The sequence below is a fragment of the Capricornis sumatraensis genome, chromosome 15 (genome assembly GCF_032405125.1).
Source record: "Capricornis sumatraensis isolate serow.1 chromosome 15, serow.2, whole genome shotgun sequence".
NCBI lineage: Eukaryota > Metazoa > Chordata > Mammalia > Artiodactyla > Bovidae > Capricornis > Capricornis sumatraensis.
This window is the reverse complement of record NC_091083.1, coordinates 57,419,024-57,487,858: the sequence shown is the minus strand read 5'-3', so window position 1 is coordinate 57,487,858 and position 68,835 is coordinate 57,419,024. Positions and strand designations below refer to the sequence as shown.

The window sequence follows — 68,835 nt, the reverse complement described above, 5'->3', positions numbered from 1 at the left end:
TGGAAGAGGCAAGAAGAACCCTCTCCTGGAGCCTCCAGGGGAGCCTGGCTGCATGGGGCCAGTGGGGCCAGTGGGGCCTGTGGGGCCTGGCCTTGACTTACAGGGGCCTGGGGACTTTCAGAGTCTTTCCCGCTGATTGGGGTCTGTCTCTGTGGTGAGCACTGCAAGACCCACCCCCATCCCTGTGGGCCCAGGCCACAGACCAGCCCTCATGTGGCCGAAGCTCTGGGGCCCCCTCCACCCCGGGAAGGGTGTTGACATCTCAAGGTCAGAACAGGCTGGGGCACAGAGGTAAGGGGTCACATGCAGGTGTCCCACAGAGTGTGCCCTATGACTGTCTGTGGGGTAGGTGGGGCCCACGGGACAGGTGTAAGCAGGTTTGGGGAGTCCCACCCCCCAGCTGGGCTGGGACACACCTGTGGTCTGGATCAGGGAGCGGCCATCTCTGGGGTCCCCACTGAGACTGTGCCCTTATTCTGCCCTGAAGGACAGAGAGGAAACAAGGCCATACACAGACAGGTAGCTCAGGGGCACCGCTGCCTGGAGAAGGCCCCCGCGCTCCCAGCAGGAGGAACACACAGAAGCCCAGTAGCTGGGCCTCCAGGCCCCGGAGAACACGGCTCCTTGGAGGATCTTGGGCGAGTCCGGTTTCCACCCACGTGGGGGAGGCATGCTGGCACCTCGAACACACTCACATGCAGTCGGGACACACAGCACATCAGCCCGGGCAGCTCAACCTGAGGACGCTTTAAGAGGAGCATTTATTTTCAGTGTGTTTTTAACTTGATCACAGCAATGCAGGTAAGTTGCAATAAAAACAGTGCAATCCCAACAGCAAAGAGCCACTCAGGGAAGCATCCTTTTGTTTAAAATAAAGTACAAAATGATTTTTGCAATAACACTAGCTTCAAAGGTCAGTGAGCCCAGCTGCAGGGCACCCCCAGTGCAAGATGATGACGCCGACCCCAGCTCCTTGGCCCACGAGCTGCCAGGGCTTTGCCTTGGGGCCCCCTGTCCAGGCAGGTGCCCGGGGCAGAGGCCAGGGCTCTCCAGGCCTCCTCCCAGGAGATCCAGATGGTGCCCATCTGGAGCCTCCCCCAGTCTCTCTGGTCCACACTGGGACTGTCGGTGTTGTCACAGTTAATAGGGATTAACAAGCAAGGCTGTCTGTATGACCTGGATGTGCTTGGTCATCAGACTGCAGCCAGACCAGATCATGCTGCACAGGGGGGACAAAGGCACAGAGAGGCTGAGGAACTTGCCTGTGGTCACACAGCAAGCATGCGGGGAGAGGCCCTGGCTCCAGGGTGTGTGGCTGCCTCCTCAGTGTCAACATGAGGGAAGGCACAAGGGTCCTCCCCCCAGTGTTCTCTCTGTGGGGCCTGAGCCACCCGGAGCTCAGGCCCTGGGGCAGCTTGTCTGGGTCGCCCTTCGTGGGGCTGAAGGGAGCAGACCCCGCAGCACAGGGCTCCTCTGTGCCCACGTCTCCTCCATCACCTGGCGGAAGATCTGCTGCGGGTGGGGCTGGCACACAGCCAGCCCAGTGAAGCTACCCCCACCCCCACCAAGGCTGATGTCACCCACACCTGGGACCTCATCCCACTCCCAAACCCTCCTCTGGTGTGGCCCCCTCAGCTGCCGGCCCCCTCAGCTTCCAGCCCCCAGGACACAGCCCCTCCTTGGGAAGCCTTTGTTTTACCGTCGCATCCAGGGCTTCTCTGGGAGGCCCTAACCCAGGAAAGGGGTTTGGAGCAACTATTTTCTCCTCGGGGCAGGGGAGGGGGCTAAGGCGGACCCCCGTTCCCTGAGCTGCCCTATCTGGGAGCTGACTGAAGCTCGTCTTTAGGGAGGAGACTCCTGTTCTCTGGTGGACAAGAGTGAGGGGCAGGCACACTGGCTGTGTGACCATGAGCAAGCTCCTCAACCTCTCTGTGCTTTGGTCTCCTCCTGGAGCTTGCAGATGAGCACATGTGGCTTCAAGAACAAGATCATGGATGCTGCTGGCCCAGCTGGAGTCAGGTCTGCCCCACAGAAGCCCAGCCCCTCGAGGCCTTGCTGAGCTGGTGCTTGCTGCAGGCACTGCTTCCCGGATTGAATGCAGTCGAGACGGTGATCCCATTTTGCTAGTGGACAGAACTCTTGTCTCGTTTTTATTAACAGGGCAGCAGTGTGTTTATTATCCATTCGTCCTCTGTCCTGCTGGGACGTGCATCACAAACTGACTGTGGCAAACCATGAGCCAAGACACCATGCATGCTGGGGTCTCGGAGCCACCTTGACGCCCCCGCCAGAGGTGAGGCCACCGCGAGGTCGAGAGCCAGTGACGACTAAACTCCGAATACTTTGCCTTTAATTACAGTAAACTAACAAAGATCCCTGAGATGCTCTCATTTTAAGAGAATGCAGTGTTATAATTGGTGTCCTACTTTAAGCAATGCAATTTCCCATGACCTGTTTTCCAAATTAACAGAGTAATAAAGGTGTGTGCTGTGGGGGCGGGGGTGGCGTGTGGACCCTGCAAAGGTGCTGGGCCCGAGGCCCCATTCAAAGGGGTGTCTCTTCTTCATGTGTTTGCACACAGAGGTGATGAATTAGGTAAATTTCTCTCTTGTCCCTTCCAAGGAGCCCTGGATTTTAAATCAAAGTCTAATCAAAGAAAATGAACAAGGAATCATGAAGCTCCATAAAATTACCGCCAAAAGCCACAACTCTGGACAAAGCTGTCTGAAACCCTTCTCCTGGCTGGATGGTGCGGCCAGCCACAGGCCAGGAGTGGTCACCTTCCTAGGTCTCTCTAGTACCTGAGGGGGTTGCTGCTCTTCCAGGGAGACCCTCCCTCAATGAGCCACGTCCCCTTGGTGCCCTGGACCACCAAGGATTGGGGAAGGAAGGCAGGGGAGGGCAAGGAGAGCAGGAGGAAGCGGGAGGGGGTGGGGCGGTGGGAGGTGGGCGGTGGGGAGCGGAGGGGGGCCAGAGCACCACCTGCCCTCCTGTCTGCCCCTTGGTTGGTTGGCCTGAACCTGTCTGCACTGTGGGCAGCCCACGAGGGAACAATCTGGCTGAACAGGAGCCTTTGGGGTGCTGATGGGGGCAGGAAGCATCAGGATTCAGTTTCCCCATCTATAAAATGGAGGGTTGGGGGTGGGCAGGACCTCTGTCTGGAAGGCTGCAGGGAGGATCCAGGGAAACAGCAAAAAACTGCCCCTTCTCCCCCTCCTTCCTCTCCCCCTCCCCCATCTCTCTCCCTCTGTTTTCTGGAGACTACCATCCCTAAGCCTCTACGCTCCCCTCAGAACTTCTGGGCGTTGAACCTGCCCCCTCATCAATACTTCCCTTCCCACCCCCAGCTCTCAGCCCCTACCCGGTTCCCCGTGGTGACCAGCAGCTATACTTAGAGGAAAATCAGGGCTCAGCAGCTCCCAGCTGGCTGCTCCCAGCCCCCATCTCCCTGACCTTGGGTTCCACTATCTAAAGGGATGTCCTAGTTAATCCCACCCTGAGCTGGATTAATTTCCAAAGATAAGCCTCAGATTCAGTTCTCTCACTGCACTGCTGGTGGTGGCAGTCAGGCTGGTGCGGCCCCGGGGGAGCGGGAGGTATTAAGTGAAGACTAGCTCCCCGGGGATGGCCAGAGCTGCTGGCCGTCCACTCCCCTCATCTGCTGGCTGCCAGCTGCTGGCAGGAGCGTCCCGGCACCAGACTGCTCATGGCGGCCAGCACGGGCCCCCTTGGAGCCCAAAACAATGAGCTCCAGCCTCCGGGCAGCTCTTTCCTGGTCCTCCTTGGGGCATTTGGAGCTTCTGGCCCCTTGGGGGCTCTGGAAGGACTCTTGACCACTCTCAGTATGAGAGTCATTCATGGCTGCACAGGGGGGCCTGGGCTCTGACCACTGGTTAGAAACTAGCCAGCCGAGGTCACATGCTGGCCGCTGGACAACTTTCCCTCAGGCTGAGCACAGGCCTGGAGACACCCTGGCTATGGTCCTTGTTGTACAAGGGCTAGGGTGAGCAGACGTCCACCCTACCCTACTGACTTCTGTCCTTACCAGAGACATTCCAGGTGGCGGGGAGCAGCTTACCAAGATGTTAATCTCTGCAGGGATACTGCTCCCCCAAATGGGCAAGAGCAGTGCTGGGTGGAGGAGCTGCTGGACTCATCCCTAGGGCTGGTGGGCAGACCCCGGGCCCCCGCCAGAGGGCCAGATGCCAGAGGGTGCAGGGTGTGGCTGTGGGAGGCCACCCCTTCCCAGAGCCAAGAGGAGATGCTCTCCTGGCAGAGCTTTGGCTACAGGTGTGGAACCACCTCCTCTCTGCGTGGGGTGGGGCGGGGTGACTGGAGGAGGAGGTGCCTCTCCCTGGAGAAGCAGAAGGAAGGAAGAGGCCAGTGTCCTGGTGTCCTGTGTCCCTCCCAGGGGCATGTGGGACAACTGCCCCCAAAGGGGGTGCCTCTCGGCCTGCACACAGACTCACCCATAACTGCCAGGGGAGAACACAGCGGCAGCGACAGAGCAGCCAGCTGTGGGGCCACTGGCAGCTCTGGCTACCCTAGCCCAGCATGCCCCTATTCCCACACTTGTGGGCGGACAGACCTGTCACTGACCAGCACCCACCATCAGGGTGTCCTGCCCACAAGCTCCTCTGCACTGCAGCTTCCCAACACACCTTATTTCCATGGCGACGCTCCCGGTCTGTGCCGCCCCTCTCTCTCAGTGTTTGTGCATCCCAGGGTGCGGCCTGGCGGCCCGGCAGGAAGAGCGTGTGAAGTGACTGCCAGCCGCACCCTGAACACATGGGCGGCGCGGGGACACCTGACGACCAGGCAAGGCTTCCCCCCCGGGCACCATAAGCCACGTTGGCCCCAGGGTCCCCACTTTCTCCTTTGGAGAACCAGACAGGCTGGTGCCACAGCTGGCGCTCTGAAGCCTGTCTGACCCCACTGAGGGGCGACCAGCCACTGGCCACCCTCCTCACTCCCGAGGGGCCCTGCAGCTATGGAGTGGGGAAGGGTGTGTCAGACCTTCTCAGGCCCCTCACTCTCTCCTTAACCTCCAAACACCACAGACGGTCTCCCCTGTGGGGCACACAATTCTCTATACACCGCTTCTGGGGCAAGGGGTCCTCGTGCAGACTTCAGCCATCCCAGGCCCTTCCTCCCTCCCTTTCTCACACTTCCTCTCTGGGATGCTCTGCCTCCTGCCTCTCCAAGTCTCCTGGACTGTCCGGGACACCCATCCACCCTCACACTCAGGTGCACCCAGGACCATGGGCCCCTGCGCTGCTCCCACTGCCCACCCAGGCCCTCCCAGGGACCCAACCCCAAGCCCTGGAGAAGGTCCTGAGGGCTGTCTTTCAAGGGCTTTTCAGCAGAGCCCACCTCCCTTCTCTCCAGCCCTCCTTACTCCCTGGGGCAAGCCCCTCCCTCAACACCAGGAACCTGGGCGGACAGAGCCCCAGCTGATGGAAAGCCATGCACCCTGCTCCTTCTAGGACCTGCTGAAATACCCTCACTAGCCACTATCCAGATGGGAGCATAGCCCCTGCCAGCAGGATGGGGTTCTCAGGACAGCCAGGGAGAAGGAGAAGGAGGGTTCCCAGGGTCCAGGCGCCCAGCAGGAACTGACCTGGGGCTTCTCCACAGCAATCACACCACCACCTGGTTCTCAGTCGGCGGTGCAAATGAGTCTGCCTTGTGGCTCACAAAGTGCATCTATATCAGCTGGGACCATGACCTCTGGGTGCACCTCACTCGCACACACAAGCATGCACACTCACACACACACACACTGTTCAGAGGAGGTGGGGTGTCAGAAATGTCCACCCTGTGCACACACAGGAAGTTTGCCCCACGGTAATGCTGAGTAGATGTCAGTAGTTGACTTTGGGTCCAAGGCCTCTGGTTTCTCCATCCAGATGAGCCGCTGACATCAAAGAATTAAGTTCTCTGATATCTCCAAATAAAGGAAACTTAACAGATCTCCAGAATATTGGTTGCAATTTCTCACCTACCTCCTCCCACGAGGAAAATGGTGGCCTTGCCCCCAAGTCTTTTTGGAAATTAGAACCAGACTCCCACCCACACCCCCTGTGCCCAGCGGGCCCCTCGAGTTCGCCTGGGCTGCCTGCTCTGGGGGGTGCTGACCACTGCTTCCACTCCCTGCTTCTTGCACACTCGCTCACAGATACTTGTACACCTGTGTGCGCACATCCAGCACAGACATTTGCACCATCAGCCTGGGGTTTATCCACAGGGGCTTGACGGGAAAAGGGAAGAGGGGGAGACCCGCCAGATAACCAGCCAGGGGTTGCCATGGCATCTCCTAGACCGTCGTGGGCGAATCCGGGCCAAGCGCGGGCTGGCGTCCTGCACGCAGCGGAAGAGGCGTGTGTGACCTGCACCGCACACACGCACTCACGCACGCGCACACGCAGGCGCACAGGCTGAACGCAGAGCTCTGGCTCACGAAGAGAGCACACCTCATGAATATTCATCAGGCTGGTGGAGGCAAAGCCAATCAACCACTTGGCGGCTCGATTTTTCCTGGATCCACTCTTCTCTTTGATCACTGGCCGTCTGGGGGCAGGCTCCGAGGCTCTCCACCCAGCCTGGGGGAGGGGGTCCACAGAGTTAGACCTCTTTGCTCTTGCCAGACCTAGCCCTGGCAGAGGGCATCCCCGCAGTCTTTCAGTCGGCCATCTGGTCCCCTCGCAGGATTACAGTTCCCACCCAGGGCCCAAGCACAGTGAAGTGGACTTTTTGAAGGAAGCGTCCACCTGTCCACTCTCTCTCTTACTCCACAGTCCCTGACTGGGGCAGAGGCACAGCAGTGACCCCAGCCTTGGCCAGCCTCTCCAGTGTCACCCCAGCCATTTCCCAGAGCCCCAGCTTCTGTCTCAGTCAAGGTCCCCGCAAAGCAGAGCCTGAGGCAAGGGTTATATACCCCAAGGGCAAGGACCACAACCGCTACAAAGGAGCTCTGTGGGATGGGGCCTGAGTTGGGGGGGGTGACTATGGACCATCATCTCTGGGTGTGTGGCCAGGCATCCCAGCTGGATGCCCAGAGGGCGGGACTCCTCTGGAAAGTCATGAGCAGCCCTCAGAGGAGGATGGGTTGTGTGCCTGCTTCCCTTCCATCCCTCCCTCTGTGGTCCAGGTCCACCCCTCAAGAGCCCACCCTCTGCCTCCATGCATGCTCTTTGGGGCCACTGGGGAAATCAGGGCCCTCCCACTCCGAGTCTGGGCAAGCTGTCTCTTGAGCTCATCAAGCACATGGTGCTGAGTCCTGCTCACTGCCCTGTGGGCTCTGAGCACTGGGTTGACCCACCACCAGCCTGCACACTCTGCTTCTCCCTATACTGCCCTACCCAACCTGGGCCAGGGCAGAGGTGGGTGCCTGGCATGGAGGTGGGCAGGAACCCACCCACACTGGCTAAAGGGCAGCTCAAGGATGCAGGTGGCATCCAGAGGAGACAGGTGGAGGGGAGGCCACATCCCAGCCTGCCTGCCACTGAGATGGAGGAAAAGGTCTCTGGGCACTCAGGACCTACCACACCCGGGAGAGGATGCCTGGGCATATGGGCCTGTGTGCTGACCTCCCTGACCAGCCACAGGCCCCAGGGGTCACTGCAGCATCTGGGCTTCAGTTCTCTCAGCAAGAGAAACTCACAGACCCTGCCAGTGTGGTCAGATAAGCCTTCCTGTGCCCAGTTCAGAGAAGAGTAAACAGGCATGGCCTTCATAAATGCTCTACCTGAGCCCTCCCTGAGCTGGGTACTCTGTTTATCCCTCCTCCATTTGCTGTCCTGCTGCAGCCAGGAGGCTGACCACTTTTCTGCGCCTTGGCTGTCGGGCTTCCAGCTGGATCCAGGTTGGAAGAGAGGCAGGAGCTGTGGTGGCCCCCGCCCCTCCCTGCCTGTCTGCTTCCTCCACCTCGGCCCCTCCCCTGGCAGCTGCCCACTCCCTGCCCTCCCCTGACCCTCAGACCAGGGCCGGTTGCAGCTTGTGCATCTCTGAGTCCCCCAGAGATCGACTCCTTGCATCTGGTGCCATAGGGCCTAATGCAGCCCCCAAGTGAGGAGGTTCACATGGTCCGTCTTCAAGAAGCCCACTGAGGGGACAAGGAAGGTGCTGGCAGGTAAACACAACACAGACCCACCTCCTACATTGGGATCAAGGGGGTTGCTCAGAGTGGGCACCAGTCCTGCAGTTCTGGGGGCAGCTGGGCACTTGGGTCTCACCCTGGAGGGGAGCACTGGATCCAAACTGCTAAGCTGGTGAGGGCTGAGAGGATGGGGTCCTAGTCGAGGGTGGCAGGGGGTAAGGGATTACTCTGCAGAAGAGAGTGGACAGGCTCGGTGACAGACTAGGGCAGGGGGAGAGGGCTGGGCGTGTGGAGACCTGTCCCGGCCAGTACTGCAGGGCAGATGCCCCAGGCTGGGGTGGCGGGGGGGGGGGGGGACAGGAGTCCTGAGGGCAAGCTGGGCTGTAGGGTGGGGTGCCAGACAGCTATGAAGAGAGTCCTGGAGGGCCCCATATCCCCCTCCTCATCTCGTAGACGGGTCCAGCAGGGACCCACCCCGCCCCCCGCCAAGGCCCAGGGGAAGTTAACAGCCCAGAACTCTCCTGAAGCCTGCAGGTATGGTCACTGTTGGACTGAGGTGGTGCACAGGTTACAGTCCAGGGGGTTTTCCAGGTGTTTGGAAAGCTGCCCCTTACCAACAATCCCCTGAATTCCTGCCACCCAGAGTATGAGGGGTGATGCCAGAGCTTTATATGAGCCGGAAAGGTGCCTCTCAAAAGCCCAGAGCAGGATCTGGAGGTCCCCTCACTTTGTGGCTGGCTGTGGGTATGCTTCTGCTCCTCTCAAACAAAGGGTGGGCCATTGACCAGAGGGTCATTTCAAAAGAGAATGGGCACCGTCCATGGGTAAAGACACCCTGCCCGTCTGGGCAGCACCCTGGACAGCTCCCTGCCCACTGCCCAGCCACAGGCACTTTCTGGGGGTACTGTCTCCTCCTGCCCTGGGGTCCATCAGGATCTCCATGGCAGAGCCAGGTCAAGCTGGCATCCCTGGGAAGGGTTTGACGAGGAGAGAAAGCCACTACCCCCTTCACCCCTGAGGCCATGCATGGGGATATAGAAGGTGGCAAATCCCTTACCCCCAGAGGCTTCTGTCCTGAGGCTGCCAGACCTCTGATGGGCCACATTCTGGGACTCCCCATAGGCCCAGTTTTGGTCATTTTCTTTCTCCTTGCTCCTCACCCAGTCCTGGTGGAAACTAGGTGCCCTTGGAACACCTGGGGCCTTCCAAACAGGAGGAAACAGGGTTCTGAACAGGCTCCCCAGGACCATCTTACTTCAGACATGTGCACAGTCATTAACACGTTATTCTTACACAAATAAAATGGCTGCCATGCCCTTGTCCTCCAGTTTAGAACTCCACCGTTAGTGGGAAACCACTACCCTTTGTCTCAAATAAACATTCACCCTGAAATGCACACAAACAGACTCCTGGACTCCACACCAGCCCATGGGTGGCTAAAGGCTTTGAGTAACATGATGACTGATGACCAGCTTCCCCTCCCCCACCTGCACCCCAGGATACTTCTACCAAGCAACCCCAGGCCCCTAGTGTAGGCCCCCAGCCCCCAAGTCTGAGCAGCCCCTGCCCACCTGGCCCTGCATTCCCACCAGCATGCTCCTGCCCCTCTCCCAGGACACACAGCATTGGTCCAGCATCTGTTCCCTACCGCTGATCACTGCAGCAAGCCCACCTACATCCCCTGGGCTCTTGTATCCCCCCCCCAACCCCAAGGGTAAACACTGGCTGGACAGGAGGGTCTTTTTTCCTAGGGACCATAACTTGTCCTCTTCTCCCCTCATCCCTCTGCCACCTTCTCACCTCCCAAGGCCTGGTGGGAAGTTCCACCTGTTTCCTCCAGCAGGGGACTCTCCCTGTGACACATCCTGGAGGGTGGGGGCCGACCTGAAGAGGGCAGCGGGAAAGTGCTCCTGTCCCCGAGAGGAGGCAAGTCTGAGAGGCTGGAGAGAGGTGTGGGTCAGGAAGGAAAAGGAGCCAGATGCTCAGAGGAGGACAGAGGTGGGGGAACAGAGGCAGGGGCAGGGAGCAGGACAGAGGAAGCAGAGAAGGAGGGAGAAATGGGGGGTGGTGCAGAAAGAGATGGAGACACACAGGTCTGAGAGACCCAGAGACCAAGGGAAGAACTAGGACTAGAGACACAGCAGAGGGGGTGGAGGAGGCAGCTTCCTCTGCTTCCTCTGTCCTGCTCCCTGCCCCTGCCTCTGTTCCCCCACCTCTGTCCTCCTCTGAGCATCTGGCTCCTTTTCCTTCCTGACCCACACCTCTCTCCAGCCTCTCAGACTTGCCTCCTCTCGGGGACAGGAGCACTTTCCTGCTGCCCTCTTCAGGTCTGCCCCCACCCTCCAGGATGTGTCACAGGGAGAGTCCCCTGCTGGAGGAAACAGGTGGAACTTCCCACCAGGCCTTGGGAGGTGAGAAGGTGGCAGAGGGATGAGGGGAGAAGAGGACAAGTTATGGTCTCTAGGAAAAAAAGACCCTCCTGTCCAGCCAGTGTTTACCCTTGGGGTTGGGGGGGGGGATACAAGAGCCCAGGGGATGTAGGTGGGCTTGCTGCAGTGATCAGCGGTAGGGAACAGATGCTGGACCAATGCTGCGTGCCCTGGGAGAGGGGCAGGAGCAGAAGGCCACTCTAGCCCCCTCCCCCTGCTGTGTCCAAGGCTGCCAGAGGCCCAGATCCGAGTCAAGCCATCGCAGTCTTTCAGACTCTAGGCCTGGGCCAGCCCTGGCTGGGATGCTGCTGGGGTGGACTCCTTGCTGGGGCCTCTGGGAGCTGAGGGAGAAGGGGGCACACACGGGGGGCCCTGGGGCAGAACTGCCTCCTCACCTCTGAGACGGGGAGGAGACCTTGGTGGGGGCAGGCCTGCCCCTCTCCCAGGCTGTGGACAGAGGCAGTAGGTACAGGCAGATCCCCCACCAGTGCAGACTTGAGACAAGGTGGGCTCTGGGCTGGGCTGGGCTCATCCCACTGTCACCCTGCCTGGGTGAGGAGACAACCAAATAGGGCAGGGGTCTGATGGAGGGAGACCTCAGGGCCAAGGAAATGAGTCCCTGCTCCCAGCTCTCCAAGGAGGCCCAGGTTCTAAGTGGGCATTCTAGTCCAGGGGCTCCTGCTCCCATGGGGTCCTGCATACGCTGGTGGGCTGGGCCCCTGCAGCCGGGCAGAAGGGGCTCAGGGCTGGTGAGGGGGCTCTGCAGGCCCTGGAGGAACCCCAGGGAGACTAGCCCCCAGGCTGCTCCTGCCCCAACTTCGTCTGTGCTTTCCTGAGGGCAGCAGAGGCAGCAAGCCCTCACCTTCATCTTCCCAGGGGCACTTTGCTGACACTAGACCCCTAGGTGGGGTGAGTGGGGGACAGCCTGGGACCCCTCCTCACAACACGCCTTCTGGGACCTGGGCTGGGCCTGGGGACAACAGGGGCTGCTCCACTGCCAGGATGCAGCTGGCAGGAGGGGGGTGGCCAGCCCAGAGCAGGGGAGGGTGGCTGGGTGACCAAGGAGGCACCTGCAACCTCAGGGAGGCCAGGCAGGGGCACCGGGGGAACAAAAGGCCCCTTCCTTCCACTGGCCAGGCTTCAGCCAGCACCCCTCACACCACGCCCTGCCTGGGACTCTGCACTGGCCTCCACTGTGCCTAACTGTCCAGATGCGCCACTCACCTGGCTTCCTGACCACCACCCTCAGCATGCAGAGCCCGATGACCCAGCCGGAGAGGTGCACCTCTGGGCCTGCTGGGCGCTCCTCCACCGGTCCCTCCTTGTGGAGCTGGACCAGCTGGAGCCGGGGAGGAGGGAGAAGGGGCGGGAGCCGGGAGAGGGGCTGCAGCCTCATTTCCATGCTGGCCCCCGAGCCCCGCCCACTGTGCGCCCGCCGGCTAACAATCGCAGTCTTTGTGGTGGCCTTGCTCCCACCCTCGCCCTCCGCACTCAGGCGTGGCGGGCGTCCGGCCCCCCACCCACTTCAAAGGGCGAAGGGAGGAACCCCTCCCATCGGGCCCCATCCAGACCTAAGCATAGGGATGGGAACAGAGACCTAGCCTCTACGCTGTGGGGGCTCGAGCGGCACCTGCTCTCGGCACACCCCGCAGTCATACAGGGAGAAGCCACTGGTCGGTGCCCTGGGAGCACGTAGGCGGCGGAAGAGGCCCCAAAAGTATCCCGACTGAGGGGTGGAGTCCCTCCTGGGGGTGGGACCCCTCCCCCCACGGCATCAGGCACCTGCTCCGTGTGGAGGGAAGGGGGGAATGAGCGGGAGCCAGGCGCTTCCCTGGGGGTGTTGGGGGCACCGGGGCCTCGCTGCAGGGGTAGGTCTAAATGGGGGGCTCTGAGGTCCCTGGACCACCCAAGCCGGAGCTTGGAAGCAGTGGACCATGTCCAAGACATGGTTCAGAGCAGGGCTAGACCATGAGCAAGGCTTGGCCTTGGTGCCCTGGAGTCCTGTGCATGCAAAGTGTCCCCCTCCTTCAGGCTGAGGCTCTCAGCCTCCCCGTCCCAGGCTACATCTGCCCTGCAGGCCCCTGCAGCTGTCCTCCAGCCTCTCCCCACTCCGTTCAGGTCCCAGGCCCCGTTCCCCTTCCTCTCCCACCTTGGAGCGAGGGCAGAGTCAAGGGTCGAGGGGCCAAGAGCCAGTGGTTCCCAGCGGTGCCGCGGCCCCTCCCCTTTCTAGAGGAATGACAGGCCTCGCACCCAGGAGGGGCGGGCGGTGTGACGAGGAAGCCGGAGCGGAAAGGGCGGGGGTTCCTCCCTGGTTTCTGTGGATTTGTTTAATCCCACGTTATTCGAAGCCTTTCACGGTGGCGGAGGGAAGGGGAGGGGAGGAGGAAGGGGGTCTCGGCTGCATCCGTCCCTCCCTCCTCCCTGCTCCCGCCCTGCAAAGCCACCTGACCCACCTCCAAGTTGCCGGCCCAGGCTCTCAGGGCCTTTGTGCGCATGGAGGCAGTAGCTCGGACGGAACCCGGAGCCCTGAGCAATCGGACGCGCATCTCCTCGCGCCCTCCGCTGGGAGCCAGGACCCCCTGACCCGATCCGTGGAGCTGGCAAATAAACGAATCCACAAACACAAATTCTCGGTGCGCTGGGCAGAAGCGGCAACGTGGGCAGCGGCGCAGAGACGGTTCGGGTATGGCTGGGCTGGGGTGCGGTGAGGCTGGCCGGGACCTGAGGAGCCAGAAGGAGCCCACACCCCAGCGGGGGTCTAGCAGCTGTGAGTTGATTTCTACAGAACCTTCAGGGGCTTCAGGGCCACCAAGAAGGTCCCCACCAGGCTGGCGCAGGAGGACGGGCAGGGCAGGAAGTCTTTTCTCATCCAGCACCCACCCCGTGCTCAAGGCGACCCTTCCTCCTGAGGGCCAGGGCTGGGGGCCACGGGTCCCTGGGAATGGAAGAAGGAGTGAGCCTCAGGCTCCGTGGGTGAGTGCTCAGGATCCCAAGAGCAAATGCTGTAGGCTGTTTTGGGGTTGCACAGAAAGCTTGTCTGATCCAAGGCATGGGGCACACACCCCCACCTTACCTGCCTGGGGAGAGATCTGAGGGGAGTCAGAATGGAAATGCGCGGCCAGAGAAGAGAGCAGGCCTGAGAAGGCTGGTGATCCTCCCTTGGCTCTGGGTGGAGCCAGTCTGGTACAAAGGGGGGTCTGAAGGAAGATTTGGGATCCATAAACCTGAGGCGCCCTCCCCCATAGAATGCAGACAAGCTGCAGTGAGCTGGAAGCCAGATCCGACCAGGATTCATCCAGGAAGTCAAAGGAGGAGGGCAGAGTATGCCCCAACCCTTCTAGGGAGAAGATGGGAGTGGGGTGGAAAATCTCCAGAGGTGAGGCCAGGCAAGATGAGACTGGGGTTTGGGGTTCTGTTTCAACACCATGGACAGCGGCCCCCGCTGCCTGTGGGGACCCACCTCAGTTGTATTAGAGGCTGCAGTCAACGCAGTCTCTGCCGGCTGCCCTGCGTCCTCCGCCCTCTACCCCTGCCAGCAAGCATCAGGCCTGGGCTGGCTGTGGCTGGGAACCTGGCAGGCTTGGGATTTTACTGGATGTTGGGCTGAGGGAGGCAGTTTGCACCCCATGCAAGGGAGAAGGGCCACTCCTGACTCCAGCAAAGGGCCAGGAACTGCAGCTGGGAAGAACCCTATGGGAGAGCCATCCTGGCGGATTGAGGACCCGCGTGGGGGGGGGGGGGTAGCGCACAGCCACCCTGAGTGACGGCCCTGGTCGCTTTTGCTACCCTGGGGCTCCTGCAGCGCTGGAGAGGGGCAGCAGGGAGGGACAGGACCTCATGTCCAAGGTGGGAGGGTTAGCAGGCTCTGCTCTGAGGCAGATGGCACAGGGGTTGTGTGGGCTTGATGGGAAAGAGAGGGGACAGAGGCCTGCTGGCCGGGCCTGGGCCTGAGGCTCCCTCGCCGTCTGCACTGGAACAAAGGCCGGTGGGGAGGCCTGAGGAGGTCTGGCTTCGGGGAGCCACTCACTAGTCCTTGGCCTGAGAGGTCCGAATGAGGCTCAGCCCTCAGGACTCTAAGGACAGGGTGTGAGTGAGGGCTTGGTGTGTTGCGTGTGAATCCCTGGCCCGTGGCCCCGGATGAGAACACCCCACCCCATGGACACAGCGAGGAGAATGGTCTTTGATGGGGCGTCTATCTCCCTCCTCCAGATAACTACCCAGTGGGCCGCTCCGAGCTCTGGGCTCCCGAGCCTTCCCTTCCTGTGGGGGCTGCAGGCGCTGTGGGTAGTGACGATGCCGAGCAGGACGATGTGCGCCTTATAGGGAGGAAACTGGAAGCGCGAACCTGCAGCGCAGGCCGTGCGGAGGCGCATCTGCGTGTGAGACCGAGCTGTGTGCAGCCGAGGCGTGGGTTGGTGGGTGTCAACGTGCACTCAGAGGGGCTGCGGCCGCGGGGCGCAGCAGGAGCGTTCGCGTGGGTGCGGGAGGGGCACGGGACGGTCCGGGTGTATGTGTGGATGAGAGAGACCCGTTCCCGTGGGCAGACGTGCGGCCGTGGGGCGCCGGGGACGGTCGAGGGCGCTCGAGGGCGGCGTCCGTGTTAACGGAAGAGCGCGCGGAGCGCGACGCGGCGAGTGTGCGCGGGAGGCACCGGGCGCGCAGTGCGTGTATGCGCGTGTGCGCGGCGCGCGTGCCCCGCAGTTCTCAAGGACACCTCGGGGAGGCGGCGACGGAGCCGGTGTCCGGGTGACGTCACCGCGCGCCCCAGTGATAATCGCCCGGTGCCCGAGCCGAGCGCGGATACGCGCGGGGGCAGCTGCGGCGGCGGCGGGCGTGGGACAGTAGCTCCTGGGCCGGCCCGGGTGAGCAGGAGCTGGGAGCCCGCCACGTTGAGCCCGTTGACGGTCGGCTCCCAGCGGGCCCGCGGAGCTCGGGGACTTCCTCGGCTCCTTTTGCGGCGTCCCCGCGCTCTCCGCCCCGTGCAGCAGCGTCCGGGGCCCGCGAGGCGCGCGGGGCCCGAGGAGGAGGCGGAGGCGGCGGAGGCCGAGGAGCTACAGGAGGCGGCAGCAGCTCCCGCCTTGGACGGGTAACTGCGCTCGGGGCCGGGCCGGGACAAGTCCCGCGAGCGGCTTCTCCGTGTCTTCCCGGCTTTCTCTCCACCAATGGCTCGAGCGTCTCGCGGGTACCGGCGCGTGGGGAGGGTGAGCTCGCTGGGCTGTAAAAAGAGACTGGCTTTCCTTTCTGAGCATCGAGATTCTTTCTTTTAGCCGCTTTCGTAGCGCGCTCGCTTGTCGTGCCGGGGAGGGGGCTCTGCGGGGGAGGTCGCTGCGGAGAAGCTCGCGCCGCTTTGCCGGAGCAGGCACCGCACCCCTCGGCGGCCCGCGCCAGGCGGCCGGGCGCGCACTCTCTCGCTCACCCTGTCGCCTGCAGCGCCTCCTTGCCCGCGATTCCACGGGGTGCCAGGTTCCGGGGACGCCCAAAGGGCTTGCTTAGGCCCCCTCCCTGCTGCGGAAGGGGAAGAAGAGTGGGCTTTTCGGAGTTGGGGGCGGATCCAGGCTGGAGTCCGAGGAGGCACAGTCGGCGTAGCGCAGCGCCCCCGCCCCGCGCGCCCCGCCGCGAAGACGCCGGAGCGTTCGCGCCCTTCGGGCGAGGACCCATCGCGGACCCGAGCCGCTGCCCCGACCCGGGCTGGGCCGCTCGCCGCCCGCTGCAGACCTGAGGGCCCCTCTGCGTGTTCACAGCGGACCTTGATTTAATGTCTATACAATTAAGGCACGCGGTGAATGCCAAGAGAGGCGCCTCCACCGCTCCTTTCTCATGGAAATGGCCCGCGAGCCGGGCCGGCGCGGTGCCCCTCCCGCGGGAGGAAGGCGAGCCCGGCCCCCAGCGGCCCCTCGCGCCGCGGACAAATCCGGCGAACAATGCGCCCTCCCAGAGGGCGGCCCAGCTGCCGGGCCGGGGACCTGGCCGCGGGACACAAAGGGACCCGCACGCCGCGGGCGTTGCAGGGCGGGTGGGGGCGGCCGAGGGGCAAGCCTGCGGCCCAGACGAGGCTGCGGCCACGTGTACCCGCAGAACAGAGCGTCCAGAGGGCAGCGAGGACCGGGAAACAAAGGGAGGGTCCGCGGGGGGCGGCAGAGTGGGGGGTAGGCGCTGGCGGCGGCGGCGGTGGGGGACTGAGAGAGGTGGGGAGTCGGCGGCCGCGCGGGCTGGGTTTGAGGAGGTCAGGGCCACCCCGCGGGCTGGTCGGAGCGCTGTCCGCGGTGCTGGCGGCGGGTGGCCCCGCGGGACAGGAGCGCCATGGGCGCGGGGCCAACAGTGTCCCGAGGGCCACTCGCCCCAACCGCGGCGCGCTGGGCAGTTGCCATGGCTACGACGGAAGGGGTGAGATAGGGCCTGAGGTCACTGCAAAGTCTGTCCTTCCTCAGCCCACTGGGCCACGGTGTGGGGGTGGCCCTCTCTGAGCTCCTGGAACAGCCTCCACACCTCAAGGACACGGGTCAAAATGAGGAGGGACGGCAGTTTACACCCAGCGCCAGCCAGGGTCGAAAGGAGGCAGGTGGATGTGCCTGACCGCATGGCGCCCCAAACCTCTGGACTGTGCGGGACTGAGGCACGTGAGGCTCCGCAGCCCTGGGGAGAAGCAGACCCCTCCCCCACCATCTGCAGCCGCAGTGACACCCACTCAGGTTTGCTGCAGGCATTTTTTTTCTGTCTTCGGAGCCAGCGCCACCTGCTGGCACCCTGGCCTGCGCGCCTTGGGCTCCTTCTGTGCCCCTCTCAACGCCAGGTGCCCCCATCCTGACAGCATCTTGGGTCACCCCTGGGGCAGACGGTCCTCTCCGGCCAGGCCGGTGTGCCCCGTTTGCCCTCCGGCAAGCAGCCAGGCCCGGCTCTGCAGCTGCTTGCTTCCTCTTAACCGGGTGAGGATGCTCCCCTCCAGCCAGGCTCCAAGCTTGGTCAGGAGCCCTGGTCTCCCTCGCTTCTCCCAGCCCCTGGACTCTAGGCTGGGAGCAGAAAATCAGCACACAAGGAACAACTTGGGTTCCCAGCTGTGGGCCCCCCATGCCAAACCGCGCCCCCGCCCCCTGCAGCTGCAGAACAAGGGTGCACACCTCCCCTCCCCTGCAGCTCAGCCCTCCAGCCCAGCCCTGAGACATGGGAGCAGGAGCCAGGGGCCTCCATCTGCCCCACAGCACCGCATCAGGGTCACTACAGAGCCCTAGGACAGGGTCCTCTGATCTGCCCCCTGGAGGACAAGAAAGGCCAAGAGAGCCGCAGCCCAAAAGTGGCGCAGCACGGCTGGTCCTTTCTTCCTTCCTCTGTGAGGGGTGCAGACAGCATCCCCAAGGGCCTCTGGTTGAGGGGAAAGGAGGAGCCCAGCAGGGGCCTCAGGGTCACTCTGGGCAGCCCTAGGTCTGGGTGTCCCCGCTAGATGTGGAAGGAGGCAGGGGCCTTGTCCTGTCTGAGCTTTCTCTTGTGGCTGTATCAGGGGACAGCTTGCACCTTCTTCCTGAAGGAGTGGCCCCGCGTCCCTGGCTGCCTGGAGCAGGTATCGGCTGGGCTCTCTGCTTGTTTACCTCCCTTCCTTGGGCCATGGCTTCTGACGAGAATGGACCTTCCAAGTTGTTCACCAGGTGTGGGAGACACCTCAGCATATTCCCCAGGCTGGCCAGGATCCAGTGGGAGGCCTCAGGAAGAAGCGTGGGGCTCTGCCCCTCTAGAACCCTCCCCTAAAGGAGGTCTGAGGTCACAGTCTGCCTAAGCTCCAATCCCCCAGCAGGTCCATGGTGCTAGGGGTTCTCAGGACCTCCGCCGGGCTGGCGGTGCCGGGCTGGGCTACCGCTGCGTGACAGCTGCAGTGCAGGGAGGGCCACATGCTGCAGGACAGAGCCAGGCCTGCGCCCTGCACCCCACAGAGCCCTGTGGGTCTGTGTTCAGCCTCCCTGCTCACACACCCGCACACGGACCCCTGACCCCACTCTTGGAGAAGAACTGGGCCCCCGAGCTCCTGGCCAGTGCCTGGCCCACAGGACACTCCCTGTGGAGGTCCAAGGAGTCACCCTGGGGACCACAAGCTTGTGTGAGTGCTCAAAACACACCTGCACTGGGGCTGGTACCAGCCTGGGTCCAGGCCAGGACACTCTAGCAGATGGCCAGGGACCCCCCCCCCCCAACCCCACGATGGGTCTGCCCAAGGATCCAGCCCTGTGGAAAGGACTTTTCTGCTTTGAATGAAACCTAATAAACACCAAGTCTGATGCCACCTATCCACAGCAGCCTCCAGACACCCCTGGGGCACCCCCAGCCCCCAGGCACTCCAGCATAGCCCACTCTGATGCGAGGCCAAGCAGCAGTCAGCCCAGGCCAGAGAGTCACCTCCTACATGCTCCCTACATGCTCTGCCCTGTTCTGACCCTGCCTCCAGGGCAGGGTGCCCTCAGGTCCAGGTACCCAGCAATCCTCTGGCAAGGCAGAGATCAGGAACCCAGCTCTCCGACCTGTCTACCTGGTCACCTCTTGGCCTGGCAGGGACCCTGAGAGCACAGCTTGTCGACAGTCCAGTCTTCACCCCTGGGCTTCCGGCAGCCAGATGGGGTGCAGGGCAATGAGTGACAGTTGAGAAGCAGGAGTGGTGCAGGGCTGTTCCCCCTGGCTTGCCAGCAGGGAGAGGGGAGGGGGTGGGGTCTGCTGCTGTGTGGGGCCCCCATTCCACAGGGACTGAGAGGTGGTGGGGTCTTCTCATACACTTACACCCCACCACGTCCCCTCCAAACCCCTATGGGGCTGCAAAGCAGAGATCACAGAATCAGGGCCCCCACACTCAGGCAGGCCCTGCCCTCAGCATGTCCCTCCTCAGCTTCACATCCCTGTTCTTGGCACAAAGAGAACAAGACCAGTGCATCTCCTGGGGTGGACGACAGAGGGGGCTCTGGGGAAACCAAGGCTTGGCTGACCCCTTGGCTGAGCTGGGGGCATGTTATTTTGGGGGGGCATGGCCTTACACCCCCGTCCCACCAACATTCCTGCAGCTGTCCCCACCTCCACATAGGGACTCGCCTGGCTCCCTGGTGGACATCAGTAGCCTAGATGAGAATGGACACAGAGACCGGCACATATCTGCCCTCCCCAGGTCCACTCCCTGCCCCAGCTGGTGGGCTGATGCCTCAACACTCACCACCAGAGAGCTTGACCCAGAAGTGACCGGGGTGAGGCCCGCTGTGCTGGAGGATGGGGGCCAGAAGTGACCGGGGCAAGGCCCCCTGAGAAGCCGCTCTGAAGACACTCTGGTGGGGGTGATGACAGCTGAGCCCAGGGCCAGGGGAAGATGGAAACACACACAGCCTCCCTGAACAATAACAGGGTTCCAGGCCCCGCCTCGGGTCCTCAGCCTTGTCCAGCAGGTCCTTTCAGTCTGCCCCCAATTGCCCATGGGCCGCCTGACTCCCCACCCCAGGGTCACCACCCGGTGTGGGACACGACTCTGGCCTTGGAGCCCGGCCTCACCAGAAGCCCCAGGTACTCAGGGAGGGCACTTGGGCTATCCTGGGGTTGGACCACCCTGGACCCTCCTGCTGAGTGCCGCAAGCTGGGACCAAGACCTGTGACCTGCCCCGGGGAAGACCAGCTCTGTGAGCAATGTGCACCCCACAGGAATGATGACCAACAAGACCAGGCTTGGGACACTCTCAGCCCCAGGCTGTGCCCTGTCACAGCTCAGAAAGCACAGAGGGCCAGCTCTCCTCAGTGAGTATTGTCTCTGCAGGTCAGCACAGGCTGCTCCACAAAACACATACACACCGTCTGTGCCTAGCCCCTTGCAGATGCTGGGACTTACCACATGAGGGCGCCTCTGGGACGCTGCAGGATTCTGCCGCAGCGTGTGAGCGCGAAGGGGCACACCTAGATGCTTTCCTTTCTTCGTTCAACAAACATTTCCAAGTCCGTTGTGGGGAACCAGGCCACACGTGCCGCCAAGACCTGGGGTGGGACCCTGATGGATAGAGAGGGAACCCGACAGGAGCTGAGTCTGGAACAGACAGAGCAGGAGCCTCCTGATAACAGCAGGCAGGAAGTCGTCCCCTCAGTCGTCGGCCAGGACCAGTCTCAGGCCTCACCGAATTCTTTCACCTCTCTGCGCCTTGATTTCCTCCTCTGTGGCTGGAGGGTGAGCTCAGACACGTTCACTCAGTAAATCATCACCATCACCTCAACAATCACCACCACCGTCATCTCCACCATCATCACTGTTAATATCAGCAATGGCAACACCATCACCATCAGGGCCCTCACAGGATGGGGTCATTCAGACACCCTCTGGCTTATCCTGTTTTCCATCCTTAGAAGTGGCGGGGGTGGATGAGTGGAATGAAGATGCAGACCCCATGGGAATTATGGCTGCCCAGAGGTCACCCATGGCCATTCATAGCACCTGAAAGACCCACATGCTCCTAGGAGAGTGGCCACATGCTGAGGACACAGCAGAGGCGGTGACACGGTGAGTCAAAAAGCTGAGAGTTGAGTGGTGCCATGTGGGGCTCTCAGAGACAGGCCGCTGGGTGTGACGCTTACACAGGACAGCTCTCACCAGGCCACGGAGGCTGCCACCTTCACTGCCCAGGCAGCCCCAGGCTCAGCTGGCCCTTGGACAGTCTCCAGTGTCCTTTCCCCACCATCCTTCAAAATGTCAGGAAAGACCCCTGTCCTGGCACCCAGATCGCGTCTTCCCAACCCCATCACTCCCAGAGAAGTACAGACCCCACTGCAGGCACCCAGCCTGCCTCCTGGTTTAGAACACACAGGGGCTATCCCTCTCAGAGCTTGCCTGTCCAAAGGTCACAGATGATGTCGCAGAGCCCACGGAGGGCCCGTTCCCAGGTAAGCCCCGCTTCTCCTCGCACAGACCTCCTGCCCAGCTGGAGGGCCAGGCAGGATTCCTGACAAGGCGCCCTGCCCATCTTGAACCACGGCCACCTTTACAACTAGCTGTCGGTGCAGCTGGGGCCCCTGTGCTTGTGCAGGGGTGCGGATTTGTGTGTTCATGTCTCTGTATGTGTGTGTTTGTAATGGGTTACATGTGTGCCCACAATCGAGCACAGGTACTTGCTCATGCACATATCCATGTCTGTATGTCTGGTGGTGTGCACATGTGTGCACGCAAGTGTGTGTGTGTACAGAGCACAGAGGGCAGCTTGAGGGTCAGAAAGAAGCAGGGCCTTGTGGACTCCTGGGTGCTCCAAATGGAAAGCCCTTCCACCCTCCCCACCCACTAAATGGCCCTCAGGCCTCATCTCTGACTCGGCCGCCCCAGGGGCAGGTATCCCAGGGTCCAGGTGCTGTTTGCAGTCATTTCCTTATTCCCTCCATCTCCTGAAGCTAAGCTGGCCAACCCTAGGATCCCTCATTGGCAGCCAGAGAGGTGAGATCAGAACCTGTCCAGGGCTGCTGGGGTCTGTCTACCTTCCTCTCCAGCCAGGCTCTGCCCTCCAGGCCTGGCAGGGCCTCCCCCGCAGCCCCACCCCAACCCCATCCTGGTGCCACCAGGCCACACCCTTCCACAGTCTGTGGCAGAAAAGCTGTGGCTGGAGGCGAGAGTGAAGCCAGCTCCAGGCCATCCCCTCCTGGGACCCCCAGCCTTGGGCAGGGGGAGGGGGTTGGATGGGCCCAGCCTTGAGCTTTGCTGCCCTCAACTGCCCAGGAGTAAGGCACCGGCGGGGACTGTCCCAGGAAGGCCAGATGGAGCCGTGTATTTTCTGGCAGCACCTGCATTTACACCCCACCCCCCACCACCACCAGTGCCCCCAACTCCATCACCAGCACTCCCACCTCTTGTGCAGCTGGGACCTGGAGTACTAGGAAGTCCCCCTGTGGCTGGGCCCCACCCCTGGCTCTCCCTGTCAACCCCACCAGCATTCTGCCGTCTGCTCACCATCCAGATGTGCTCTGTGACCCCTGGGGGCCCCAGGGGTAGGGACTGTGTCAACAAGCTTTGAAGGAGGCTAGTGACCAGAGCTCCAGAGGCTGGCTGAATTCCAGGTTCCAGTGACTGCAGGGCTTGGGGACAATGGGAGGCCCTGGGGACCTGCATGAAGGGACATGTCCACTCCACAGGGTGACATCATTCAGGTGTCTGCACCAGGTGTACACTTGGGTAGGAAGGAGCCCAGATGTCACTGGGGGAGGTGACCAGGGCAAAGGGTGCCATTCAGCAAAAACGGGTGAGCCACAGGCCCTGGCCCCTCCCTGGAAACTGTACTTTTGGTGGGACTGACCCAGGGCTCAGTAATGAAGCACGGGGCCTCATATACCAGGGCCACATCGGAACCTTCGTTGCAGCTGTCTTCACAGTGGGGGTGGGCGGTGAGAGGCTGCCCAGCCTGCTACCATGGTGGGGCACCGAGGGCAGTCATCACTCAGGACCCCTTGGATGATGGGCCTCCCACAGAGCTGGCAGCAGTCTCACATGAGCAAGGGGACACCACAGTTCATCCTCCAGTGGGATGGGCCCTGCTGAGTGCCTGCTGGCCCACCCTGGACCCTTGTCCCTCCCTCTGCCAGCAGGGGGCCCTCCCTTCGCATGGCCCTGGGACAGCAATTGCCAGCGGAGGCCACTGTGGGGCCGGCCACCTGGCGAAGTCTGTGAGATGAGCCAGAGGGGTAAGAGTTGGGGGTGGGGTGGGAGGTCATTATCCACAGCAATGAGTGGGGAGGGGAGCCCCGGCCAGGAAGCACCCTCTCCTCCCCCAAGATGCTGCCAAGGACATTGTTGTGTTTTCAACCAAACTGGGCCCAGCTGTATCCACTCACTGACGCCCGATGTGCTGCAGTCCAACGCACGAGGGCATCTGCTGAGAGCTCCTCACAGACCTCCCACGGGGTGAGAACACACACACAACCTGTGCACACATGCAACACACATATACAGCAATACCTACCTGTACATACACATGCATGCATCTAATGCACATATCTACACACAGATACATGCATCACACACCTACACACACATACAACACAGTCTACCTGTACACACACACACAGCCAGCACATACCTACAAACACACATATACACCATAAACACACACGCAGCCCTACGTGTGTGTATATGTGCTGAGTCACTTCAGTCATGTCCAACTCTTTGCAACCCCATGGACTGTAGCCCTCCAGGCTCCTCTGTCCATGGAGATTCTCCAGGCAAGAATATTGGAGTGGATTGCCATGCCCTCCTCCAGGGGATCTTCCCCAGGGATCGATCCCCCATCTCCTGCATTGCAGGTTAAGATCTTTATGCCTGAGCCACCAGGCAAGCCCAACCCTACATGTACCTATGACATATACACACAACACATACCTACACACACACATATACATACCTACGTACATACACACAACCTTCCACACACACATGCACATATACAACACACACAAGACGGGCACACCTGTCTACAACACACATGTGTATGACACATCCGTGCAAACACAGCAAGCAAATGACCAAGGAAGTGGGGCAAAACACTACCAACAAACAAATCTGGGTAAAAGGTGTCCTCTGTTCTCTTCTCACAGATTCTCTGTAAACTTGACATTATTTCCAAATTAAAAGTTGGAGATTATTTCCAAATTAAAAGTTTGAGAGCAAAGAATGTGGCTTCCTCGCCAGCCCCACACAGGTCCCAGCCCCCAGGAATGTGCCTTTCTGAGCAGCCTTCTCAACCGGAAACCAGGGCTCCTCTCACAGCACCTGGTACCTCCCCATCTCCAGGTGCCTGAGCCCCGTCCTGAGGGCTGGCAAGTCTCCCTCAATAGCAAAGGGGAGTAAGGCCCTCCCCTGCCCCATGGAGCAGCTCTGCCCAGGGACCCAGATGTCTGGGGGCTCATCAAGCCCACCCTCCTGACCGTTCTGCCTAGACTGAGAAATAGTACTTGCTCCCCCTCAGTCTCTCCCACCAAGCCAGGGGCGGGCTGGCCACATCTGCCCTGGTGATAGCCGAGGCCACCATTATCCCAATCCAGGCAAACCGTCCCAAGACAGAGGGCCGGCTGAGGGTGTCCTCCTCCCTGGTGGAGCTGGCAGCAGAGCCGACATGTGGCAGAGAGGGGCACTCCCTGGGCTGGACTCCACCTCTGGGCCACAGCACTGTACCTTGGGTCCCTAGCCTGTCAGGCTCCTGCCAGGGAGGGTCTCCCTTGTCCCCTCCACCTACAGAAGTCCCTGATTTCTGAGCCAGTTAAGCAGGGCTGAGATGACATGGCCCTATGCTCACAGCAGGGGCCACCCACCAGCCCCTCATCTCCCTTCCCCTCCCAGACCCCCAAGAGTACGCCGCCTGGTCACATGAGAAACCGTCACCAGACTGGCAGCCTGCAAAAGCACAGAGTGGTCCATGCTGGAGGCCCAGCCATCCTGCTCCTGCACCCTCCCAGCTCCACACCCGCCAGGACCCTCACCCCATGTCACCACAGGGACAGCTTGTCAAGCACCTGGTTGCTCCGAGTTGCCCTCAGGAAGACCCCCACCAGCGGTGGGTCTGAGGCTGACACTGTCCAGGCAGCACTAACCCTGCACCTGCTGCCCGACGAAGAGGGATCCCCTCCACCTTCCCCACACCTTCCTCTAGGGGCCTTTCCAGAAATAAGAACACCGTCCACCAGTGATGGCTCAGCTGAAAAACGTTCCCCACAGGATCCATCCAGTTGCTGGAGTGAAGACAGGTGGGGCAGCTGCTCCAGTTCCTTTACAACACGCTGGTTTCAGGAAAAAAGTTGATCATGCAAATCTCAAGTGACTCTAGGATATGGGAGGAACCAGCATGTGTGTCTATGTGTGTGTGTAGGGGGAGGAACCAGCAGGTGTATGTGTGGAAGGGCAATTTGCACACAGGGCCCAGGAGCCCAAGGGGCTCTGCTGGCTGCTGGCATGACATGAGGACCCACGCATGAGCCTGGGCTCCGGCTCTCATCTCAGTTGAGTTCTTGCTTCAGCTCAGCTCTTGCCCCCAATCCTGAAGATCTTGGACAGCAAGGGGCCAGAGGGGCAGGACCCCGCCAAGGGAGAAGCCACCGGCAGGCTGAGCTCTCTGCAGACCAGCCCATGAAGACGGGGTCAGCAGTCAGACCCTCCAAGGAAACCTCTGGAGCCGGAGGGACTGCGTGGAGCACACCGGGCAGATGAAACCCATCATGGAACTCCCGCATGGTAGGCTTCTGGGTGGACAGAGGGGGGACAAGCCAGGCTGGCGAGCTGGGTGTGAGGGGAGAGCTGACAAGCAGCAACCCTCTGAAAGCAGGATGGGACATGGCGATTATGCACATCCCCGCAACCCCTCCCACACCTGCTTGTGTTGCCCTCCTCGGCACATTCAGTCCCAAGTGTCCGCAAAGCCAGCAGGGTCAGGGGGACACCCTCAGAGCCAGTCAGCAGCCGACCCTGCCCTGGCCTCTGCCACCGAGTGCAGGAGCAGGTGGACACCCTGGCACAGTGCAGCCGTCGGCATGTTGCTCACCGACCGTGTGCTGAGCCAGGAACCACATGCTCTCCGAGGCTGCCTGACGACCGAGCACACGTGAGGCATGGCAGCAGACGTGGGGGACACATGGGCCTCTGGAAAGCTGAGTTAGCCAGCTCTGCAGTTAAAGCATTAATTGGTAGAGGTGGGGTGAAGAATGAAGTGACAGAAGACTTGCTAAACGGGTATTGTTTATTAAGGCTTGTATTCTTCTAGAGAAGTTATCCGATGTCGTCCGAGACTCCGCACAGGCGGTAACGGTTCAAAGAAAGTGACACGTTCTAAATACAAGTCTAAATAAAACAGTTTGCACTGTGACTCGGAGGGCCTGTCGAGCACACAGTTTTCAGAAGCACCTGCACTCTGCATGGGAGGCCCTTTGCTCGAATCATGTGCGATGAGTGTGAGGCAGGCGTGCACACCACATTCCTGCTCTAACTCCCATGGCGAGTTCTTCAGTGACCCTCATTCCACAAAACATGACAGCAAATTGAGTTTCTAAAAGATTTTTTGTTTTACCCATTCAACAGGATAAAAGAAACTATAGACCCCACACACTGAACTTTGCAACCAGCAGCATCATCCATCACACCCCTCTGGACTACCAGATCTCACGTTTAAAGCTCAGTATTATTGGTATAAAAACGTGGAACAGCTCGAGGACTCTCCAGTGAAGAAAAGGGGGAAGTAAGACGGTCTGCACACAGAAGGAACTCCTCCGCGCCCGGCCTGTGGTCACTTCCGACCAGGAACGCAGCAGACCCCAGACGCACACGGAGGCAGGAGGCAGGTGCTCCAAGGAGAGAGCAGGTTCACCAAACTTTTTGAAAAACTGAAATTTATCCTTCTGCCTAGTAGATGTCAAATGGGCAGATGAGCATCTCAGACAGATAACAGAAGAAATGGCAAAGCAGCTGAACAAGTCGGTCATCAGCCTGTGGACTTCAGCATCCTGAAGGGAAGCAAATTTAAAACACAGCACGCAAAATGGCAGACAACTCATGGTGTCTTATGTTCAGTATTAAAGCAAAAAGGGTGAGAGACAAAAGGTCCCACATAAAGATGTTAAATGACTGTGAATTTAAGAATAGGAACATAATGTTCCCCCCAAATAATAAATCTTTGGGATGAATGAAGTTTTTGTTTTTAAGGGTACTTACATTTCGCGTTAGGTCAGTGTGATTGATAAGCTGACAAAAACATAGTCCTTTATTAGTGAGTTCTACAATACTATATGATACACAGAAAAAATACAAATGAGTGCAGATTCATCTGGGCGAACATAAACTACAAAGGACATAAAGATGTGAGCAGGCGAGCACTGCAAGAGGCCAGCAGAGCCGCCGCCGGGAGACAGCACCAGGCACACGCCCTCCAGCCGCACAGCCCCACGTTAGACGGCACGAGAGCCTGCTTGCTGAACCCTCACTGCTTGCTTCGACTCTGCCGTTCCTGTAAGGAAAGGGGAGAGTGTAATACACGGGCCACCGCGCACACAGACAACCTACCTCCAAGTCCAGGTGCTGTGGCCAGATCTGGACTCTGCTCCCCGCTTGGCCACCACCCACAGCAGCTCCAAGCTTCGGGGTCCTGGCCACGTGGGCTGGGCACCTGATAACTGCCAACATGCAGTGAAACCTGGGCAGGGAAGGCTCCTCTGGCCACTTTGCTTCCTACTGCCCACAGGACTACCTTTCCCAGGGAGGGTGTGTGAGCAGCCTGTGAACACAGTTCCAGCCCTCCACGTCCCCACGTCCGCCCACCTGCTGAAAGCCATCCCAGCCTCTCCCTACGATATGCCACTTGACTCGACTGCAAATGTGGCAACGTTCCCCTCCCCACCACTGCCCATCTTGATAGGATGAAGCTGGGAAAGGACTCTGCTGGGCAGAGGCTGGTCGATGACACAACACTCAAACAATCAAGAGTCACCACACATGTACAGTGTAATGCAGTAAAAACACTCTCTTTTGCTAAAACCGACCTCACATACCTTCAGGTTAACAAGACCCCAATTCCCTGGTCCACAATGTCGTCACCCAGGGCTGGTCAACCGCCAGGAGCACCTGCCATACTTTTCATACTGTCCCCTTGTCCCAAAAAAGCCCCAAAGTATGTGCGTGAGCAGGCAGACTGGTGGACAGCTACGACTCCAGGAATTAGCTGCCTCCCCACCCTGAACTCTGACCTGGAGACGCTAGGAGTTGTGTGTCCTGCACCCTCCTAGAAAGAGATCAGTTCCTGCCCCTCCTGGACAGCAAGGCCGGACTCTCTTCTGAGTTCAAAGTGGCTGCGGCTGAAGTGATGCTGACAAGGGCGGGCTCCTCCCACAGCCCTGACTCCCTCTAACCATGACAGTGACCATCACACCTTGAGACTGAAACAGACCCTTCTCAGACCAAGCCCAACAGAGGCCGATCGCTGCCTCCTCAGCAGAGGCTCAATCCTGACCCTCCATCTCTGCCCAGTTTTCCATGGAGTCGCTATGTCTGCAGAGCTGAGCGTGGGCCACAGCCAGTTTGGTCGTATGAGGAACTCTCCAGCTTGATTCTGTCACTTAAAACCTGCACTATTTTAAGCACCCTAGGGAGTAGCCATCTCTAGATTTAAAGCTCAGAGGCTTGCACGCCTGGGTCTGATCCAGCTGCCACGAGACCAGGTGCTTCCCAACAAACCCAGCCCGCTTTCAGATGGATAGCTGAGGTGAAGGACAGCGGCACGCCTGCCAAACGGCAAGTGCATCTTACCTTTCAACACAGCAGGTCTCTAAGCATCACAGTCATTTCAAACACCAGCTGATAAACAAAAAGACTACTCAAGAATCTCCAGGGTGGGCTTCCTGGTGGTGGTGGCCCCACCAGCAAGCTCAGAGGTTACGAGGGAGCTGCTTCCAGCCTCATCTCGGTAACGTCTTTTTTAAGGACACACCCAATTCCTGCCAGGAAATCAGTGCCAGCTGCCAACTCCAGGAGGAGCCACAGGGACAAGTGTCCTGGTAGGCGTTTGTGGGGCCGAGACAAGACCCATCCACACTCTTCCACAGGCCACCGAGCCTGAGAGAGGCCCGAGATCTCTCTAGGACAGCAACAAGTTGGGGTTCCAAGACGTGAATTAACCTAGCACTGACCCCTGTAGACAAAGGTGGCTGGCTCATGGTGCCTGCTTCTGCAGTACCCCTGCCCCAGGGGGAGGGACAGCCCAGGGAAGCCTCCCAGCAAAGCCAGAGGACAGCCCTGCTAAGGAGGCTCCCAGAGGAACAGCTGGAAGCCACGAGCCCCAAGGGTCTGGGCTTGGGTGGCTCCTCCATCTACCTGTTCCCAACGTGCAAGTGCATCACCACGAGGCACCTCACACACCCACCAGAGCAGGGCAGAAGTCTACCCCTCAGCTCATTACAACCATCAGAACCAAGGGCCACAGTGCGTGAGACATACGCAGAGCCAGCATCTGGTCACCAGGGGCCTCAAGTCTTGTGAGCAAGACCTACGTCCTATCCAGGCAAATTCAGCATCTCCACATTTCATTTCATACCCATTTCACACTAACTGAAAGTAAATAAGACATCTCTTTTCCAGATCAACCTGTTTCCAAAGCTTTGTGGGTGGTCAGTCTGTGTAACTTCCAAACTACTACCAGCACTGTGCTCTCTTTATGTCCCATTTACAAGCCTTTCTGTCAGAAAACACTCAGGACACTGAATTCCCAGAGGGGCAAAGCATTTTTCTTTTTTTTTTTTTTTTTAAAAAAAAAGGACGACTGTAAAGGATTGAAAACCCACCTATTATCAACTGATATTTCATGAAAGAAAAGACATTTTAATACCAAAGCAGCAGGAAGAATCTCAGGCTCAACTCTTAACAAAATGGCTCTACCAGTGTGTCTCAGTGTCCCTTTCCTCCCCATTTCTGGGCTGGTCTCCTCCTCGTGCGCTGTCACAGGAGGTGGGGACCCGCTCAGAGACCAGTTCAAGGGTCTTCTGTTGTGCTTCCAGACATACACACTCCAGTTATGAACTGTCTGCATCCCAATCTCCCCTGCCCCCTGCTTATTAGATGGAGCAGATTCACTATACTGGGTTTTTAAGACAGAATAAATAAGCAGCCACTTCTAGACTGGAGTGTCCCCACTGCTGAGGGCTATGCCCAGTTGGGCCTTGGTAGGAGCATCTGGCCCAGCAGCCTTGCCTGTCCACCCCGGGGCCACAGAACTCTATTTCTAAGTGTTCCGGGCTGGACCGAGACTGGGAAGCCCTGTTCTAACGAGTCACCCAAGTCCTCTACAACAAAGTCTGCAACCCAGTGTTTCTGAACAATTGGCAAGGACACAGGTGCTGTGGCAACAGCTGCTCAACGTCCATATTGGGCCAGGGACCCCGCCCGGCCAGGCTCACCTTGCGCACCACCTCCTCCTCCTCCTGGCGCCTCTCATAGTGTGAGAAGTCATCGAAGATGGAGGTGCTGTGCCTGTAGGAGGCGATGATCCGCAGCACCTGCCGTGCCTTCTCCAGGGGAACCTCCTGGGTGTCACGCGAGTTGGTGACCGGCTTGTTGTCGTTGTTTTCCAGCCGGATGTGCCGCAGCTGGCTGTTGGGCACATCCTTGACGAAGATCCACTTCACGTCAAACTTGCCCTTCCACTTGTCCTGGGACCAGACCCCGGCGCTGGTGCCATAGTCCACAGGTGACTTCATCTCAGCCACCCCGCAAAAATGGCCACTGCCATTGACACTGAAGAGCAGGTAGACAGGCCCCTTGCTGCCCAGGGCGCGGAAGGCACTGTCCAGGCGCCGGTTGCCATGCTCTGTGCTACACCAGAGCGAGTACTTGATAGAGCGGTGCACGTCATCCTCCGAGTAGCTCTTGATGATGAACACGCGCCCGCTCTTCAGGTTCCAGTCAAACTCCTTGGGGTTGTAGCTGTGGGCGGCTTTCAGTTTTTCTAGGATGGGGTGGGACTCTGTGCTCGGGGTTGTGCTGGGTTGGGCGCTCCCAGGGGAGTTACTGTCGCTGCTGGGGGCCCCGGTCTGCCCGAACGCCGCATTTCTGCTGCGAGGGGCAACCCAGCGGGTCTGGGGCAGCTGCTGGGGGCCCGTGTGCTGTGCTGGGGCCGGAAGGGGAGGCTGGGCGGGCAGAGGCTGCATGGCCGGCTGGGGGGCCGCCGAGGAGGCTGGCACCTGCTGGGGGGCCGGGGCTTTGGGCACAGGCCCCTTGTTGTCCCAAGTACCAATGTCCATGTTATGTTTAATAGGTGGTGGGGGCAGCGCCCCCCCGATGGTAGGCCCGCTCTTGGCCTTCATTTTCGGCTGTGGTTTAGCAGGTTTGCTGGCAATGGCAGCCCATGAGGTCGGCTTTGACACTGGCAGGGGCACATTTGTCCCACCATTGCCAGAAAGGATGCCCGTCATGGCCACACTGCTGACGACCGACCCTACCGTCTTGACCGCAGAGGTGGTGACGTCCCCAATCTTCAGGCCCACCATGCCCTGCTCCAGGCTGTTCATTCCTGGTGCCTTGTTGAGGGTATCACCATGAAAGCCTGTCTGTCCGTCCACAATCGTGCCACCCAAGGAGCTTGGCGGGTAGGTGTAGCTGTTCCCGTAGGCTGAACTCTGAGCCTGCTGACCCTGAGACCCACTCGTCCCCCAGGCCGAGAAGGCAGGGTTTTCAGGGAAGAAATTAAACCTGTGCTGGTAGATGTTGCTCCCCAATCCCCCAGGCTGCCCGAAAACGGCATCGTGCACGAAGTGGTGGTCTCCGTTACTGAGCTGTCCGTAGGTGGTGAGGTAGGGGATTGGAGGGTCCCCTCCAGTAGACCACGGTGCCTCGTTGAGGGAATAGGGGAATCCGATGGATGGCGGGTAATAGCTGGACAGGTAGGGGTCGGCCATGGAGGGGTAACTGTTACTCTGCGGAAACAAGCACGGGAATAGTTAGGCCGTGACATGGCAGAGACGCTGCTGCGCCGAGCATGTCCACTTCAGCGCAGGTGTGAGCAGCACTGACTCTGCGCAACGGGAGCCCGAGCAGTACACAGAAGGCAAACCCCCAGATGACCCACGGGGCCACCCAAACACTCAGGACCACTTGTCACGATCGTGACTCAAGACAGCCCCCACCCCGCCACTCTACTTTTAAGACCACTCACAGGAAGCAGCCTGAGGAGCAGGTCTCTGTCCTACAGCAGTAATGCTGAGCAGGACACGGGCAGCACAGGCAGAGTGACAAAGCGCTCGAGAGGCAGCAGGCGCTTCTAACCGCAGCCAGGATGCTCGCTAATGACGCGCCTGGGTGGATACCTTTCCCACTCTCAACCCTCAGGACTCCTGCCCCTGTCAAGGGCCGCTCCAGAGACCCCTCCACAGGCTTTTCTTGACATCTTCCTGGACCCCCAACCCCGAGCCCAAAGAGGTCTGGCCCCCTCAGTCTCCACTGTTTCCTGGGCAGGCTCTCAGAGGGGACCCAGCTATGGGGGATGGGCAAGTCTCCATAGCGTCTCCACATACCAGGGTCCCCTTTACTGGGAGAGCTGGGCTCCGAACCAGCCCTGCCTGACCCCTCCTGACACTGTCTGTCCCCACAGGACCACGGGACACAAGCAGGCTGTGTACAGTGACCTCCAGCACTGGGAACCGCATGTATTTTGATTCCCATCTTACTGGCAGCCCAGTCCCACATCAGCCAGATCTCCCTCCAAACTCTGAGAGCGAAGCAGCAGAGTAAGAGGCGAAGCTGCTGGGACCGGCAGGGAACCTGCGGCGCCCTCCTCGCGGTGGTCTGCATCTCCTCCCCACAAAGATGGGGCTCGAGACCTTCCGTACATGGTGCTTAGGCCAACTGTCCAGGCTCCAGGTCACAGGGCAACTGAGCTGTGCTCACTTTGTTAGCCAGGCTGTGGGGCCGACCAGGGTTCAGGCTGCTCGTGATCACCTCAGCCCCTCAGAAGCCCGCCTGACTGCGGCCTCAGGCTCTACAGACACGCTCCCCAGCTGGGCTCCTGAGACAGCAAACACGCTGTCTGCTTAGTCAGCCATGTAACCCAGGTCAGGAGGCTCAAGCTTACCCGCCAGGGACATGGGTACAGAGACCAAAGGGATACAACAAAGTGCCCACTTCCTCTGAGCACACCAACACCTCTGTGATACAACAGCTATATCACGGGTTTCAAAGGAGCAGTACAGAACAAACTCTTAAGAAGGACTCAGGTAAAACCACCCTGACGACTGCTTTCACACATGAGACGTCTAATTATAGCCTCTGTATAATTCAGGGCCTCAAAAAAGGAAGGCTGACAGGTCTTCAAGGTAGAATTAGTCCAGTGATGGGAGAAAAACCATCCCCAAGTGTTGGACTCTTGGGGCACCCCCTCGTGACCAAATCTAAAGTGATAAACAAAACGGACACTCCAAACAGTAAAAACTCATAGTTGCTGACAGTCAGCCCAGGCGACCTTTCTTCAAAACCCAAACAGTAAAACACAATAAACCCTATAAATTAATTCTACAATTAAGTTATTTTATACTTAAAACTTAACCACATTAGAAAAAAGAGTCTCTCATTCTCAATGACCAGAATCACCTTTATAAAAGTTGAAATGTTTGATCCCTATATCCATTTTGCTGAAAAGAAAGAAATTCTGAAATTACTCAAATGCTTTAAGTTTCACAAACAATACAGTGACTCAACCATTACAGTGACCAAAAGACAGGACTGGAGGGGAAACAGAAAGGAGCCTCCAGAAGCCCAAGACACACACAACACCTGTGGAGCACGCTGAGGAGCATTCACACGGGGACAAGCCAGCTGGACCTCGCAGGATGGCATGTGAGAAACAGCAGACATGAGGTCTCGAGGTGATGCCATGCTGATCCCACAGGTGGAGGAACACCCCCCAGCACTTGAGGGGCTCTGCCCACATCTCATCAGAGGACACGACCAACAGCAAAGCTTTCGAAAAGGTTCCCAAATGGGTTTAAACTGACTACCAATGAATCAGCACTAGAACTTGAAACGAGTAAATTTACGCATCATTCTTTTCTTAGGAGGTGAATGTTTCTCATTACACCCAGAACAACTGAATTATTCAAGAGGAAATGTGAAAAAGGTGACTTTCCCCCTTTCTGTCAGCATCAACACGAGCGGGGACGCTGCGGAGTCTGACAACAACCAGATGCTTGAGTGAAGACGCTGAGCCCCGGGGCCCCCTTCGTCCACATACTCAGCCCTCTGTCAGCCGGTTGCACTCACACCAAACTCGGAGGCACTGTCTCCAAAACTCTGAGCAGGAATTTTCTGGGTCCTTTCAGTCTTTCCTTACCTTTCAGAGGTAAACGCAGAGAACCGGAAAGCAGGAAGGCCCTAAGGAGAGCAAAGTCAGGACAATCTGGTAGCCCCAGAGAGTGAAAGTGAAAGTTGCTCAGTCGTGTCCAACTCTTTGTGACCCCATGGACAATACGGTCCATGGCCTTCTCCAGGTCAGAATACTGGAGTGGGTAGCTGTTCCCTTCTCCAGGGGATCTGCCTAACCCAGGGATTGAACCCAGGTCTCCTGCATTGCAGGCAGATTCTTTACCAGCTTAGCCACCAGGGAAGCCAAAGTATACTGGAGTGGATAGCCCATCCCTTCTCCAGCGAATCTTCCTGACCCAGGAACTGAGCCAGGGTCTCCTGCATTACAGGCAGACTCTTTACCAGCTGAGGTACCAGGGAATCCCCAGGGCCTCACCCAAAGCCTCTCACCCTCGCCCCTGGGCCCCCTACCCCAGCCCCGCTGTCCTCCCCCATGCTTTCTCTACCCTCATCATTTCCAAAATACTGACTGATGAGTATTTCAAGTCACAGAAGCAGATCCAGAGCTGCTACATAAGGATGCTCCTTGAGGCCACTAGGAAGAAAAACATACCAGAAGCAGGGACCCCGGGCCTTTCTGAGGAAGGCAGACCTACCAGAGCGCGGGTACAAGTCACCCAACTCAACTGACAGGCGTGCTTTTAAATGTTTTCCAAATCATTTGAAGCCTTAAGGCTTCACAAACCAGAAAAACAGTGTCTCCAACTGGCTACTGCACACCACGTCTGGGTTAAAAAAAGGTAAGAAAGCATCACAGGGCTGATGGATATGCCCACAACCTCCATCTTAGCAACAGCTCCACAGGTACACACGCGTACACATACAGCTTTAAACACATACAGCTCATCTTGTGTCAACACCACCTCAGTAAAGACTGAGCGCACAGATGGGAAGTGGGCACTCACTGCTCCTGGCCACACCCATCACCACTCAGGCCTCCTCACTAGCAGCCTGGAGGGATACAGCAGCAGAGCCCACATCTAGAGGAGGGACTCTTGATGGCATCACAGCCCTGGTGAAGAAAGGAGTGGGACACACAGGACCCATGGACCCTGCTGCACGCTGTGACAGAAGTCCTGCCCCTCAGTCCACAGCCTGGCTCTGCCACTGGGCACAGCAGAACCTCTCTGGCCCTCACAGTCTGTGTTCCTAATATGAAAAGGCCAGGAAGACTAGGATCTAAGAGCCCTCCTGAGTGGCACGCTTCCTACACAATTGGGCATTTCTGGACAGTCTACTTTCAATCAAGAGTTTTTTCAACAGAGTCCCTCTTAAGTGATGTGCTGTCTAGTCATCTTGCTGAGAACTGCACATCTTAACATGCAGAATGAAGGGGCTATTTTTTAAGTGTCCACTGACAGCACCAACCTACCCCAGTCTTTCCAAATGGCCTCTCCAGAGTAAGACAGCTGGGAGTACTCCACTGACATCGGAAAGTCACCTACTCAAACATCCCTGGTGGTCCAGTGATTAGGAATCCGCCTGCCAATGCAGGGATGTGTTCAATCCCTGCCCTGGGAAGATCCCACATGCCACAGAGCAACAAAGCCCGTGCACCACAACTACTGAGCCTGTGCTCTAGAGCCCGTGGGCCACAACTACTGACCCCATGTGCAACAACTACTGAAGTCCGCACGCCCTAGAGCCCGTGCTCCATAATAAGAGAAACCACCGCAATGAGAAGCCCACACACCACAACAAAGAGTAGCCCCCGCTTGCTGCAACTGGAAAAAAGCCCACAGGCAGCAATGAAGATGACCCAGAGCAGTCAAAAATAAACTTAAAAAAAAGCCATCTACTCCTTTTTAAAACATCCTACCTTATGAAAATTTGTTTTAAGTGAAGCAACTTCCTCTCCCGATATTTTTGGTTAAAATTTAATACGTAACACTGCTGGAGCAAATCACGCAAGAGAAATAAGTTTAAGTCCGCTCAACTTCCTGCCATGCCTCTGGCTGAAAGGCCATCACCAAGCAGTCTCTTGTGCTGCCGAGAGGAGGGGTGGGTTCTCGGGGATGGGGTGGGGTGGGGTGAGGTGGGGTGTGTGGCCCTCAGCCTCTGTCCTGCCAAGTGGAGGAGGAAAAAGGAGAATGGAGAAAAGCCCTAAGACACTCCAGAGAAGAGCAGACAAGCAAGGAAACAGGCAGCCCAGCTTCATTCCACAGGAAAGAGGCAGAGCCTCATTTGATTCTAAAGCAAACATACACCATGCACTTTAAAAGTAACAGACTTTGTGTTTAAACTTGAACTCAAACTGACCTTGTGGTTTTAGACAGGACAACACAGCCCCCCAGGAGATACCTGTGACATTTCTGGTTGTCACACGGGATGGCATGGATGACATTTCATGGATGCAGGCCCAGGAGGCTCCTAAACATTCTAGTGTGCAAGATGGCCCCCCAAACAGAAAGCACTTCAATTCACAATCCCCTTACTGCCATGGCTAAGAAAACAACACTTAAGAGAACGGATGGCTACAACCCATTAGGTACTGCCTTGGGCTCTAAGGGCACCCTGTAGTCTCACCCTGCCCACAACTCTTTCAGGAGTCCCCTCTTCAACTTCTAGAGAAAAGTAACCGAGCACAGGGAGGGCAAGCCATCAAGAAAGTGTCACAGTCAGCAGTGGCCTGAAGAACCCAAAGATGGAGCCTCACTCTAGAGTCCTGCTCTAGCTGCTCCTAGACCAAAATTCCAATTGCTCAGAGCTAAAAAAAAAAAAAAAAAAAAGTCTCTGGAAAGCTTCAGAGAAATAAGTGCTGCTCCACTTTGTCAAACGCAATGCCTTCGTTGACCTGGCAATGCTGAGACCAACCAACTAGAATGCTGCATGCCTGCCAGCCCCAGTGGGATGTCATCTCCTCCAGAGAGAAGACCAGCTTCACTGCGCTCATGCCCCACCTTCCATGTGATGCTGCTCTTCAAAACAAGCCTTTGTCAGCTTCTTACTTTACCTTTAGTACTTTACGGTCTGCACCTCTGTTGTTTAGGATGATAAAGTAAGAAATACAGTAGGTAAAGGTGTATTTACTTTTTCAAACCTCAGTTGAAATAAATGCAAACATGTTATAAAAAGATAAACTCACCTGGTTTGACTGTCCAGAAAGGTAGGGCTCAAAGTCATTGTCATGAACGGTATCCTTCTGATGCAAAGAACCATTTTGTACTGCAAGAGAATTTGCAACATATTACCTTCGAATTCTTAAAACCTTGCTTTTAATCATGGAAATTGGAAAAAGTCAAGTTTATGTCCATCAACTTCTAGAAATTGCTTTTACTTTAAAAATGGACATTCAGAATTGATACACAGCTAATTAGAAAAGTGATACAAAACTTTCAATAACTTAGGTTACGATTTTTACGAAAATTATTTGGAATTTGGTAGACACTAACAAAACAGAGGTGCAGATGAGATAATGCCAGGAACTCATAACCCGGTTTTGGTAAAGGTGATGCATTCAAAGGTCTTTGTATGCCCAGTGAGGAGTGAGGCTGGGAAGCTGTAACTGGACGTCTCTGATCTATTATCTGGCGGCACTCTTACTTTCCACTGTCACCGCACTCAGCCAGGAAAGGAGGGGAAGGTAAAGAAGTGCTGGACCTTCTCCAATCTCCAAACGTGATAACCCTATTTGGTTACACCCGAGGCACACACACCCCGTTTCAAAATAGTCTATGGAGTAAACATGAAGCGTCACCAGTTTTCCCAGGAGTGAGTTCTGGGGGTGGACCCCAAGCCAGACTATTCCAAGAGATTACAAGACACTTAAAAGACAGAAGCTTGAACTACTGGGGTAAGGCACCAGAGTACAGGGCCAAGGGGCCAGCCCCATGCCTGGGGTCACGGACAGGAGGGTCGCCCAGCCCCTGGCCTCCTTCTCTTCCCCCCCACTACCCTGCGGAAAGAGGGAACTTCGGAATTACTCTCCCGGTCGATTTACTTACTTCTTGAAAAGTCCCTGTTTTTGACCCCCAATATCAAAAGCAGACGTTTTCTCTCCCTGAAGCTGAGAAAGGAAAACTCCGCGGTCCTGGCCGCCGCTTCGGCGACCTCGCTCTCCCCCATACACGTGCACCGGGTCTCGGCGAGCGCCGCCCCCTCCGCTCCCAGGCCCCTCCGCCCCGGTCCCTGGCTGTCGTCCCGACTTCGCTCACCTTTATTATCTTGTCCTTTTGTTCTCTGATTCGCCGCAGGCCGGACATGCGAACGGACAGCACCCGGGGAGAAGAAACACAACTTATCCTCGAGAACACCTCCTGGCGGGCGGCGCGCTCCGGCCCGAACCGGTCCGTGGCCCCAGACGACGGCGCTCCGGTCCCGTGACCCCAGCCCTAACCCGCGACCCAGACCCCGGCCCCGCGAGCGGCCCCCGCGACCCCGCCGCCCGGCCCCGCGACCGCGGTCCCGCCACTACCTGGGGGTCCACGCTGGTGGCCGACATGCTTCATTAATAGCCGGCGCGGCGCGGGGCCAGGGCGCCCGCCGGCTCGGGCCTCCCCGCGAGGCCGGGCCTGTCACCCGAGCTCTCGCGGCCCCGGGCCCGCCGCCTCCTCCCCGGGCGCCGGCCGGGCGGCGGCGGCGGCGGCGGCGGCCGGGCGCGCGGGCCGCTTGTGGGCAGGCGCGAGGCGGCTAGCGGGACGGGACGCACTGACTCGGCGCCGACTCCAATGGCGGCGGCGGCAGGGGCAGCGGCGGCGACGGCGACGGCGACGGCAGCGGCAGCGGCAGCGGCGGGGACCAGGCGGCGCGACGTCAGCGAGCGCGGGGCAGGCCGGGAGGTCGACCGTAGCCACGCGCCGCGCCTGCGCGTTGCCCCCCGGCGGGACGGATCTCGCGCCCTGGTTCCAGTCTTGCGCGGCGGGATGGGGCTAGCCCCGGCAATAACGTGGGCATGTCCTGAAGTGCCGCGGGTCCAGCCCCGCAGGTGTGCACCTGTCTGGCCTCGCTACCGCAGCCACAGCGGTGGCAATGATGCTGCGGCTGCACGGCGCGTGCCGGCACAGGTTGGCGCAGATTGTGAGCCCGGTGGCACCCTCCGCGCTTGTCCCTCAGGTGTGAAGAAGAGCAACCCGCGAGTGCGAACATCCGCTGAAAGCCACTTTCAGCGGGCTGCAGTCCGCTCTACCCCACACCTCGCCCCAAACGCCCCGCCAACCCTCGGAGGGGAGCCCAGGCTCTGAGGTTAGCGGTCCTCCGGTGGCTGCTCCTGGACTTCTGCAGGCTCTGTTCCCATTGCGCCCTAGGCTCGGGCATCCTGAGATTGCCGCCTAGCGAGTGCTCTCTTGGGTCTCCTTGGGGCTCCCCAGCTTATAACCATTTTGCATTTAGATTCTTGACCTCAGATTTCACCACAGGGAGGAAAACAGTTCAGCGCTGCACTTTGCCTTAGTCCAGGACCTGCTCAGGACATTAGAGTCTCTATTCGGGGAATGGAGAGACCCTTCTTGCCCTCCTTCCTGAAGGGACATCACTTCCCCACTCATCACTCACTCCCACCCTATCCCACACCAGGCCCCCAGCCTAGACACCTAGCGGGCCTCCCAACTCCTGTGGCCCTCCTCCAACATGGCTTCCAGATGGGTCTCTTCTTTTCCAGCTCTGGCATTTGTAACATCTTCCCAAGGCCTAGATCTGCTGAAGGTGAAAGGCCTGGAATGCTGGCTCTCCCACCTTCTGGTGGCCCTAAGTGTCCCTGGCTCTCTGCCTGTGTCTCACACGAACTTCTTCCTGTGTTGTGTCTCTGAAACTTCCTCTTCCCATGAGGACACTGTCATTGGATTTAGGGCCACCCTAATCCAGAGTGACCTCATCTAAGCTTCATCGTATTTACACAGACCCTATTTTCAAATAAGGCCATACTCACAGGTACCCAATGGACAGGAGTCTGGGGGTTCACTGTTCAGCCAGGACAGGGATCACAAATGATGTCAACTGAAACATTTGAGGTGCTCAACAGGGGCTGAGCCGTGGAAGGATTGGCCTCTGAAATATAGGCCTCAGGTGGTGCAGCCACATCAGGCTGCTGGCCAGGGAAGAGGCAGGCAGGATCTGAGAGCCACCATTGGACCTACCCCAGACTGCCACCCAGCCAGCTGGGAAATCCGGCAGTGGTCCTCACTGATGTTGGGGGGTGGGGTAGCGTGAGGATCGCCCAGAGCAGGGAGCAGAGGGTCCTCAGAGGCCCAATGTAGAGATTCTGTGGGCCCAGCATAGGGCCTGAGGCCCCCTAGACCAGCCCTGAGGGGAAGCCTTTTCCTCTGGCAAACCAGCGGACACAGGAAGGATGGAGTCACAGAGTCTGGAGCTGGGCTTCCTGTTCCTGGTCAGGCCGTGAACGGAGTAGGAGAAACTGTCCCAGCTCCTGGCACAGGGAGGGGATGTGGGAGCCTCAAGTGGTGGTGACCAGCTCAGACTTTAGAGCAGACCGGGACCTCTGGGGAGAGGATGGCCTGACCCCAGGATCTGTGCTGGGACCAGCCAGCTCTCCCCACTGCCCAGAACACTCTGCTCCTGCCCTCCCCCACCTGACCCCTGGTCACTCTTCAGCTTTGGGGAGGAGCCACGTCCACGCAGGCACGTGACTCAGGGGTTTCCTGCCAAGAGGTCCAGCAGAGAGAACCCACCGTATACTGGGCACCCCCAGGTACCCCCTCCCTGCCATATCCAGCTGGGATGGGATTGTCTAAATGTTTCTACAAATGATTTAAAAAGGATTGATTTTCTATTTATTTCAAAGGCACATAAGCCCATGGTTAAAAACCTCACCTAGAACTTCCTCAGCAGTCCAGCAGTTAGGACTCAGTTCTTTCACTGCTGTAGCCCCGGTTTCTATCCCTGATGGGGGGAACTAAGATCCCACAAGACGCATGACACTGCCAAAAACAAACACACCTTATCTGTGTACTCAGAGGAACAAGGTGGGAGGCAGGCCTTTCTAGCCTCGCTGACCCTGACGCACATGCACACCTGTGCAGGGACACCTAGAAGGAGGCTCCTGCAGGCAGGATCACTGGGTCAAAGGGCACGCATATTGGCCACCTGCATGGTGTTAGAACTGGCAGGTCACTCCCAGAAGAGGCCTGTGGATTCACTGGCAGGTAGACCTTCCCCCAACTGGGGGTGGGGCCTTAAGGGTATAGGCCCTGTTTGCTGCAGCAAACAGCCCCACCGGGGTTGGACAGAACTCACCCAACAGCTGGCCTCCTGGGGCCTGCAAACAAAGATACCCGTTCACCAGAGGGTGATGGAGGTACCTGTGCTGGCATCGGCCACTCCCCGGTCCCCTTCTCACCTAAACTTGTGGTTCATGGCCTCCTTCCAGAAACCTCCTCCTTGGTACTTTCTCTGGGGCTGCTGCATACCTCCTAAACCTGCTGTTCCTGCTCCTGGCTCCAGAGGAAACTTGACGGGCCTCCTGTGATTTACAGAACATCTTTGAAACCGCCTCTCTTCAAATGTCTCATTGGGTCACTAATCCCCTGAGTGTTAACTGAGCATGACTACGTGCTCTGCATCTGTGGGGCTCTGGGGATAGAAGCAGTCTTTCCTCCTTGCCACCCCACCCCCTCGTGGGGGATGCCTCACAGCCTGCAAAGTGCTGATTGGTTGACTATTCATTGAGGGGAAGGCTCAAGAGCAGAGATGCTGCCCCGAGACCCAGAGGAGAGAGAGATGGGGGTGAACAGAGTACCTTGGACCAGAGCTGAGATGGAGCCAGGAGGGGTGACTGCCTGGGGTTGGTCCCTGAATGGACTCAGGACAGGCAGACACTCACCAGCCAGGACTGGGAGCCAGGGCACAGAACTGGCTGCCACCCACTGGAAGATGAGCTCCCACAGTCTGGGTCATGCCCCTGTCCACTGCTGAGTGCTGGGAAGACAGCTTGGCATAGGAGAGATGCACAATCTAACAGGTAGAGAGCAAATGAATGAGATAGAGGTGGTTCTGGCTTCCTGGAGCCGCTAAGCCTCCCAGAAGCTAAAGCTTGCCTAGGCCATGCAGCTAATCTGTGGCTGGCTGGAGGCAGCCCTGGGCTCTTCCCCTGGGTGGTGGCTGAGCTCCACATGGTCAAGGGCCTCAGCAGCAAGCCATCATCTGTCCCCAGAGACAGTACCAGGTGGTGTGGGGCCCAGAAGTCTCTCAGGTGTGAGAGCAGGACTTACCCTATGGGGTGGTTGATAGAACAGCAGGGAATATGTTGCTCTGCAGGATCATTCCAACTCAGGAGGCATCAACCTTGGCAGTGAGGTGATGCAGGCAAGCTTCCAGTCCTGTGGGGCTGCCATAGTGCTGGGCGAAACCTGGGCCCTTGTTTCAAAAGCCAGAAGAGCCTTCCCTTCCCTCTGCCATCTCTCTGTGACCCACAGTAGTGTTTATTATTTATTATCTGCTGTTTAATGTTGGGGGCTCACAGAGGGGACACAGACCCTGGTAGACACCTGGGGCCCATCCCTGTTAATCAGTGTCCCTCTGTGTTCACCCCATTAGACCCCCCCCCCAGAGGCAAGGGGAAGTGATGGTCACTGGTGGGGGGACAGGGGAGTGGGCAGCCAAGAATTGGTCCTAGAGGAAGGGCTGTTGGGAGACCCCAATGTGGCCCTGAGTCCCAGTGGATGGGACTTTGTTGTTGTTCACTTGCTAAGTTGTGTCTGACTCTTCAGGACCCCATGGACTACAGCACGCCAGGCTTCCCCATCCTTCACCATCTTCTAGAGTTTGCCCAAGTTGATGTCCATTGAATCGGTGATGCCATCTAACCATCTCATCCTCTGTTGCCCTCTTCTCTTTCTGCCTTTAATCTTTCCCAGCATTACGGTTTCTCCAGTGAACCAGCTCTTCACATCAGGTGTCCAAAGGATTGGAGCTTCAGCTTCAGCATCAGTCCTTCCAAAGAGTATTCAGGGTTGATTTCATTTGACTAGTTTGATTTCCTTGCCTTCCACGGGACTCTCAAGAGTTTTCTCCAGCACCACAGTTCAAAAGCATCAATCAGATGGCACTTTACAAAGCATACATTAAAAGACAGAAGTATTGAGACTGTCAAGATGGTGAGCACAGAGCTTTAACCCCCAAGTGCCAGCTCATCTCAGTGTGGGCCAAATGCTTGAGGCCCCAAGACACCACGGGGACTCTACTAGAGGTCCACGGAGATCGGGGACCGTGGGAGTTGTGTGGCCACAAAACGAGGGGAGGGGCAGCGCCAGGAGAAGCCGAGGGCCGGTGTGACAAGACCTTGCGAGACACATCAAGGGCTGCGGGTGGGCTCGGCGCCTGGGGAGGGCAGGCAGCTGGGACAGGAGTGAGGGGCCAGCTCGGGGGAAGGGACTGGCACCAGGAGGGGTCCTAGGGGCAGGGGAGCAGAATCGCGCTGGACAGACAGCCCTCTTGTGTGAGAAAGGAGGCCCGCAGCCTGCAGCAATTGTCCTGGGACAGAGAAGGCCCTCTGCACAGCTCTCCAGACGTCTTATCACCCTCTTCTGTCTAGCGGCACATCCTGCTAAAATTCTGGGGAGTGCCCCACCTCCCTCCTTGTGTTTGAGGGTGGGCACCTCACCTGGTCCCATCGCCAGCCCAGTATAGCGGCTGGGCCCCCTGACATGAGATGCCTCTCTGGCGGCTGAGCTGTGAGCGCAGGAGCTGTCGGCCGGTCACTCACTGAATGTTCCGGACTCCGCCTTCCCGCCTTTCCCTCCCCTGGGCGGCGCCTCAGTCCATGCCCTTCCCGCTCCTACCCCGCGCCGTGCCTCCCAGCTCAGGTTCAGGGTCACCTGGGCTTGCGGAAGGGGCAGGAACGAGTCAGGCTCAACTGTGCTGGGTCCTCTTCAGAGACAAGCCGGTCGTCCTGCCCAGGCCTGGGGCCGCGCGCGCCCAGGAAACCGTCTGTTTCCACAAGCCCAGGCGATGCGGACTGGGGCGCCTAGGCAGCCTTGAAGCTGTGGTCCAGACAGCCGCTCGTGGGCGGGGCCCACCTCAGCCAGAGGGAGATGCGCGGGTCTAGGCTGGCGGCCCTGGCGCTCGCTTTCTCCGAGCGCCCCCTGCTGGTGGCTTGCGGCTCTGCCCGCGACTCTCGCCGCAGGCCTGGAGTCACCGCGCCTGGCTGGGCTGCTGCTGAGGTTGCACAAGCTCCAAGGCCCCAGAGCAGGGGTGCCCGGGCCAGGACGCCGCAGAAGCACGCCCAACATCTGTGCCTTGCCCACCCGCTCTGGTTGCTTTCTGCACTGACCCCCAAATAAAGATTTTCCACCGCAGTCTTCGTTCAGGGTCTGCTCTGGGGGGATCCACCCCAGCCTCAGGTGTTAGGTGGGTTAGTGCATAGCACCCTTTCCTAAAGGTGAGTTTAAAAAGCCGTCCTCCACCCTCTCCCTCCCCCTCCCTCCGCTCTCCCCTCTTCCCCCACCCTGTCCTCCACAAGGAGTGGGGTCCCAGGTGGGGCATGCCCCGCCATGTGGGGTCTGTCTACAGAGGCTCTGAGGCTGAGTGTAGGTGGGGAAGGTAGGGGTCCCAGCCCCAGGCCCCCAGCCCATGCCTGCTCTGCCGTGCTTGCCTGGTACCCTGTGATCACCTGGAGTTCTGGCTCTGTGGCCACAGGTCAGGTGGTGCCTGGGCCAGCCGGGTTCCCAGACCTTCGAGTCAGGAACTCATGGAGTCTTTTCTCAGCCAGGAGAGAGGTGGGGTGGGGGTACAGGGATGGGCCCCCACTTCCCTTTCCCAGAGGAGTCTGTGGTACCCCTAGCTGGGTCAGCAGGCCCCGTGTCCCAGCACTGTCTCCTGGAAACTCAGGAGCCTGGAAGGAGGCCCGAGGCCTGGACCTGACCGAGCTTGATGAGCACCCTCCCATGCTTGGTGCTGACTCAGATCCGGGTCTCGGAAGCCTCATTCCAAGGGAATAAGTCCAGTAGGTCTACCCACTACCCACGTGACCCTGGTCTCCACCGTCTCGAAGGAAAGCCAGAGCACGTTCGAATAGCTGCATGGACTTTTCCATGTAAGTTTTCTCAGGTGGGCGTGTGGCTCTCAGGGAGACAAGTGCTGTGATGATGCTGGTCTGGTTGCCACCATTCTTGCCTGGCCTTCCCAAGCCAGGCCCCATCAAGCTGGGGGGACCCCTAAACTGGGGATATTCCTCTCCAACCCCAGCTGGTTCTGAATCTTTTGGGGAGAGTAGGGGTGTGGTCTGACTCTGGGAGCAAATTGTATGGGGTATTGGATCATCTCTGGGCTCCTGTCTCTAAACAGGTTGGGATGACCTACCCGGCCTCTCCTTTCTGGCATCATCCTGCTTGGGGAGATTTCACTGTAAAGAAGTGAAATGCCCCCCCAAGACTGTCAGGGGAGCCATCTGAGGCATTGGCCAATACTCATTCATGTTTAAAAACTGACTTACAAAAAGAAAAAAAGAAGCTAAAACCAAAAACACCCCAGTGAAAGTGAAAGTGTTAGCCGCTCAGTCATGTCCAACTCTTTGTGACCCCATGGACTGTAGCCTACCAGGCTCCTCTGTCCATGGGATTCCCCAGGCAAGACTACTGGAGTAGGTAGCCATTCCCTTCTCCAGGGATTTTTCCCAACCTGGGGATTGAACCTAGGTCTTCTGCATTGCAGGCAGATTCTTTATCACCTGATCCACCAGGGAAGCTGCCCCCCATAAAAATAAAAAAAAACACCTCAGTATGTGCCCATTAAAAAAAAAAAGCTGGCATACAGCATTACTTGAGGAAAAGGGGCAAACACACAGAGCATGTCTGAAAGAAAACAGCAAAACAGTAACAGCAGAACCCTCCCAGTGGAGGAGAGGCTGACAGCTTTTTTCTATTGCTTCTTTTGAAATAATTTTAAATTCCCAGAGAGTTGCAAAGAAACATGAGGGGCTCCAGGGAACTCTGGCCCAAGCAGCTGTCAGATAAGGTCGGTTCTGGAAATCAGCCCTGGTGGTGCCAGAGCTGGTTCAGATGGTGACTTCCATTTTCTTCATGCTTTCAGTATTTTCGAAATTTCCGGAACAAGGGTATGATTGTTATTTTTAGCTCCTGATTTCTTTCTATTTAATTGAATAAATAAGACTTGAATAACTCCTTGTATTGAGAATTTCAACCATAGATGCAAACAGGCAAAGAGGCCAAGGCTGGTCCTCTTCTGAGATGCCCACGGCTCTGCTGGTGACCCTCTCAGCCCCTCATCTGTGCAGCCCCACACTTGGATGTGCTTGCAGAAATACCTGCTTCCTGGTGTGTGTACAGTATCGGGGGGGTTCCCTCAGCTCAGGGACTTTGGCTCTCCCTTCTTGGGGAGAGCCCACCATGGGGTGGGTGGCGCCTGGAGAATGCATGTGTGGAATTTTCAGAAGTATGGGAGATGTTTCTCCTCTCCCAGCCCCCAAACTTCAGGATCTGAGGGAACAGACTGTAGACATGCCTCTGGGGGTCGCTGCCCCTGCTGCCAGTCCATCTCAGAGGGTTCTCGGACTGGCCAGTCCCCACCTCCAGAGGGTTCAGAGCAAACCTGGGGGCTGTGATTTCCCTGCTGAGATAGGAGTGGTTGGAGAGCCAGCACCTGGGAACTCTGGTCCTCCTCCCCATCCACCAAAGGGTGGGGGTGGGCAGGGCAGAGGGCTGTCCCAGTGTGGCACTCCTTAGTTTTGCTGGAGTCACTAGAGGTGGCAATGTTTCCACACAGGCTGGGGAACTGGAGTAGAGAGGGCGAGGACCAGGATCCCGAGGCTGGGGCCCATGTGTCCTGGGAGACTCAGCCCACATTTTCCAGTTGCCTGCTCACCCTTCATCCCATGGTCCACCAACCAGGATGGGCAGCCCAGGCTCAGGAGCCTGGGAGGGGTACAGGCACCCAGCCACATACTTCATTAGGGTTTCCTGCAGGTAAACCCGGAGCCCAGGGCCAAGCCGCTGGGCAGCTGCAGGGAGTCATGTGGCTCAGGCTGCTGCTAGGAGAGGATTCCCAGGACTCCATGGGACCCTGGCCACATGGGGCTGAGCGGCTGGTGCAGCCAGGATGCCTATGGGATCCCCTTGAGGGTGAGACTGCAGCCCCCGCCCCCCCACCCACCCAGGAATAGGATGCAGGCCTGGGCTCCTTGTTCTGTGCTGGATTCATGCGGCTCCATGCCCAGTGGGGTGGTGATGGTTTGAGGGTTGCTCGGGGGACATGGCAGGGCTGCAGGCCTGGGTGAGAACACCCCTCCATCCACCCTCTTTGTTACCCTCACTGTGCCTGGCCCACCCTGCCAGTCCGGCATGGAGGCCGCTGAGCCCCTCCTCCCCAGCCCTTATCAGGGCCCCACAGAACCTGTTCCCCTTCGCCCTGCTCTAGGGAGCAAGGAGGAGGTTTGTGCTCCAGGGAGGGGGCTGTGTGGGGCAGGGCCCGCACCCTATCTGGTCTTCCTTTTTGTCCCTTCCACCTTGGAGCCTTTCTGTCCTTGGGACCCTGCTCTGCCCACCAGGGTTACAGTCCTCCCCATCTTCCCTCACTGGTGGGTTTGGGGACACTGGGGCCCTTGAGCCTGGGCTCTGACCAGGTTTGAGGGCAGCCCATCCAGAGAAGGAGGACCCCCATGTGGCCAATGGCTTTTACTTGAGCCTGGAGCCACCTGGGGGCCCCCAGACCAGGAGCTGGGGCTCCCTGGGCTAGCTGGGCACACACCTAGCAGGGAGGGGGAAGACAGGATGCCAAGCTCAGAGAAGGGTGATTTGGTCACCCCTGATGACTACTTGTGGACTCTGGTGACTGGGCCACAGTGCCTCGGGGATGCAGTTCAAATGGGAAGACTGACCTTACTGTGTGTGGCTTCCCCTCCGGATCCCTTGGAGGCTAAGGCTGAGGGAGGAGACAGAACCTTCAAGGCCCAAGGGCAGGAGCCGCTGCATGGCCTGCTGAGGGCCTCCTGCCCAGCTGGACCAGGCACAGGGATGGTCTGGGCCCATTTGGGCTCCAGGGTTCTGAGAACATCCAAGTAATCCACTCCAGAACCCAGGTCCAGCCCTTCACTAGGCGCCCCTGGGTCCGTGGCTGCCCCACGTCCCTGTAGTGGGTGCTGCCCTCCCCTCCCCAGGCAGCACTGACTGTCATCTGGAACCTTCTGCTTTCAGAGGCCCCCCTGGCTCCCAGCCCAGGAACCAGGAGCATAACCCAAGCATAACAGAGAGCATAACCCACCCCTGCCCCTCCCCCACTAAGGTCCTAGAGCCAGAACCAGCCCTCTGCTGCCTTGGGAGGGTTCCCTCTGCTCTAGTCCCTCCCTTTGTGCCAAGAGACCCCACCCTGTCCTGCAGAAGATAGTGAGAACCACTGCCCCCACTGCGGTGGCCTTGTTGCTGAGGCCCCCGCCAGGGGCCCCGTGACACAGTCCCGCTGCAGCGAGCATGTGACACGGGCTGCCACACTGGCCCCTTCCAGAAAGTGGCGGGCCCCAGCGGCCCCTGGCTGCTCCCCCACCCAGGGCATCTGGGGGGGCAGGACTGTTACTGCCCTACTATTGGAGTAAAGGTCACTGCTGTCCCCCAGCAAGACACAGGGGTCAGGAGGCTGGGGCGGGCTGGCTGGGCACATTCCAGAACTGACCGCCCAGGGCCATCACTCGTCACAACTCGTCGGGGCTGCTGTCTTCGTTATGGGGCTTGAGGACAGGACCAAGTGCTGGTGCTATGGCCCAGAGCCAAGCCACTGGGCAGCTGGCGGCCGTCCCCCTCGGGGGCAACATGGAGCCCACTCTCTCTGCAACCCCCAGGGCCAGGGCACTGACAGCGCCCTGTCCTGGGGAGGCCAGGACCACACGGATGGGCAGATCCTGGGCCAGCTGCGCCCCCTGGCAGAGGAGGAGGAGGAAGATGGTGCTGCTCTGGCCCCGAGGCCTGCCTTCCCCGGGATGGGCTCAGAGGAGCTGCGGCTGGCCTCCTTCTACGACTGGCCGCTGAGTGCCGTGGTACCGCCGGAGTTGCTGGCCGCTGCGGGCTTCTTCCACACCGGTGAGTCCCGGGGGTCCCCACGGCCCTTCTACACCTGCTCCCTGCCCTACAGTCTCTCTTGTGCTTCAGACCTGGGGAGACGCCAGAACAGCATGGAGCAGTTAGACCTGTGCTGGGGGGACAGTGTTGGTGTCAGAGGTGCCAGGAGGAGGAACGGGAGGTGTGGGGTATCCACCGGCCCCAGGGTCCAGGGAGAGCTCTCAGAGGGCTGGTGGTGTGGGATGGCTGTAGCAGCCCCTGATCTGAGGTCTCTGCTCCAAATCTGTTGATTGTAGGGGGTGAGGCAGGGGTGACAGCCACAGGGGTAGAGAGATGAGGTCCCCGTTCCCGTTTAGGGAGTTGTGAGCTTCTAAAACCAAGCCTGGAAGCACACAGCCCCCCTTCTTTCCATCCCTGGGAATCCATCCTAAGAGGGGGCACCTGGGGCAGAAGTGCAGGGTGGGGACACCAGGGCTTCCCCCACCTCCCCTTCCCTAACACGCACCTGGATCCTGGCAAGTGCCCCAAGCCTGGTACCCCCCATCCCACCTTTGAGAAATGGAGTGCATGTGAATTCCAAGGAGAATGCCAAGCAAAGTGATGGTGAAGGCCAGTGGGAGCCCCCAAGGCTCACAAATAACCCCAGAGAGCCCTGCCCTAGAAGGAAAGGCCACCTGGGAGCCCTGACCCCAGCCCAGGGAGGAAGCCCCTAGCCATACAAGGGACCCAGTGTGGTCAAGACCAGTGTCTCGGCTCTACCCCAGGCCAGCAGGACAAGGTGAGGTGCTTCTTCTGCTACGGGGGTCTGCAGAGCTGGGAGCGAGGTGACGACCCCTGGACCGAGCATGCCAGGTGGTTCCCCAGGTACCACCTCCCCTCCCCAGTCCCAGGGTGTCTCGGGGAACCAGGATGGGGGCACTCTCTGGGGACAGCACTTCTATTTCTCCCTTGATGTTCAAGACTCTGTCTCCAAAACAGCTTCCCAGAAAGCCCACCACGCGGGGGGAAGCAGGGGTCCCCTGGCTCAACCTGGACAGTGCAGGGTCCTCTGACAGCCCAAGCCTTTAGGCTGTCATGTCTGAATCCGCTTTCCTCAGGTGTGAGTTCCTGCTCCGGACAAAAGGAAGGGACTTTGTCTGCAGGGTTCAGGAGTCCTGTTGCTGCCCACCGGGCTCCTGGGTGAGTCCTTCCTGCCCTTAGGGCTTCAGGTGGTGGTGGTGAGGGGCCTGCCCCAGCCCTGCTCCTCCGCCTGCTCGGGGCACAGGGGTTCTCTGACTCCTTCCAGGACCGGTCGGAGGAACCAGAAGATGTGGGTCCTGCCACCCCCTCAGGTGAGCCGGGATGCACGGCCTGTGCTGGATCCCTTGGGCACCTTGGCCTGCACCACGGCCGGCTCCACTGGGTGTGCTGCCTGCAGGACAGCAGGAGAGTGAAGGTTGCTTGGCCGGGCCTGCGGGTGTGCTGCTTGGGCTTGCTTCCCTGGGGGGCTTCACACGGGCACTGCGCATGTGTCCCGGGCCCTGGAGAGGCCCCTGCTACCCCTGAATTGGCTGCCGTGGGCATGGCCAGCCCTGAGAAGGGCAGAGGGGCATAGCGGGAAAGGCTGCCATCAGCCAACCATGCCTGAGAGCTGACCGGTCGCTGTCCCCATCACACAGAGTCCGGCCCTCTGCCCTCTGTCGGTGCCCAGGGTCTGAGGGGCTCCAGGCTTGGGTCCATACTGTGCTACCTGAGCTTCAGTGCACTGAGCTGTGAAGTAGGCCTGGTGCCAACCTCACCTGGAATCAAACAAGAGTCTGTGTGCCACCCTGGGAGCAGTACCCGGCTCTTAGTCAGCTTCTGTGATCAGGTTTACGTCTTTCCTGTGCGTGGCACCTCTGACAAAGGCCCTGGGAACACAACTCTGGACACAGAGGCAGCGGCCGTGATGGCGCCAGGGCCCCTTGTAATGATGACGTGGCCCTGCTGACGGGCCACAGTGGCCGGCCGCTGCCTCTGCTGGGACCCTGAGGCCACAGCCCCTGCCTGCCCTTGGCCCAGCACCCCTCGTTCTGCCTTGCAGATGTGGGGGGCGGCCAGGGGTGGCCAGCATGGAGCCAGTGCCCAGCAGTCCAGGCCGTGCTTCGCATGGGCTTCAGGCCAGGCCAAGTGCAAGGGCTGCTGCAGCGCAAGTACCATCAGATGGCGCTGACCGGCATGTCCACGTCGCAACTGGTAGCCGACCTGCTCCAGGAAGAGGACGGGGGCCGGGTGGTGGGGGCCAGAGGTATGTTCCTGTCTCTGGGCACAGCCCACCTCTCCTTCCTTATTCCCTCTGGGCACAGATGCTCCCGCTGCCCCCATGGTGCCGGGCACAGAGCATCCATCACCACTGCACAATGGGCTGAGCAGGCAGAGTTCTGGTGGAAAGTGGACTCTGGGACACTGGTGTGCTGCGGGCAGGGGAGCTGGGGCTAGACACTGCCTGCGGCCTGTCAGCTGAGGGCTGGGCCTCAGGTCCCCTGGGAACCTCACGTCTGTTCTAACTGCCCACAGCTCCTGCCCCGCCAGGGCCTGAGCTGCTCACACCCAGAATAGAGGCTCAGGTGGAGAGTGCCCTGGAGTCAGGTGAGGGTGAGAGCCATCTGGGGTTGGGCGGGGCTGGCCCTCCTGCATTCCACAGTGGGGACGGGCACTCCCTGTTTGGCCTGCCTTGCCCTCAGCCAGTACAGAGGGCAGAGGTCAAGGTGTGGGCACGGTGTCACAGGTCCCCCGGGCGGAGAACCGGGAGGCGTGCAGGATGCAGAGGAGCAGCTGCGGCGCCTTCGAGAGGAGCGGACATGCAGGGTGTGCCTGGACCGCACAGTGGGCGTCGTCTTCGTGCCCTGCGGCCACCTGGCCTGTGCCGAGTGCGCGCCCAACCTGCAGCAGTGCCCCATCTGCAGGGCCCCCGTCCGCAGCTGCGTGCGCACCTTCCTGTCCTAGGCCAGGTGAGCGCGCAGCTCCTGTGGTCCTGACTTGGGGTCGCCTGCGGGGATGGGGGCAGCAGCACCTCTTTCCCCCCTCCTTGGCCCCTCCCTGACCCCGGCAGATATCGCAGGTCAACCTCATGCCTTCTCCTGATGCTCAGAGACTTGCTTTGAGTCCTTCTCAACACACCACCCTGGGAGCCACGACCACTCTGCTTGGGCCCCTCTCTGCCTTGGTTTTCCTAGTGGTCAAGGGGATAAAGCCTCCTGTCCAGCTGGGCATACAGGGTGGCAGCCAAGCCAAGGGGAGGACCGCGTTGGAGGCGCGTGGAGAAATGCAGGATGCCCTTGGCAGGAGGAAGGGCTGGGGTCTTCCTGAGCACAAGACCCCGATGGGGATCTCAAGCTGGGAGCCAAGGCCTGATGGAAATGCACAGTGGGTGGGCGAGGGGTCTATGACCCTCCAATGTTCATGGGGGGCAGAACCCCTCCAGGGTTCCCAAAGGCCACTGAGCCCCAAGAATCTCTCCAAGACTCTTCCGATGGGGGAGAAGTGGCAGGGAAGGGAGCTCCCTGGGGGCTGAGAGACCCCAGCTGCATGGAGAAGCACCTGGAGCTGTGGACTCGGCCCTTCTCCCTGCCAGGAGCTGTGAGCTGAGGCGCCCTGAGCTGGCGTCCACCACTGACCAGTCCTGTGTGGAAGATGGAGCTGCAGGCGGCTTGGCGTGGGGAGGTGGAGGTTGTTTTACCCAAGCATGGATGCTTCAGAAAATCAAAATAAAGCATGGGTTTTCCCTGGACAGTGCCCAGCAGCCTCTGTTCCAGAAGCGCCAGCGCCCTCCCCTCCACCCAGCCCCCTCCCCTCCACCCTGCCCCCTCGCCTCGCCTCACCAGCAGGGCAGCACAGCCAGTCAGGTCCATTCCAGGGCATCCCCTCCCCCCCTTTCCCCTCCCCGTTTCTCTTGCTATCTTTTCAATGTTTTAGGACTTTTAGAATGGACTGGTCTGGGCGGCTTCTGAAATTGAAATTGCAGTTGTCCACCAAGTCCGGCAGGGCAGGTGATCTGGAGGCAGGTTCCTCTCTCCTCCACTGGTGGGCACCTTGTGACGTGCTAGGATGATTGCACCCTGGGGGCTTGGACAGTGTCTTCCACTTGTCACCAGGCAGCCCCTGCCCTGTGGGCTCCTGGGCAAGCCCAGCCCCCACCTCGGGGGGTCCCACTGGCCGCAGCACCTGTAGCCCTAACCCTAACTCCCACAGAGCTCGGTGGGGTCACCGTGTGCTCACACTGACCCTCGTGCTGGGGTCACAGTTGCTCCATCTTGCGGTCCGCTTGGCCAGCCCCTCCCACCAGCATGGGCGTGTGCAGCCTTTGGGGGTCTGGCTACCCTGGGGAGGGCACCTGAGGGAGGGGGCTTCTTGAACAGCCACCCCAGGCGTGCCATGGATGGAGTGCAACTCTGCTACTGAGGCCAGCAATGAGGTTTTCTCTTGTGCCTTTTTTTTTCTTCTTTAGAAAAAGGAAGCAACTCTTCAGAGGTTGCAGCCATCCTCGGCCTGGCACTGGCCTTGCTGCCCTGGTCACATACAGTTACTAGACCCTGGGGCACCTGCAGGGCCGTGGGGGTGGGTGGGTCCGCTGCCGGGAGCCTCCTGTCATCCATGACAGGTCACAGGCTGGAGATCACAGGGGCAGGATGGCTGCTCTTCATTTATGTGGGCCTGTGGGGGTGAGGTGAGGGGTGGGCAAGGTCAGAGATGAGGAAGAAAAGTGCTGCCATGTGGACAAAACCCAAGAAGGGGAGGGTGTCCTGGCCTTGGGTGGGGTGGGGGAGGGACTGGACTTTAGCCAGGCCCGCCCTGGACTGGACGGGACTCCCCGTGCAGGCAGCTGGGGGCCTTGTCCCTGCAGAGCTGACTTTGGCTGCAGACACCTCATTCAGGTTTGAGCCAGGGGACTGGGAGTGAGGTGAGAGGCTCACCCTGGGTTCCCCTGGCCACCCCAGCTCCACCAGAAGCTTGTCCAGCCCGGCCAGCTCTTCTAGGCTGTGTGCCCTGGGTCATCGACTCCCACACACCCTGCGCTGGCCTGAGGGCCTGAACTGGGTCTCTACCCCATGATGGGAGCTGAACGTCTGCTACCTCTGATGGCCCTTGGCTGACATGGGGCCTTACTTACAGGGTAGAAGGGCTGGGGGCTGCCAAGAGGGTCAGGGTCCCCAGGGGACGGTTGCACATATGGCCCTGAAGGGGAAGCTTGTCTCCATGGGCCTGGCGGGGATGGAGGAAGTGCAGCTTTACTAGGAGGACTATCAACCACCTCTTCTGACCCTACTTTCAGGATTCCATGTGGGACAAGGCCTGTGGCAAAGGCCATTTCAGAGGAGGGAGGCCAACAGTACAGGCACCCCCACTAGAGGCCTGGGGGCTGCAGGGCTGTGGACATTGCTTTACAAGAGGGAAGAAGTCTGATCCTCTGAAAGGAGCCAACACTACATATTTCCTGCCACAGGAGACTTCCCCGGTGGTCCAGAGGTTAAGAATCCACCTTGCAACACAGGGGACACGGGTTCAATCCCTGGTGGGAGAACTAATATACCACGTGCCGTGGAGCAATTAAACTGTGCACCACAACTGCTGAGCCCGTGCACGGAAGATCCTGCATGAGGAAATGAAGACCCCTCGTGCTGCATCTCAGACCCCACACTGCCAAATGCATAAATTTCCTGCCACAGAGAAACCCAGGAAAGTCAGCAGGTCATTCTCCTGGGCGGAGGCCTCTCAGTGTCCCCTCAGCCTCTGTACCCTACACTCTGCCCAGAGTCAGCCTGGAGCAGATCTCAGGAAAGTGGGGGATGGACAAACAGACAGATGATGAATGGACAGACAGACAGCTGGCTGGTGAGGTCTCCCCCAGGAGAGGAGCCTGGTGGCTGTGAGCTCTGGGGTGGCCAGGCCAGTGGGCAGTCTCCGCAGCTGTCCTTACAGGATGCCTGCTCGCACTAGAGGTTGGAAGGCTTTTCATTGACATGGTAGGGAGGAAATGGGTCAAATCCACCAATGAAATCAACTGAAAGAAACCAAGACCCAAATAAAACAACCCAAATGATGGACAGGATGGCAGAGCAGAGAAGTTCCCAAGTGCAAACACTCAGGTGATGACACAGCAGCAGGAGAGGCCCAGACTGGAGGGTGGGGTTCCCACTTGGTAAAGGGTTTCACAGGACACTGGCCTCTCAGCAGGGGGCTGGCCCTTGCCCTGCTGGGCTCCCCCAGTCCTGGTGCCTCAAAGCTGGGACTGCACTGCGTGTGGACGGCCAGGGCCCGTTGGGCCAAGCTGAACCCCAGGGCTGTCGCCCAACCTAAAATATTTTAATGTAACCAATACAGGAAGCTCCTTCTGTTTCCTCCCAGTTGGCTGTAGGCTGAGCGATGGTTTGGGGCCACCCAACACCAAGGGGCAGGGTACCTGGAGGCTGGTCCCTGAGCAAATCTGGTTTCTGAGGACACTCAGCCTGCCAACTTTACGGCCACTCCCTTCTGACCTCTAGGGACAGAGGCTCTGAATTGTGCTTCAGATCCAGAAAAGTTTCTGCCCATAGGAGCCCTGGGCCCCCCTGGGTGCACCCAGCCCTTCTCATCCTTGTGAGAACCCGTCAGAGCCTGGGTGGTCAGGTCGGCAAGAACACCTGAGTGTTCATGCTGCAAATCAGAGGAAAGTTGAGAGCATTCTCAGATGGGGGATGTGCCTGTGCTCCTCAAATGTGTCCCCCCAGCACTAGGGCCTGAAGTGGGGCCAGCTGCCCACTGCGAGGGGGAGCAAGAGGGCTTTTCCTCTGCTGGTCAGGACTCAGACTTCTGCCTGCAACAGCTGTAGGGATTGCAGGGCCAGCCCTGCAGCACAGAAACCCTCAGACCAGGAGGGCTTGGGGTGTGCTGACCCCTGGTGCCCTCATCTCTGGACCTTCCCATCTCTGCGTAGGCCAGAACCTTCAGGGCTCAGGGATTCCTTTAAGAGGCCAGCTCTCAGGCCTCTGTGGCCAGCCTGCAGCCTCTCTTCTCCTCCTTCACTTCCTGGCAGGGCTGGCAGGTTAGTAATGGGATTCTGCAGGAGGCTAGTGGTCACACACTTATAGCTGTCCTCCTCCTTGGTGATCACACTGACCATGTGGCAGGCACAGATGAAGCCCAAGAGCTGAAAGACATGGGGAGGTCCCTCAGACTGAAGCCCTGGAGATGCATTCACATCTTCGTGGGACATGGACCTCAGTGCGTCCTAACCATGTGGCCACTGCCCACTGGCCTCCTCGTCTGTAACTCAGAACAAGCAGGGTGATCTGCCGGCCTCCTCAACTCTGGAGTTCCAGATGGTGTTCATTCCCCAGGGGAGCCAGCACATGCATCCCTGTGGGTGAGGGCTGAAAGGGGCGAGGGCGGTCAGTGGATGAGTGAGGCAGGAAGGTGATCAACCCCCTGCTTGAACGAGGAGTAAGATGCAGAGAGATGACCTGGGAGGCACATGGCCACAGCCAGGATGTCCCCTGGGCTGACTGCCTGTTACAGCCAGGCAATCCTCCCTGGGGCCTCTCACTGTAAGCAGACAACCACTGGATTTCTTCCCCCTGGGAAGCCACAGTAGAGAAGCTTCAAGTCACCCAAGTTCAAAGTCTGCACAACATCACACGGGAGACAGACTGAGGACTTGGTGCAGCAGGCAATTCTGGGCAGAGTGGGTGGGGTAGGCTGCTGCCCTGCAGGTGGTGAGGGCTTGGTGGGACACAAGTTCATCAGCTGGGCTCCTCAAAGGATGCTCAGACTTCAGGGCAAAGAGGGCAGACCGGTGTTCAACCCCCACAGACCCCCGGGCACCAGGGCCACCGCAGGAGACAGGGCTCCAGCTAAGATGGGACAAGGCCAGTGCCACCCGAGCCTGGGCAATGGTAAGCATGGGGTGGGGAGGGGAGGTGTTCCCCCATGCCTGGCGCTTACTGCATCCTTTCTAGTGAGAATGAGGGGGCCCAGCTCTGACCCTCAGCCAGGGCTGACAGGTGACACACAGGGCAACCTGGCATGTATGCACGCCACTTGTGTCCAGCTCTTTGCGACCCCGTAGACTGTAGCCCTCCAGGGTCCTCTGTCCATGGGATTCTCCAGGCAAGAACACTCGAGTGGTTTGTCATGCCCTCTTCCAGGGGATCTTCCCAACTCAGGGATCGAACCCCCATATCTTATGTCTCCCACATTGGCAGGAAGGTTCTTCTTTACCACTAGCGCCACCTGAGCAGCAGGCAACAAAATGCATCTTGAGGCTACAGGGTCCTGTGGAAGCTCCACAGCCCCATGCGCTCACAGGATACCAGGAGAAGCTTCTTCTACAGAAGCTAGGAATCTGAGAGGTGGCCCAGGCTGCTACCTGCCCTGGAGGTCAGCCCTACATTTCCAGGGCATCACCGTCATCTTTGGTCACCCCCACAGCAAGCAGTGGTCTCGACCCAGAAGACACAGCACAGAGTGAGGTTCTGAGGTGCCCCAATCTTCCCACAGAGGCTCCCTCCATGTTCCCCATCCTGCATGCTATGGACAAAGTCCACCCCCGTCCTCTAGCTTGGGGTGGCCCCTGGGGGGGTCCAGCAGGAAACTGGAGGGAGGGGGAGGGGAGAAGCATGGCTTGTATCCCCCAGCCCCTTCTCCGTCTGCACAACTCCTCTCCATCCCTTCAGGCCAGGGCTGCGGCAGGTCAGCCACGAGTCCCAGGGGAGGAGGCTATCCCATGGGGTCCCTGACATGGCACCTGCCCTTGGAACAGCCCCTTCACCAGCCCCCAGAAATTAATCTCAGCTGAGTGTATCATCTCTGTCTTGCTGGGACCTTGACTGATCAGAGGAACAAGCAGAAAGGTTTCAGAGAGGGTAGTGGGGTCTGTTTGTGGGGCAACCACAGCAGGAGGGTGGGGGGGACATGAAGGCAGCTGGCAGTACGGTTTCAGGAGCAAAGGCCACAGGAAGGAGAGGGTGCCTTTCATCATCAGTGGTGAGACCTCAGCGGGTTGCTTAACCTTTGTGTCTTATCTCTTCGTGCAGTATAGCCCAACAGCTTTCCTCGATGCCCGATGTGCCTTGAAGGAGGAGCTGGAGCTCAAAGGGCTCAGAAGCCCATCCTCCCAGACAGCAGGCCAGAGGCTTCTGCCGTGTCTATCTGCTTGCCATGGAAAGGCAAACCTAGCTGCCATTCCCAACAGCCTCGCCCGAGAGCTGGCCAAGGTGCTGAAAACCTCATCAACGCAGCCCTGCTCCTCCTGGGGGGCAGGCGGGGCACTGGGGGAGGCCACCCTGCCTGTCACACCTCTGCCCTCCCAATGCCCCTCCTGTCCCACTTCGGGATCCTGTCCAGCTCCTCCGTGGGGCTCTTGGATCTGCCATCCTCGCCCCCCAGCCCCGGCTGACTGTGCAGTCAAGGGTCTGTGTCTTCTGGGTCCTCAAAAGCAAACAGCAGAGCACTAAGTGGCATTTAGAGGTATTTTTCACTGAAGACCTACTACAGCACAGGGAACTCTACTCAACATTGTGTAACAACCTACTCAGGAAAAGAATCTGAAAAAGAAAGGACATACCCATGTGTATAACTGAACCATTTTGCTGTACACCATAAACCAATGCAACATTGTACATCAGCTGTGTGTGTGATGCTAACTCATTTCAGCCATGTCTGACCCTTTGCGACACTATGGACTGTAACGCATCAGGCTCCTCTGTCCATGGGATTCTCCAGGCTATACTTCAATATAAAATTAAATTTTAAAAAGGAGGCTTCCCTGGTGACTCAGTGGTAAAGAATTCGCCTGCCAATGCAGGAGACATGAGCTTGATTCCTGGTCTGGGAAGATCCCACATGCCACAGAGCAAGTAAACCTGTTCACCACAACTATTGAGCCTGCGCTCTAGAGCCGGGGAAGCACAACTACCGAAGCCCGTGCACCCTAGAGCCTGTGCTCTGCAACAAAGAAGCCACCGTGATGAGAACCCTGTGCACTGCAGCTACAGAGGAGCCCGTGCACAGCACCAGAGGCCCAGCACAGCCACAAACGAAACAAATAAAATCATTTTAAAAAGAATATTAAGAAGGAAACCCCATCCCTAGGGATGAAGGATAAAAGTGAGGAGGCTCCATCTCTGCTCTCTTGTGCAATCAGAAATGCCCGGGAGAATCTTCCCTCCTTCTCTTCCAGCTTCCCTCCTGCTTCCTGTTCACAGTTTATGTATGTGACTTCAGAAGCTCTGAAAACTATATCTTTATCCAAGTGTATCCTTGTCAAGGGGTTCTCTCCCTTTTCAAGGGGTGCGCCCGGGTTCCCACAGTTTTTGGGTCACCAGGGCTCTCTTTTTGCCTCAGTGAGGGATGGTGGTGGGGGGAGAGGGTCCCAGCCCCTGATGGAGGGGCAACTCTGTGTCCTTGGGGCAGCACCCAGGTGTCCCAAAGGTTGATTCCCTGCAGGTCCTGTGAGAGCAGGAGGAGAGGGAGCCCCGGATGCTCATGAGGCACCCAAACTGTCCTGTTTTCTTTGTCAGAGAAGGCCTTAGACTTGGAATTCAGTTTCCAATGTCAGCTGCTGTTGCAGAGCATCCATGTTGTAAACCCAGTGTCCACCCAGACCCACTGCTGTTGACCCACTGTGTGCACCAGGGAGTCAGGAGCCACCAGGTCTGACTAGTGACCTCTGGTGGCCACACCTGTCCTGCCTCGAGCCCTGGAGTCAGCCCAGGTTGCCTGTCATTGGCCCAGCCTGCTCTCAGCCCTTCCCATCAAATCGCTTCCCTGGGGCTGCAGACAAAATACCCCATGCTCAATTACCTTTGATTTTCAGATACACAGTAAAACTGTTTTTAGTATAAGTATATCCCAAACATAGCATGGAACACACTTACACTAAAACTTGCTGTTTATCTAAAATTCAGCTTTAACTGGGCATTATGTATTTTTAATTGGAGAATCTACACTTCTGCTCTCAACACTGCAGGAGGAGAAAGCAGCCAGCATGCAGGCCAGGCTAGGGCTCCCCTGCTACCCCTGGCTCCAGGACCAACCATCAGACGCGGAAACAGAGTCTCTGACTTGGAGGAGGCCACTGGGATGGTCTCAGGCTCCTCGCCTGTCACGCTGCCTATGGGGCAGGGAGAGGGCTGCAGGAGCCTTTGTCTCAATGCCCCTCGTGGAGGGTCCCGCATGCCCGCCCAGCCCCACAGCATCCTCAGAAACTTCAGGTTCTGTCTCCTCGGCTCATTCTCACGCCGACTCTGGGGTCAGAGTTGGTTCTGAGACCATGTCACAGAGCAGGTACCCCAGGCCACAGAGGAGGGGGTGGTGGTGTGGTTCCTTAGCCTCTCAGCAGGGATGGGGTGAGGAGGGGATTCCTGCCCTGGCAGAGGCCACAGTGCACCCCTCCCCCCGCCTTCCCTCCCCCATGCTCACCACCAGCAGGGTCTGCAGGGCGCTGTGCAGAGCTTCCATGTGGCCATACTCCAGGATGGCTGTCTGTCCAGAGAACCCAAGCCAGCCGCCGGTTCCTCGTGCACACAGCCCAGGCCATGCTCACACCACCAGGACCGCTGCTGGGAGAGGTTGAGGTCAGGAGTTCACTGACCTCCTGAGACGAGGAGGTGGGACCGACCGGGTGAGTGCCAGGGACACTACCAGCCTGCTCCCTCCACAGCAGTCCAGTTGGGCTCCCTGAGCAGAGCAAGGGGTTTGCTGTTGGGGACAGGGGCACCAAGGCCCTCCCAGCCTTTCCCTGCAGGGAAGGCCTTACTGTGCTTGCCATGGACTCCAGCTCACATCCTCTCCTGCAGGAAGACCTCGCTGCCCAGGACACACTCTTTCTGTGCCCTGGGCCCCTCCTTCACATCTCTGGCCAATGCTGCCATTTCAGGTATGTTGGAACTAGCATCTGTCCCCCCACTGCTGTCTAGGTGTGGTCCCACGAAGCAGGGGCCATCTACCCCACTGCCTACCATGCTGCCCGCCCCATTCCTGGCTCTTGGACTCCCCTCTGAGCTTCGGGCAAGGATGAAACACAACACTTCATGTGACGTGCTCCAATGAGCTGCATAGGCAGGATTCACTCACATGGATACTCCCAGCAGAACGCAGCTTAGATGAGTTGTCCCCCAACCCATAGAGGGATCAGGGGCTTTATCAGCACTTGAAGGAGCAGTCCAGAGGGTGGGCAGGAGGACAGCATCCTGTCTGTCTGACTACCCAGGTGGTGTTCCCACCTGCATCCCTCTGCAAAGGCTAGTCTCTCTGCTCCTGCTCCCCAGCCTAGACTCTCCTTCCAGGTGCTGCCCAGGCTCCCAGGCCCCCTCCTCCAGAAAGCCTTCCCTGGTGCACCTCCTCCCAGCTGGAGACCACCTGCCCACCAATACCCACAACCCCTCATCCATCCATCAGATCACTGGTCTTTCTCCAAACCTTTACTGAGTCGCTGGTGTGAGCCAGGACTGCTCAGGGTGCAGGGGACACAACCATAAACAGACCCAGCCGCTGCCTCTATGGGGGAAATGGGCGATAAACAAGCAAACATGCCCAGTGTCCCTGGGGCCAGCCAAGACCCCTCCATTCACACGAGTTTCCTACAACTTCACTCACCTTTGAGAGGTCCCCACATCCAAGTAGATGCAGATAATCAAGACATTCCAGGCCATCCAGGTGGCTGCCCACACTACCTACTACTGAGACAGGGGAGGACAGGGGTGGGGTGAGCCCAGCTCTTCGGGGCGGGAGCTTGATTTTGCACCATGCCCTTGGAGAACAAAGCCTCTGCAGGCTGGGGGGCTCTGCTCCCCGAGTCTGAAGACCAGGGTGCTCCATTTGGAGGGAGGCCTCCTCCGGCCCGCCAGGGGCAGGTCCCACACTGTCCTGATGGGGTGACAGGTCTCCTGCTCCCCTGGGGGTAGGGAGTGCACCCAGGAGATAGGAATAGCTGGTTGGGGGAGCCAACACAGAGCACAGTTTCTGAGATCAGTGTCCTGGCCCAGGGGTGCCTGTGGCCCATCCCACATAGACCAATAATCAGCAAGAGCATGTGTGGTCTGAATTCTAGAGCACCTCCAAAAACCACCCCAAAGATCACCACGAAGAGCTGCCTACAGGGGGAGGGCTGCCAGTTGGCACCCAGTTTTACTGAGACGCAGCCCTGGCCCTCTCTGCTGTACCGCTCAGGCTGGTCTGTGCCACGGCGCCGAGCTGAATACCTGCCACAAGGACTGTGGTCATGAAGTCTGGGAGCCCGTACCTGGGCCTTTACAGCAGTGTTTGCTGCACGTCCTGGCCCAGACCAACAATGCTGATCTACACTGAAGGAAAATGCTGCTCTGTTTGCAGCAAAACCTCCTGCACATCCTTTGAGCTTCTTCCACAACGGGGTGGGGGTGGGGGGAGGTGGGTACAGGAAGGTGGCAGGGCAGGGGAAGTGGTGCTGGAACATTCCGGGTTTCAATCCCACCCTGGTGCCCTGCAGCTCAGTTTCCCAGAAGCTTTCCTGAAGCCACAATTTCCATGTCAGAACTCAGAAGTCCAGGCTTCTGGAAGGTTTGGGCCTGTAGGTCTGTGCAGCTGAAATCGTGGCCTTTCCACGTTTTCTAGTGGCTTCTAGGACAATACTGTCACTGAAGTCCCCCATGCTGGTCATCCCAGGCCACCTGCCTGCAGGAGAAGGGCTGGAGCAGAGCCGACTCACCACCACAATGTAGCAAGGCCGGCACTGGATGGTGCTGAAGAGCCCCAGGATAACCACGACAATGCGGGTGAAGGTGGCCAAGATGGGTGCCCACTGGTAGCCCAGGAGGTTGAACACCTGCAGCTCCAGGGTAGTGACCTAGGAGCAGGGCAGTTGCATGAGAGGCAGCAAACCCCTGGCGGCCCCGGACCCCCCTCCTGCCTGATCACCATCATCCAGCGCCCACTGTGGTCTCGGCTCCTCAACAAAAATCTCCCGATGAGTCAAATGGACCCAGAAGCATCACCACTGGGGTGTTCTTCCTTGAGCAAGTCCCAGGCCTCAGTTTCCTCAGCTGCATAATGAGAACACAGGGGCTTCTCTAACTCAGGAGGCTGTCAGGCCAAACAGTGAACGTGGGGCAGAAAGGTCAAGTTCAAGTGGGACACTGCGCTCCTTGGGCCCCCAGATCAGCACCCTCCCGGTCTGCAGGGTTCTTTCACAGCTTGGGGGTGCCCTCACCTTCCAGGGTGTTCCCACACCCCAGCACTGTGGATGCCAGCCTTGCAGGCTCGGCGATGGAGGACCAACGCCAGGGAATCAGAGACGCCTAAGAAACCTGCCCTTTTATATGCAGGGGAGACGGACCAGCTCCAACTCTGGAAATGACTTCAGAAAGCATTTCCTCACTCATTCATTCATTCACTCACCTAGTCTATAGGCTGAGTTCATTACCAGGAGAAAGTACGACTGAATCCACTGCACCCTTCAATTTCCCCATGTGTCCCCTGTGCACCCAGCACTCACTGTCACCAAGAGGGCTGCAGAGGTGAGTATGCCAGCCCCACCCAGAGTGAGTGTGGTGGGGGCTGCCGGCTAGAGCCCTGGCACGGGGGCTGACTCTGAAGGGTGGAGGAGGGCGAGGAGCCCTTCCCAGCAGGCAGCCTCCGAGGGAGCAGTCAGTCCTCTCACAGCCGGGATGGACTGGACCTGGACGGGTTGAGGTAAGAGCAGCGGAGCTGGGACAGAGGGGAGTGAGGGGGACAGGGTGGCGAGGGGCGATCTCCCTCACACATGGCCCCAGCACTAATGGATGGAGCCCAGTCAGGTAGGCCTGCGTGGATTGGCTCTGTGGTCACCAAGCCTGCTGGTCACAGAAGCCCCTACTGCAGCCAGGATGCTCGGCCCTCCCCCAACACCCCCGCTCTTCTCCGCTGCTCTCAGTCTGTGTCCTGGAGCCCTCATGGAATCCCAGCCAGCCCCCAGGACACAGCTGCTATGGGTGCATCCTGGGCACTGGCCGGAGCAGTGACAGCTATTTCCAAGGGGTCTCAGAGAGGGGGTATTCCAAGTGTGTCTTGTGGGAGGCTGGGTTCTGCCCTAGGAGACAGCTGGAGTGGGGAGCAGGGAGGTGGAAGCAGGCCACAAGCAGGGAATCACATCAAGTGATTTCCAGGGGGATGGAGTCCCCCAGCAGAGCGGCTGGGCAGGACTTCCAGGGAGAGGCTCCAGAATGTTCTTCCCTGGCAGGAGGAAGCAGGCAGTAGGGCCATGAACCATGGCACAGAGTGGAGACCTTGGCAGTGAACTGGGCCAGTTTCAGGGTACATTTCAGGGTCTGACTGAGCAGATGTTAAGCCTTCTCCTCAGTCTGCTGGGTGCTGTCCAGAGAAGCCTGTTCCCTGCAAGGTGGGCGCAGCAGCCCCCAGGCCTTTGGGGCACCCTGATGCAAGAACACTCATGCCCTTAAGACAAAGCCTTAGCCCCTCGTGTAGGTGGGGCAGTCCGGCCCTGCCACCCAGCCCCACCCTCACTTCACTGCTGCGTCCTGAGGCCCTGCATCTCTCAACTCTCAGAGCCATGGTCATGTCTCACCACCCAGTTCTCTCAGCAAAAGCGCAGAGCTGACCTGGGCAGCAAGAGGGTCTGCCTGTCCATCTGTCTGCAGTTGCTGCCTGTAGCTAGGCCACTGCCGGGCCCTAAATGAGCCTCATTGGTACCATCAGGGCTCAGCTGCCCCTGGTATGGCCCCCAGTACCCAGAGGAGGCCTGCATATAGAAGCTCCCCAGTTACACAGATTTGGTGGAAAGAGAGACGAGCATCTAAGGGCAGAGGTCCTGCCTCCCTGACCCAGCCTGACTGGGCAGCTGTGACCAGGTGGACTTGAACCCCAAGCTGGCAGCCTCCAAGGGGGATGGCCACATGGACTCTCCAACAAACATGAGGGCAGAGAGGGGTGGGTGGAAGGACTGCCATGAGGGGGCAAATATCAGAGGTGGTGAAACAGGAGCAGGGAGAAGAGGAAGCCCAAGCAAGGACAGCCTACACTGGTGGGAGGTTCCTTGGGGCAGGAAAAAGAAACACACACCCACATGCACACAAGAGCACACACGAGCACACACATGCACACACGAGCACACACGTGTATACGTGAGTACACACACACAAGCACACATGAGCACACACAGGGCAGAGCTGGGCAACAGCACCTGTTCTAGACACAGAATGAGCCCCCGTCTGAGCACAGGCCTCCCCTTGGTGTCCAGAAGCCCTGACCAATGGGCAGAACACCCGCCCTGCTTGAGCTCCCACAGGTACCATGCACGGAGCGGGGAGGCAAAGTGAGGATGCCCCAAATCCCCTTTCCATCCCACTCCCGACCCAGGCCCAAGGCTGGACTGGCTGCGCAGCCCTGCTGAGGGTTCTCTAAGTCTGAGGGGTGGTCCCCAGGGTCTGCTCACCAAAGAGAGACCCCACAGCTGGCAAGGTGGCCAGCACAGGCGGGGCTGGTGGGGCTGTCGTTTGTTTCCAAGCCAAGGTACTGGAAGGCTCTGCCTTCCACGGTGCCCCAGCAGCCTGCTCACCTGTCCCAAACCCCTCCCTGGGCCCTGGCTCCCACAAAGCCTGGGGCACAGCCTGGAAAAAGGCCCCAGGGTGCTCCGCGGGCTTAGAGCCCACAAAGGTCACGCTATTCTCCAGGGAGAAGGTTCTGAGATGCTCAGGCCTTTGTCCTGAAGTTGGGTAACAAGAAAACTCCCACGCTTGTCAAAAAGAGAAAAGAAAAAGAGAGAAAAGAAAGCCAAGGACTCAGTCCACGGCCTCCCCCTCTGCTCCTCCTCCCCCAACGCAGAGACCTGAGCGGTGGGCCTTGTCAAACCTCTTCCTACTCTGCTGCCCCCTCCACCCAGAAGAGCAGGGACAGGGGCATGGCCGGGACAAAAGGCCTTCTGCAGCTGTCCACTGCCCTTAGCTGTGGCCACTGGCCAGGTGGGGACGCAGCTCTGTCCTGGCACTAGGACTTGCCTGGCTGAGGCTAAAGAATCCGCAGGAAGCCCTGTCCAGGGATACCCTGTTACCCTCAAGCCTAGATAGCCTTCCCCCACACCCCACCCAGCTGCAGCCACATCTCCAGAGGTCTGAGGGGTGCCCATCTGTGCCATGGTTGTTCCAAGGCCTGAGGTGGCTCCCTGCTGCTGGCGGAACAGTCCCTGGGCCTCACGCCTTCTGCAGGCCTGAGTTCTCTCCTGGCATTCTGTGTCCAGAAAAAGCTCCGCAGATTGCCCACCTACTTCTTCCCCAACCGCCCCAGCACAGAGCCTGCCCTGGAGGAAACTCCAGGAATCCCTTCCTGCCCCCAGGCGGACCTGTGTATCTCGGCCTCCTGCCAGCCATGCCCCCAGGCAAAGGACTGGATCCCCATCTCCAAACTGTGATGGGTCTTCCCATCTCTGCAAGGTGGGGAGGACTTCCTATCCACAGCCTCTTTGAAGCAAATCCCTTCCTTCTCCGCAGCCCTCCAGCTCGAGAGAGCACACCCAAAGACCTCAACAAAGCAGCGTTTCCCTTGTAAGACCAGAGATCCAGAGGCCCACCTTCATCTCCTCCCCAGCCCAGTGGACTTCACCTTCCTTTAGGCCCCTCCTCCTGGGCAGCAGGAGCTCCTGGAAGCTCCAAAGGCAGAACTGAAGGAGGAGAAACTTGGAAGGAGGACTGCCCAAGTCCTCTGACAAAGCTTGGAATTCAAAGGGGCCTGGCTAATCCCAGACACAAAAGACAGGGAAGCGCAGCCCTGCAAGGGGGCTCCAACCCTCTTCTCCACTCCCCGACTCTTCAGGCCAGGACAAAGGACAGGGGTGCCCTCCTCCAGCTTGGAGGTGCCAAGGTTGGTCAGAGCGGGGCTCACACACACCCTCCACAGACAGGCCAACACACAGATAGATACACACTCCCAAACTCACCTGAACCCTGGCCCCCAGGGGTGTCAGATCTCAGAACAGGGACTCCGGAGGTCACTCATTGCCTAGTGCTGGTTTCACATACACACATACCTTTGCATACACTCCTTGTGCGCACACATGGGGCCACACACAATTTCGGACACCCGTGGACGGGAGCGCAGGGGCGCCACTTCCCAGCTCAGGACTCGGACATCTCGGCCGGGCGCTCCGACCTGGCGGCTTTTGTTCTGCTCCAGCAACTTTCAGAAGCTCCCCCAGCACCTGTGAGGCAGCTTGGGACCCTTCTTCGCACCCCACGGTCGCCCCGCACCGCGCCCCCAGCCCGGCCCCGGAGGGTACACACTACGCGCCGGGTCTCACGGAGGGGCCTTCGGGGTCGCGCACAGGGCGCTGGCTTCCCACTCCCCGCCCCCGGGCGGCAGGGACCTAAGACAGCAGAAGGGCGTGGGTCCGAGCTGTGCCAAGTCAGGAGCCCGCAGAGTGGGCAGAGCTGAGAGCCGGGGGCGGCGTCCGGATCCCCTGTGCTCTGGGACTGCCAGCTGGAAAGTACAGAGAAAGATGAGAATGAAGCGGCCGGAGCAGCGGCCCGTGGTACTGGCCCTGCCTTTGGGCGCCGCCTCTAAAAGTCTGCACCAGGGACCACCCGGAGCGCGCCGGACTTCCGACCCTCAGTCCGTCGCCCACGCCCTGCAGCTCCTCAACTTCCCACCTCAGCCCCGCCCATGGGCCCTCCCCCGGCCCCTCCCTCCAATCCCCGACCCCTCCCCGCAGACTGGAGACCTTCGCAGGCCAGGTCCCGCCCCGAAGCCCCCACCAGCCCTCTGCCCAGCTCCGCCAGGCAGCCAGGGTCCTCCAGCCCAGCCCCGTCTTTCCGAATAACAGCTGTGCCAAGTCTCTCTCCTTCTCTAACTCGGACTCTGGGGGTTTCTCGCCAGCTAGGGACAGGGCGTGGGATCCCCTTCTAAAAGGGGCGATGGCGCTGCTTCTCAGGAGGCCTGGAGTTGGAGGCGCCCTGTGGTGGCTCCAGGGCAGACCTGGCACTGCTGCCAACCCACCCCATAGTGTCCAGGATATCCCGCCCCCACCCCACACCTCCTGCACTTGCCCCCAGGCCCTCGCAGGACCCAACCAACCAGCCTCCTTCCTAATGGGGCCCCAGGCAAACTCAATTGCTGAGGCTCTCTGGACCAGGTCAAGTGCTCAGAGGTCCCCCTCTTGGGGGTGAGGGCCCAGGAGGGAGGAGCGGGTGGCCAGCCTATCGGAGTTCACCTTCCCAGGCACCGTGGGGGACCTGCAGGCTAGGCCAGGATCAGGCTGGAGGGGGAGGGAGACCCTGGGTTGAAGGCGGGTTCCTGTGCTAACTGGAGGGAGGACTAGACGAGGACCCCCAGGTCACAGGTGTGGAGGTGGGACTGAACAAGAGGGAAGGCAGATGGTGGGAGGGAGGCAGTTAAGGTCGGGGCCAGAGGTGTGGGCACAGCTAGGTTGGGCCTTCTCCCCTGGTCATAGGGAGCCTCTGGGTTCTCTATCAGTGTGGGCCATGCTCAAGTGTGCCTCATGCCGGGAGGGGGCGTGAGGCCCTGGTTAGACCCCAGGGAGGAGCA

General features: G+C 59.0%; 3 protein-coding genes across 5 annotated transcripts; 1 reads left to right on the top strand and 2 right to left on the bottom strand.

Moving 5' to 3' along the window:
- Positions 1–26,281: 26,281 nt before the first annotated feature.
- On the bottom strand, positions 26,282–38,819 carry YTHDF1 (YTH N6-methyladenosine RNA binding protein F1). Of its 3 annotated transcripts, XM_068987156.1 has the most exons (6): positions 38,793–38,819; positions 38,533–38,557; positions 38,137–38,142; positions 37,464–37,543; positions 30,424–31,938; positions 26,282–27,485 (listed from the first exon to the last, which is right to left on the bottom strand). In XM_068987156.1, the coding sequence occupies exons 1-6, from the start codon at positions 38,817–38,819 to the stop codon at positions 27,459–27,461; spliced, it is 1,680 nt and encodes a 559-aa protein (XP_068843257.1). In that variant the 3' UTR covers positions 26,282–27,458. The 3 variants fall into 3 exon arrangements, with proteins under 3 accessions (XP_068843257.1, XP_068843256.1, XP_068843258.1); XM_068987155.1 differs by lacking the exon at positions 38,137–38,142; XM_068987157.1 differs by lacking the exons at positions 38,137–38,142; positions 38,793–38,819 and having other exon boundaries at positions 38,533–38,611.
- A 10,179-nt stretch (positions 38,820–48,998) lies between these two features.
- BIRC7 (baculoviral IAP repeat containing 7) lies at positions 48,999–52,296 on the top strand. Its single transcript, XM_068987844.1, has 6 exons — positions 48,999–49,353; positions 50,097–50,196; positions 50,430–50,511; positions 50,618–50,663; positions 51,868–51,939; positions 52,103–52,296. The coding sequence occupies exons 1-6, from the start codon at positions 48,999–49,001 to the stop codon at positions 52,294–52,296; spliced, it is 849 nt and encodes a 282-aa protein (XP_068843945.1).
- Positions 52,297–54,456: 2,160 nt separating this feature from the next.
- Positions 54,457–66,201, bottom strand: NKAIN4 (sodium/potassium transporting ATPase interacting 4). The gene is given in 8 exon segments (XM_068986785.1): positions 54,457–54,479; positions 55,268–55,351; positions 56,410–56,476; positions 60,748–60,806; positions 60,809–60,884; positions 61,887–62,003; positions 63,014–63,151; positions 66,178–66,201. Coding segments are annotated over 8 exon segments (588 nt in total).
- Between the last annotated feature and the right edge of the window lie 2,634 nt (positions 66,202–68,835).

Excerpts from the sequence above, each read along its gene's own strand:
- BIRC7 (XM_068987844.1), top strand. The coding sequence starts at position 48,999 with ATGGGGCTTGAGGACAGGACCAAGTGCTGGTGCTATGGCCCAGAGCCA. Across the intron at positions 50,197-50,429 it reads CATGCCAGGTGGTTCCCCAG|GTGTGAGTTCCTGCTCCGGA; the intron begins GTACCACCTCCC and ends CGCTTTCCTCAG. Across the intron at positions 51,940-52,102 it reads GGAGAGTGCCCTGGAGTCAG|GCGTGCAGGATGCAGAGGAG; the intron begins GTGAGGGTGAGA and ends GAGAACCGGGAG.
- YTHDF1 (XM_068987156.1), bottom strand. The coding sequence starts at position 38,819 with ATGTCGGCCACCAGCGTGGACCCCCAG. Across the intron at positions 31,939-37,463 it reads TTTCTGGACAGTCAAACCAG|AGTAACAGTTACCCCTCCAT; the intron begins GTGAGTTTATCT and ends TTGTTTCCGCAG. Across the intron at positions 27,486-30,423 it reads AGGAGGAGGTGGTGCGCAAG|GAACGGCAGAGTCGAAGCAA; the intron begins GTGAGCCTGGCC and ends CTTTCCTTACAG.